Source organism: Lynx canadensis, chromosome B4 (assembly GCF_007474595.2).
Source record: "Lynx canadensis isolate LIC74 chromosome B4, mLynCan4.pri.v2, whole genome shotgun sequence".
In the NCBI taxonomy this organism is placed as follows: Eukaryota; Metazoa; Chordata; class Mammalia; order Carnivora; family Felidae; genus Lynx; species Lynx canadensis.
Genome location: NC_044309.1, coordinates 20,711,487 through 20,772,434, shown reverse-complemented (window position 1 = coordinate 20,772,434; position 60,948 = coordinate 20,711,487). Strand labels below are relative to the sequence as shown.

The 60,948-nt window shown below is 40.8% G+C and overlaps 1 protein-coding gene across 1 annotated transcript; it reads right to left on the bottom strand.

The window, feature by feature from the left end:
* Window positions 1-10,923: 10,923 nt before the first annotated feature.
* Window positions 10,924-26,226, bottom strand: LOC115518114 (polycomb complex protein BMI-1-like). Its single transcript, XM_030321409.1, is given in 19 exon segments — window positions 10,924-13,187; window positions 13,278-13,358; window positions 13,665-13,763; window positions 14,192-14,223; window positions 14,226-14,236; window positions 14,314-14,422; window positions 14,587-14,637; window positions 14,731-14,786; window positions 15,392-15,488; window positions 15,838-15,968; window positions 23,601-23,622; window positions 23,625-23,659; window positions 24,326-24,360; window positions 24,449-24,512; window positions 24,607-24,635; window positions 24,637-24,719; window positions 26,049-26,118; window positions 26,120-26,140; window positions 26,142-26,226. Coding segments are annotated over 19 exon segments (1,404 nt in total). The 5' UTR covers window positions 26,190-26,226; the 3' UTR covers window positions 10,924-12,857.
* Between the last annotated feature and the right edge of the window lie 34,722 nt (window positions 26,227-60,948).

Sequence of the window (60,948 nt, the reverse complement as noted above, 5' to 3'; positions counted from 1 at the left end):
ATAATGATGAAAGCAAACATATAACTCTGAAATGTTTCTCCGGCAGTCTTTTGGGGGGAAACATCAGGATTTTACACTTAGGTCTCAACAGACCTTCCATTGTGCCATTAGGTTTGTCGGCAGTGCAAAAGAGACTCGGTCACTCCTATCCAGGAGGAGAAGATTAACATTTCTATGCTTATGTAGTATTTGTCTTACCTATTCTTTGCTTTTCAAGCCTTTTCAAGTCAATTCTTTACATTTTAAACTTTAAAGTGTTTACGTTTCAGGGTTAAGGTCAGTAAAATATTAAGATGACAGTGGTTGAACTGGCCCAAAGGATACACCTGCACATGTCTTTCTTTTCCAGTAATTCAATGGATGCTGAGACTGGACTCATCTTTTCCACTCCCAAAGTAAACCGTGGTTAGGGGGATTCCACACACGAATAATTTCGCTTCCAAAGGCAGCATATAGCACAGTGATTGATACTAAAAATGGATGTAGCCTTCTGACATAGGCACTGGGACATGCATAAAAGTGTGTGTGTGTGTGTGTGTGTGTCTTTAAAGAACTGAGTTTTCTTTAAAAATTGTACCCAAACCCCGCATCACCAGATAGAGATCTCTGGGCTCCTAGACACAGATGTTAACCACTCTCTCAACACTTCCCATGCCCCCCACCTCTTTAAAACCTTGGCGTTGTTGGACTTGTCTCAGGGAAGGTAGGTACTGTTCCTTTCCCATCTTTTTATTAGTACAGGATACAAGAGACAAAAATGGAAGGGAAGGTGTCACATAGGAAACGACCCCTGGAGCCCACCACGCCTGCATCCGGTCCAAGACCTGGGAGGACTCAGTCCCCGCACGCCTCAGGTGCGGGTCCAGCGCCACAGCTGCGCGGGGCTCCGCCAACTCCGAGCCCAAAGTTCTCGGCCGGCTCCGCAAAGCTGGACGCAGGCGGGTCTCGGCGCCGGGTGGACACGGGGTCCCCGGCTCGACGGCGCTGGCCCCGGCCGGCAACTGTGTTCAGTGCGGAGGGGGGTGTTGGGGCCCGAGGGGAAGGGAAGAACGTAGGACTCCCAGACGTCCTCAGCTTTTCCTTTAGTCCACAAGTTCTCAAACTCCAACGAGCACCTCCGCGCAGTTTCTAACGAGGGAGGGGGCGCCGGGAGTCGGTTGGGGCCGGGGTCAGGCGGTAGTTTGGAAACCCTCGAGGGCCCCGCCGCCAGGCCACGGGCTAGGCCGAAAAGGGGGAGTCAGGGTCGGGGGCGCAGGCAGGAAGAAGAGGCGGGGGCGCGCGGCCCGAAGGCGCGAGTGCGGAAGCGCGGCGCAGGCTCGGCCCGGCGGCCTCCCTCCCGCGGGGCCTCCCCGAGCTGGCTGTGCGCTCTGCCGCTGCGAAGCCGAAGGGTGCGAGCGAGGTGGGGTGCGGGGGTGGGGGGAAGTCCCACTCTCCGTGCATCCTCACAGCCCCGAGGCCCGCCGGCCTGGGGATGGTGAGGGAAGGGGCCGCGGGTCCCGCACAGCCGGCGTCTGCTGGGGGGCGGGTTGCAGGAAAAAGAAGGCCTCTATTCTTTCGTTTTGCTTTCCCGGGCCAGGCCTCCAGCAAGAACCGCACCGCCACGCGGGCTCTCGCGGAGAGGTCCCGGCCCGAGCCTCCCCGCGCCACAGCTGACCCGTGGGCCCGGCAAAGGTGCGGCCAAGTCTCAGGGGCCAGCCCGGAGCGGGCGGAGACCAGGACCCCGGGAGCCGAGGTCCCGCAGCGCTGGCGCAGCCAGAAATACTCGCCGCGGCCGCTCCGGTCGGCCCTGCTTCCCCCTGACTTTGTCCAGCCAGGAGTTATAAAGAGAGCCCCGTTAGCGGGGGGAAAGCCAGGAGGTTCAGACTCTCTTTGCCGGGGTGGGGAGGGAACCCCGCACCACCTTACACCAGCCAGCTCCCTAGACCCCGCGGCACAGGCCAGATCCCAGAGGCGGGGTGAAAAGCCAAAAGCTCACTTAAAAAAAAAAAAAAAAAAGCCATACCTCACTGCGCATGTGCGAACCTCAATTTTTTTTTTTTTTAAATTTTTGACGTCATTTTGTTACATCAACTCCCAACCCAAAACTTCTTGCTCAATGACTACTCTGAATAACAACTGACTTTATGCTCTGACCCCTAGGAAACAGTGCAAAAATAATGAGAGAAGAGTTTCAAGGTTTCTTTTACAAAAACGGCATAGGCTGTTTATCCACTCTGCATGTGGGTTTCCCCCACCGAGATTATCAGAGCCGAAAGTGAGCTCCGCTAAAACGTAGACTAGGATGCAAGGCGCGGCGGCACAGCATATCTAAAACCGGTATTTTAGAGGAAACATCTGAATATTGCTAAAGCTGGATTACTTTAATTTGCCTCCTACTCCAACGTTACCCCATATTTATTTTTTTTGGGGGGGTGAAGAATAAAGGTTCTCATATGGATAAAACATTAATGACTACCTATATGAAGAAAATACTAATACCATTCCCATTAGCAAGAATGGAAATGATTATAAAGTAATGCTTTTTCTTCTAGGAGTGTTTCCTCCCCCCACCCCCACCCCCACCCCACCCCCCCTCTCTGGTGAAAGACTACGTAGTTGCTTTTCATTTTAATTGTAAGTCAAGAGTAAAGTTCTTAGAAGTTCGAATAAACTTAGAAATATATAAATAATGCCAGTATCTTTATGGCCAAATCCCAAATGGAAACAAACTTACTAACAAACTCTTGGCTTGAAGAATGCCTTACAATACTATGGACACCAAATGGGGACAGTGAAGATAGAGGCTTCTGTTGCACAATTGGATAGAAAAACATTGATTCTCTTTAAAAACAATGTGGTGCTTGTGTGTGATTTAAATGTGTGGCAAGAATTTAAGAGTGATATCAAGTAACTAGTATCAGTTATCTTTGTGGGAAAGGATATTCCCAGAGCCCATTGCAGACCATGGTAATATAACAGACTTGTATTGCACTAGAGTCTCTCTTCAAGTTTGGAGAGCCTATATGAATTGTGTATATTAAAGTTCATGAAATGCATTCTCTTACATCTATTTTAAAGGATGCTTATATTACTTATATTATTCTGTTGTAAACTTACTTTGTTGTAATGAATTTCCTTAGAGGTATTCTCCAAAGTGATAAGAATTTTAATAGGTGCATAATTTGAGTAGAATGAACATTTAGGAAAAGTGATTGGGGTCCAGTGCATCTCATAACCTCTTTCTCCATAGAACATGATGGGATGGTTTGAAGAGAACCCAAGTGAAAATATTTTAAGAAAATTGTCACGAGGCATATTTAGAAAGAAACAGCTGGTAAACACATTTTCCCAAGCTTACTCTGACCGAGTTCTTCAGTTACATTAGAAAACAAACTGTAATGAATCATGTTCAAAGCAAAAACACTGTCCTGAGTTAATTACTGATAACATTAATTTTCTGATTCATGAACAACTAGATGCTTTCTAAACATCACTTTATCTTCCCAGTACGAGTCACACTTAAGTATTTTGGAAGTGTGTTTATTAAACTTGGGGTTTTCTTTTTCTTTTTCAGAAGGTTGGAAAGGAGTCAAAATTGCGTGGTAAGATTCTATAGAAATGTAACCGATTCCAATAAATAGTCCTCTGTACGGAAGTACATTATGGAAATGACGTGGTTGTCAGACCTAATTGCTTGGCTTTTGAGTCCTCATAGAAGAAATTCTACAGCCTTAGGGGTGTAGACTCAAAAGCAGCAGCATTTCTGGTTTCAGTTTAAATAAAACAATGAAATCCATCATTATTCAAGTCAATAGCGATAATTCACATGAATATGAATGCACTTTGATCTTATCCTTCAATTCATTGAAAGACACAGTCGTAATGAAAAAGGGAGATAATCTCTTTAACTTGGTCCAAAGCAAGTTGTTGGAGCTTTTCTTTCTTGAAAGACCGTAGAAGGGAACTTTTCACTAAAGCCTTGCTTTCCTATTTTTAAGGTGGTGGTGGGGTGTTTGGGCAAGCTACAGGTCATTATGTTGCCTCCAGGAACCAAGTAGTGCTAACTTTCTTCTTTGAAGTAAACTGCCTTATTTAATGAACTTGACATTTTGTGAAGCTTGAAAGTGAACCCCTTTTAAAATATCATACCTAAGAGTCATTTTAGGATGCGTGTTGATTTGAGTTTACCATCAGATATGATTAATTAAGACATATTAGCTGCTTTCACTGTGTTTTAAAGCTGACTTAAATGAAAAAGGATATTTCAAGATGCATTGCCTTGGTAGATTTGCAACATCCAATACTAGCCCCTTTAATGTTCCTGTTGAACTGTGCAGGAAGCTAATGTCTTGCCTGTGCTGTATGAAAGTATGAAAGGCACTTTAAAATTTCATCTTGCATATGGCTATTTAAACCAATTTTCAGACACCTTTAGTGGGAAAATAGCAAAGTTACAAGTTCGTATATACAATTTATCATTGTTCTTAGAATTCTGGAAACGTCTGTCAGATAATTTTAGCACAATCGACCAGACTTGAAATAAAATTAGGTAAAAACATGCATGAATGAGAATATCTGGTTTCCACTAACTTGGAAAATGTTTAGCTTTTCACTGATTTCATTAAAGGTACCCAAGCTGTACAGTAGGTATCAATATATATATATTTTAAAGCAAGGGTTGTTGAACTTCTGGGATCCTCTAGAAACTTAAATATTTGTTGAGCTATGTTAAAAGGACTCTGGAGCACACAAAGATTTACAAGACAGGTGTTGTCCTCTAGGTGCTTTAAACTTAGAAATTTCAGCATATCTGTGATTTACGTGACATTTGCATCCTTGAAGAACTAATTTAATGGCTATTTAAAGCAGGGACAGTTTTCCAGAGTGAAGAAATTTGGCAATGCACGTATTTCCCAAGTTACCCTATTAGCTAAGTGAAAGATTATGCTGGATACTTTGCCGATTTTTCTTCAGTAAAAACCTGTATAAAACACTAACAAGGTTCTGTTGAATTTAAATCAGTGTCCTAGAACCACAGTTGTTAGAAAAGGCAGAAAGATTCCTGAGGGTTAAGGTCAATCATTTTCTTTCTGCATCAGACCACTCAGTCTACACTGCCAAGGGCTGATGTGGTTCATCAAATGAAATGAAATGAAATGAAGGGGGGGGGGCGGGGAAGTGTTCCATCCACTTATGCGTGACAAGAACGAGTATTTGGCTGTAATGTTGGCGCAAACGCAAAATATTCGTGGTAGTCCAAGAAGACGGAAGGTTGTAACGTTTTCCTGTGGCTCTCACCCAGAGGAAAGCCACCGTTACCGAGAGCAGATGCAACCAGAAGCTCTTCTTTGTGTCCACGTTGCCAGACAGGGAGTGGGCGTCTTGCCTTGACTTCTTTCTTCACCACCGTCCTTATTTCTGATGTCAAGAAAAGCTTTCTGTTGGACCGGCCCACTGGCAAAGCGTGTCGGCTCAAGTTGGAGACCAGGGCACCTGGGGCTGGGACTCAGCAGAGCGCCCCTATCTCGGGGGCTCAGGTGCCTGTTCAGCGAGGCGCGCGCCGCAGCGTGCTCTCCAAGCCGCCCCTATTGTCTGTGGTGGGGGCAGGGCCAAGCCGGGGAGCAGGCTTCCGAGAGGAGCTGAGGGTCCCGGAGGCTGAGGACCCGGGGCGGGGGCGAGGGATGTCGACGAGGGCAGCCCCCGGAGTTGCAAACGCTCGACCCCGAAGTGGGAGAGGAGGCAGCCGAACCAGCGGCGGCTGCGGCGGCCCTGGCTGCAAATCGCCGTCGTGTGGTTGCTACTGGCAACCGAGCCTCTGCCTCGCGCGCAGCCCCGCAGCCCCTGGAAGGAAGGTGGCGAGGGGAAGCGGCTGCGGCGCAGCGGCCACGCCGGCTCGGCGGCCCACCGGGCTCTCTCGCTCCCGCCCGCGCCCCCGCGCTCCCTTCGGGCTTTGACCGCAGCTGTGCGGCACGAAGGGCCGAAGGACTCTTCCGTTGGGGGTGTCGCCGCCTCGCAAGCGTCAAATTACTGGCGCCCTCTGTGAACGCAACATGGCAGCTCCGGCTCGAAGACTGGGTTCATTCAGTCCGCCGGGGAGGCGGGGGCCGCGGACTCGGCGGAGCGCCCGCCGGCCCGGGTCCAGGCCGGGAGCCAGTCCTGCTCGCGCCCCCGACTCCGAGCCGGGCCGAGCAAAGGGCTGCGGCGCGCGCGGACTCGCCGCGCGGTCAGCCCCCGGCCCTTTGTTCTCCTCTCGGTCGGCACCTCACGCTTCGGGGGCTTTTGAATGGAAACCCTCGAAGACCCGGCGACCCTGGGCGGGACACCAGGGCCGCCTGGCGCCCTACAGATTTGTCCAGCTTTCCCTGTCCCCGAAGGTGCTCCGGGCAGGGCTGGAAGCGCCAGTGCGGGGTCCCAGAGGAGCCGCCTCTCGTCGGGCGGGTTCCTTCCCGCTAGGCCGAGGCTCCTCCCGCCCGAGAGGTGTGAGGCGGGAGGCCGGGGCAGGGGTACGGGCCGGCGACCTAGACCATGCCCGTCACGCCCGCAAGGCCGCGGGATTCTCCGCGCTGGGGAGAGAGGAGAGCTGCGGGCGCCCGCAGTCGCCCCAGTCTCTGAAAAACGGGGAGAACCCCTCCCCCCCTTTCGGTGCGCGCCGGGCTCCGTCACGCTCCACCCCGGCCTTTGGGCGCGGGTGGAGGCCGCCGTCGCCCGGAGGAGACGTCCGCCGCCCCGGGGGTCGAGGGGGCGAGCCGAGCGGTCCGCCGGGAGTGGGGGAGGGGGTTCAACGCCCCCCAGGGGGGAAGGCTAGGGGGGAATTTTGAACGTTTGAAAACCGCGCTGTAAAAATGACCCTGCCACGTAGACAAGCCAGTTGTGACGTTCGGCACAACGTGCTACTGAAATACCAAAATCCGCCACCAAATGGCGGCTCCTGCAGTCTGCTGCGCTGATAAAGAGGCCTCGCCCGGCGTCGCCCATTTTAGGCCGCTTTCACTTCGCCGCCGTCCCCCCCGACTCCCCTTCCCCAGCCGTTCCTTTCTCTCCCGGATTTTGGGTGCCAGTGGGAGTGCCAGGCCAGATGAGCGTCGCCACCCTGGGGACCCGGCAGGCGCAGGCTCTGTCGGAAACCGGCGGCGTCCCCGCGTCTTTCGGAGGCGACCTCCCCTGCCTCGGACCGCCAGCCGCCCCGCCCGGGGGCGTGAGGCTGCCAAACCTCTCGGGTGCGCCTGGCCCCGAGACCTATTTGGGCGTCGCCTGTGGGTCTCCAGGTGTGGGCCTTTGCCCGGATCTTGAGATTCCTGTCGCGAAGCCACCCCCTCATTGACACTGCCACCCGGCTAAATGTCCTTCCCAGGGGATTGGAGCCGTTCTTCCCAATAAACGAGCTCAGCTGGCGGACCCTCTCCCATCGGCCTTTCCGGTCAACCGCCCTCGAAGCGCGGCCTGGGGGAACCTTCGAGAGGGCAACGCTGTACTTTCTTAATAATTCAGTTTGCAGTCTATCCGATAAAATCTCAAACTGCAAGGATCCCTCGTTTTTGAAGGAGAAAGGGCACAGGATTTGAAGCCGGAGCAGGAGTCGGGGGCAAAGCGAGGCGGCTATCTGGAACGGCACCGCAAGAATGCGCGTCGGTGGGCTTTGCAGCCTCCCCGGACGTGGGTCCGTTTCCTACCCGCGCTGAGCTCGAGGCCCGGGGGCCGGTCGCCGTGCCTCCGCGGACGGGCAGACCTGCTGATGTCTCGCCCGGTGGGCAAGCCTGCGGCAGGAAGGTGGCCGCCCTGGGAGGCCACGCGCACCCCGCCGTCGCCTCCCCTTGCCGCGGGTTCCGACTTTGGAGGGACGACTTCCTTTCGTCACCTCCCGAGCCCGCAGGGCCTGAGAATCTTGCTTTCAAATTTGGCGGGATCCGAGTCTGCCGAACCCAGGGCGGCGCGAGGCGAGCGGCGCACGCGCAAAATGGCCTCCCGGCGCCCCGCGGCCCTGGCTCACGCGCAGGGCCTGGCGGAGCCCCCGCGGCGCCGTGGTAACCGCGGTCTGCACGGTAGCTCTTAACGCTCCTCCGAGAGCGGCCGGTTAAAAAATAAGGACGGGAAGCATGGCGGTTTCCTCCTTAACGTGTCCTGTTGGTAAAGGCTCCCTGACCGGGAAGACAGCGCGGCCGGGAAGGGGAGGTCGTTTTTCTCCAGGCGGTCGCCCTGTGCCTTTTCCACCGGGCACCAGAATATAAGAAGCCATTTCTTTCTTGTCTTTCTTTTTCTTTCTTTCTTTCTTTTTTTTTTTTTTTTTAAGCCGTTGCTCTTTCCAGCCTAATCACCCTCGCCCCCGCATTTTCTTCCGAGCGGCGCACTGCGCTCCTGTCTTCGGCTTTGTTTGAGTGTCTTCCACTGTTGGGGGGCATTGAGACCAGACACTGTAGTTCCTGGACAGATTTCTCTATCTCCAGTAACATCTTTATCCATCTCGGTAACGTCCTCATTCCTTCCATCCCAATTTTCGACGCGTTTCCCGAGGACCCTGGTCCGAGTCTTCCAAGTCTCTGCTCTCGATCTGAGTTCTGGCTAAGTTAGAGGGACAGAACTGAGAGCACCAAATAGGCACCGACCTTGAAATCATGTATTCTGTGAAGTTTGGATTTTATGATGACCCAACAATCAGAGCAAGAAGTCATCGTTTTCCTGAAATGTAGGTGACTCCAAGGGAACGACACCTGCTATTTTTGAAAGTTCCTTCTCACAGTGTCTGGAAGGTATATTTTAAGTGAATAATGGGAATAATTTAACTCATTGGGAGTTCTGTTGAATGCTTACTATTTATTTAGAGGGTTAAATGAGATTTCGGGATGAGTCTTCCACATGCACTTGAACTTATTCAGAAAATTCAAAAGGATCCTAGAATAGCCTTTGCAGTGATAAATGACTTTTGATGTCGTCGACTTGATGAAGACGAGGTTGAGAGTGAAGTCTTCATGTGAGACCTCTAGAAATTGCACACTAAGAAAAAGAAACTGGTGCAAATAAAGGAAATCCGTTTCAAGAACCAAAAGAAGAAAAAAACGTTAAAAAAATTAACTGCGGAAACAGGAAACACTCGACTGTGTAAACATTTTCGGAGACTTTCATAATCAAAACTGGGCGATCTTGAGATTTGCAAGGAGACCCACAGGCTCAAGGTATTCGCGGGGGTATTTCCCAAATCTGACTTACTAGGAGGTTCTAATATGTGATACTTTCTCTTCCTTGTAAAGGACTCGTCTATCTGAATCGTGGTCCCAGTTTAATACAAGGTTTTATTTGGGAGGAGTCAGAATGTTTTTAGAGCGATCTTAGAAACAATCACCTGTTGTGCTATTTATCTTATAGTTGAAGAAACATCCTCAAGTGAAATGACGCTCTCTAACCCAAAAGCTTTATGTTGAAGCTGCCTTCTGCATTCTGCACATCAGATGTCTTGGAAGTACATACTGTTGTTAAATAGGATCATCTTAAATGTAATTTCATCAAGACCTTAGCTGTGGATAAAGTGTGAGGAGGACTGTATGAGGGAAACAATCCTAGTATTTCAGAATATGATGTATCCCCCATTTCTTAGAAGCACTAGACTAAATCAGAATTCCCAACAATCATTCCAGGGGCAATGAGAAAAACATATATATTTACCAAACCTTTAAACTAGAAAAGAAATGAAAAAAAGAAAAAAGACCCATCATCCCAAGATTCTAAGAGACTGGGTCCCATGTGCAGATTTTTTCTAAAATTAAACTTCCATCCCCTCAAAAGATTGCCTTAGGTATTAAAAAAAAATTTTTTTTTCATTTCTTGTTGGCCATTGGAAAGTAGTATTTCACATGGGTTCTATGTTGATTTCACGAAACTTTATCTTGATAGGCCTATACCATGTGTCTTCTGAAACTCCAATGCCAAACTATTAGGAAAAGAGTAAGAGGAGAAGGACGTAGGGAAGCCCCTGCGAGCTTACTCTGTATGTCGCATTGTACCTCCAGAAATCCTAACATTTGCCCGTATGCATATTGAAACGAAGCAATATGGTTGGTAGGTTAAGTCAACTGAAGGGCAGCTTTCCACCCCCCCTGCCCCCCCACTCAGTGCAATTAACGGCCGGCAATTTTAAAAGCAAAAAGTACTTGCAAAGTGGTATGCATGTGTAAAGCAAGATAGATCGCTATTTACACAACAGTAGTAAGCCAGCCTCATTCTCTTTTTGCATTTAAGCTAAAATCTGTGAAATCAATTTAGGCATTTTCTGTGGAATATTTTGTTAGCACTAACTTTGTGGTATAGAATCCTAGAATACTTTTACAGAAACAAAAGCCAAACTTAAATCCGACTTTTCACGTACCCTGCTTTTACTGCTTAGAGTCACAAAGTTAGCAGTTTTGATATGGGTTGTAAGATTGAAATGTTTTAAAGTGGTAGCTTAGCAAAAGTTTTCAATCTTAATTGTCAGAACTGTGAAAGCTGGTTATGGGGGGATGCAAAACGTAATCTTCTGTTTTATTAAAAGACAGAGACATTTTAGTTGAAATACCCTTTAACGCTTAAGCAATTTTCAAAGGGAATGGGGGGAAAATCCTTTCAAGCAAAATAAATGCATGTTTTCAAGAATGGTAAAACAGTGTTAAGGAAGCCATAAATGCAATATCTGATATTTTAATAAGGAATTCCAAAAATAAGTCCATCATAAAAAGGTTGAGATGTAAAGTCTTTGGGTTCTGTGTTGAGTTCACAACTTGATTTTGTGTAAGTCAAGCGACAGGTCCACTAGCATTTGAAGTTTTTTTAGTCTTTGAAAAATATTTTTTCATTCTTTATATACATGATCATCCAAAGTAAAAATATCATTTGAAATTTCCATTAACTAACTTTGCTTTCTTAGATAACATCATGAAAAACTTGAGAAGCCTAGAAAAATGAGTTAAATTCACCAAAATTGGCAAACATGGGTAACTTTTACTTCAAAGATTGTAGAGTAAATAAACAGATACATCTTTCAACTGGGCTTTCAAGCTATTATACAACAAAGCATGTACTTCTTAGCAACATCACTATTTAAGACAGCAATTGATTCTCTTTAGTTTTTTTACCTGTTGTAATCCACAATAGGGTTTCCAAAACTTCTGCACATTGTGCTTTTCATATCAAATTTTATTAAAGTCTTAGCTATTTTCTAAATGAATATCCTTTTTATTGGAATTTCCCCATTACAAATGAAATTTAATTTTACATCTATAATTAGAAACAACACTTACAATGGGACTGTACAAATTTAGGTCAAAATAAAAATATATGTATTTCGTGGTTTCATAAAACTTCATTTACTGTATCTTTAAAGAAAGCAGAAATAACAGCAATATATGTAAAAGTAATGATTTAATGACTATAAGCAAGACAAAGCAATAGAATTGTGCTTCTTTTGCAGACTGGGGACAATGAAATGTTTAGCTACAATTTTCCCATACAAACATGAAACGATATTCATATAGAATAAACACCCTCACAAATAACTGATGGGTGATGAACACACACCAAGTTCGACCAAAGCAAAACACAAACTGAAAACTGTTGGGATTATTCATATTTTAAATTCAACATGTTCACTCTGTTTAAAAATTAATACCTGGAGAAGCTAAAAATAAATTGCTTCTATTTCAAGACAATAGAGAGAGGACATACGTCATTGTTCATAGCTGTAAATGCAACTCTTAACTTTGAAATTCCTGCTATCCAACATATTAAAATAATTTCAGATAAAATGCCTTCTTCCAGCAATTTCCTGGTTTACTTAAAAATTTGTTTTAGAATTATAGTGATGGATACGCATTTTAAAAACACATTCATTCCATCAAAAGCAATAGGAAATGAAGACACTATTTCCAAATTCCTTAGTTAAAAGTTTTTCTTTACTGCAACAATTTAAAAAGTAAGTATGTATTACTAGAGAAAATCAGTATTATAATTTGCCAATTGCTTCCAATGAAATAGAATTTAGAATGAGAAATCCACATTAAAAATATTCTATGCTGATAAGGCTCAAACAGAGGGTATCTGCAAAGGTCGAACCAGTTGGGAGAATTTTAACAACCATTTCTGAATGCATGAAACACAATATTTTCTTTATAGTATTTATAAATATATCATACAATACTGTTTCCTGTTATGTCATATACCAATATGGCATTGTACAACAAGCATAATGCCATCTGATTCTTACAAAAGCGAATCATTTAAACAAGTCAGTAAAATAAACGGTAGTACCCGCTTTTAGGCATACAGATTGTAAAACTGAAGTTTACTTTCCTTTGATCGGTTTTGTGTAGCAACAGAGAAGTAAAAATCAAACAGGAATCAAAATGGCTAAATATGCAAGAAGTCGTTATTCACAGTGACATGGCTACATAGAATGCATTATTCTATGCATATTCTTTCCATTTGTTGAACTTCAAGATAAAAAGCACTTGTTTTCTACAGGTTCACAAAACAGCATAATAACAAGAACAATCAAGGAGAATGTAATGTAGGCGTTAGTTGAGATTAACAAACTATGGCCCAATGTTTATATCCACTGCAGAGTATTTTCAAATCCGAACCATGGTTACAGAAACCATTTCCCATCTTTCCTAACACACAGGAAAACATCTTGCCTGCCTTCTCAGAAACCAATTTGTAGGAACAATCTTTCTTTTCGATTAACGTCCATATGAATACCACATCTAGTCCATCTTTTATAGCCAAATTGAATGTCACTACAAAAGAAAGCAATTGGACGATAGTCACATGTATTAGCATCTCTAAAGCTGTAATGGCATGAGATATCTATATAAATCAGGGACTTAAAATTTTTTTTTCCTTAACAGTCTCAGGTATCAACCAGAAGAAGTTGCTGACGACCCATTTACTGACGATTTTCGAGGTCTATTGGCAAAGGAAGATTGGTGGTTACCGCTGGGGCTGCTGCTGGTTCCGTTCATAGTACTGGAAATGTGAGGAAACTGAGGGTGAGGAGACTGAACTGGAGTGCTGGGGCTAGGCAAACAAGAAGAGGTGGAGGGGATACCTCCTGCTGGGCTGTTGGCCTTGTCACTCCCAGAGTCACTTTCCAGTTCTCCAGCATTTGTCAGTCCATCTCTCTGGTGACTGATCTTCATTCTTTTACAAGTAGGTCGAACTCTGTATTTCAAAGGAAGCGGACCATTCTACAAAGTTAAAAGGAAAAAAAAAAAAAATCAGTCCTCTTTAAATACGGTTTACCACAATAACCTTCAAGTATTAGATATGCTACTTACCCTTCTCCAGGTGTAAATGTAGGCAATATCCATTAGTGTATAGTAATCCTTTAAAGGTTCCTCTTCATACATGACATCGATCTATTGAAAAATGATACTTCAATTATTAAGTACCATAAAGAACAAAGGTAAATCCAGATTTTGTCATCTAAATACAATCCAAAAATGCTTCAAAAGACATTCTCTCCAAACACCTGGACAAAGAAAGACTCCCCCTTGAAACTTTAAAAGGAAAAGAGAAGAAATATTTCCTGAAATTATGAAGGAATTTACATTCATAGCATAAAACAAAATTCAGACTAAACACTTTAAGAGATAGTTCCAATTAAGTCCTGTATTTAAAAAAATCCACATTAAATGCACCAAGACTATAAGGCAGATAGATACCTGGAAAGTATTAGGTATGTCCATTTTACTTCTGAGAAACTTTCTTAGGTGCATCACAGTCATTGCTGCTGGGCAACGTAAATATCTCTTATCATTCACCTAAGAATACAGTTAGAAAAGTTATTTCTTAAAATTCTTTTCAGCTAAGAAAAAAGTTTTAATTAGATTGCCTCAATATGGTAAAGGTATGAATACTAAAGCTGAGACTGACTATATTTTTAACTACACTTTGAGTTTACTATTATTGATACTAAATAGATTCCTGACATAGTAAGAACACTTTAAATAAAACAAAGCATTAAGCATTAATTCTTTAAAGCATTTTGTAAGAATAGTAACTACATACAAAATAAATTCTATCTAGTTACTATCAGATATAAATCACTCTTAAACATCAAATATGATCATTTTCTCCCATTTGACAGCATCATCTGGCCCTAGCATATTCTAAAGCACAGCATACACCCTCATAAAATCTAGAAGCCAAATGCTGTTTCTTCTATAGGTTTTTGTGACATGAAACATACCTCCTCCTTAGGTTTCTCCTTGTCTTTGTTACTTTCCGATCCAATCTAAGAAACATAACTTATTAGTGGAACAATGTACCCATGAAAGGATTAGCATAAAACCCATTTCCTACGAAATTTACCTGTTCTGGTCGAAGAATTCAATGGATAAGCTTATTATCTCATCATCAGTTATAATTCTTTTATCTTCATCTGCAACTTCTCCTCTATCTTCGTTAGAGCCATTGGCAGCTATGAAGACATTTTGAAACTCAATTTTAGAAAATTAAATATGTAATTAAAATATTACGTAGGAAGATGGAAGTGGTACTTTAAATTAAACTCAATTTTAATAAATTACTGAATAATAAGTTCTCCCTCCAAGTAAAATGTCTTTTCCCTTCTAAAGATTTTACCATCAGCTGAAGGATGAGCTGCATAAAAATCCCTTCTTCTTTTCATTTCATCTAGAGGAGGAAAAAGAAAGTCTTAAACATTTGTTATAGTAGATAAAACAGATAAATACCTTGTAAAAACTCATTTGTAACCAAGTTACTCACTTTTGAAAAGCCCTGGAACTAATTTGTATACAATATCTTGGAGAGTTTTATCTGACCTGAAAAAGAATTAGAAAAGTAAATTCTTAATTATAATGGCAAAAACCTTAGATGCTCATATCAGTTACTATACATTCTTCGTTTTCTTTCTCCTATAGTATTTTACTTGATTGTGAGAGTCTCCATCAGTAAGATAACAATTATGAGAATAAAATTTCTTTATGTAGTAGTACTCTTCAATCAATAGAAAAATACTTTTATTTTATATTCATTAATTCTTCACATCTCATGGAGTCAAGAGACGTGTGCCTTTCAAGTTATTAAATTAGCTAATAGGAAAGAGAATAAAGAGAAAAGAATGGAAGTATTTTAAACACACTCATTCCTGCTTGTCATAAAGTCAATAAAGCAATGCAGAAATGGAGAACGAATTCAGATTTTTAAAGATGTGTAAATAAAAACCTTAAAATCCACTTGAACAGTTCTCAACTTTGTCTAAAGTTAGTCATCATTAAAATGGCAAGAAATGAGCAACCTCCACAAAGCATACACATCAGGTGAAGATTCAAGGGTAAATTTTGTGTGAAGAAATAAAACAGGATAGCCTTCACTAAATTATGCAATTCCAGTAACAATTACAGACTAATTTTAAACATTTTCTTACCTTATATTCAGTAGTGGTCTGGTTTTGTGAACTTGGACATCACAGATAGGACAATACTTGCTGGTCTCCAAGTAACGTACAATACATGTTTTACAGACTAGACGTAGAAAAATGAAGTTTTGTAAGTTTAGAGATTAGATGCTAAGCATTAAAATCAGGGTCAAAAATGGAAAACTAGTAGTAAGAAAATGCTAAACGCCAAAAGGTATTTCCAATTAAATAAACTTCATCAATATCCTGAGAACACTTGTCCACTGCATACTTGTACTTATAAAATGTTTAAAATACGCATTAACAAAAATTCACCAAATCCAAGAGTAGAAAACAACTCCATCACTTTGTACCAACATTCTCAAGGACTGAGGGAATTGTTATAGTTTTCAAACATCAGAAAGAAACGTGAAAGTACACATGACACTAAAAAAGGTCTAAAACTTTGTACTTACAGGAATGTAGACATTCTATTATGGTTGTGGCATCAATGAAGTACCCTCCACAAAGCACACACATTAGGTGGGGATTTAGCTCAGTGATCTTGATTCTGGTTGTTCGATGCATTTCTGCTTGATAAAAGATCCTGCAAGACACAGAAATATTGGCTATAATCCACAGAAAGAGAAACGAGATTATCTCCCAACTTCTAGTAACCGTACACTCTGAAGTGCTGTGGAGTTCATAAAGCTCGTTTAAAACTGTACAGCTGGGCTGTCCCAACGTTTTCTACAGAAGGAATTTACTAATCAGACCTAAATCAATTACAGTGAAATGATGAAAGAGGATTCAACTAAAATAACTTCTGGTCCCTCAGGTCATTCCAGGAGGGAGAAGAAAAGGTCCGGGGTGGGGGCTGGGAGCTGAGAGTATTCGGGTCTCTTTCTTCCATTTGTCCTCTAGCCTAGCAGCCCCAAGGCTGCTGCAGACGCCACACAGTCCCCGCAGATATTTACCAACCGCCAGGGCTTGTTCCAGGTCTCCAAATTTATTGTAAAACTTCCTTATGGATCTTCAGCTGAAAATCCGTGAGCATGCCCTGGCTTCCCAGGGGTTCTTGTTGTTTTAGGCGGTTCCAGCAACCAGAACCTGGCACGTTTTCACGCGATACAAAGGGAAAACAAATTCTGCCCTATCTGCATCCCTGGCATTTCCGGAGCTGGGTGCTGGGGCCGCAGAAGCACCTCCAGTCGGCCTCGGGCTGGGGCCTGAGCGCGCGGACGCCCGGGGGCCGGGATGCGAGGGGCGGATCCGGCGGCGCCCGCGGCTCCGTCTCGCTCCGGATTCGGAACTCGCCTCTGTCGGGGTTTCCATAGCAACTTACACTTACACTTGGCATCCGGCCACCGCTGCAACTCCGCGCGGAGCCGGGCCGAGCCCGGAGCTTCGGCAGGCGTGCGGGGCGGCTGGGCGGCGGGGCGGAGGGCGGCGGCGGGGCGCGGGGGAGGGGCCGGCGCGGGGGCGGGGCTGGCGCGGGGGCGGGGTGGGGTGCGGGCGGCGCGGCTCGGGGGTGGGGCAGCCCCACGAGGCCCGCGGCGCTGGGGAGCAGGATCCCAGCCCGCGGCAACCCGGCGGGCAGCCTGGGGGGCCCCGGAGCGCGCGAGTGGTGGAGGAAAAATGCAAACCGAACTCCCGGCCATTTCGGACACTCTTGGGGGCCTCTTTCCAAGTCGACTCGGTGCGAAGAACTTCTTTCAGATCTTGACTCGGTCTCTCCTGTTAGCAATCACTAGGTCAAAAATTTCACGAAGGGATCATTTGAGAATTGCCAACTGTGCACTTAGCCCAAAATCGTCAGGGCTCAAATTGCAGAGATGTTTATTGAACTGAACCTCTTTAAAGCTTTCTTCTCTAATATGAAGTTCTCCTGCAGATTAGATTAGCGATACAAAGTTTGGCTAAGGCTAAAAAGTGAAATCTGTGCTACAAGAAGACAAGGAGGGGGCAAAGCCGTGTGTTTTATTTGAACTATGCTGGAGGCAAGAAAAACTACTTAATCGGTACGGTAGTGACAATATGTAAAGAATCATGTGACCAGCCCATTCCCAACGCTAAATCAACACCTTGTCAACCCAGAGCAACGATAGGAGAGAAAAACAAATGTCATTTTCTCAGCCTAACCTCCATACAAATCCCCACACGATGAAATAATATTCCCAAAAGATACCATATATTACAGAAAAGTCACGGTGGGGAATTGTCAGCAACAATATACCAGCGGACAATCAGGAAAGTCAATTATTTCGTGTAGTGCTCTTGAAAAATATATTTCTTACCCCCACTTCATTCATTTCAGAACCTAAAATAGGACCACGTTTCTAGACCTGTGTGGAGTACATTCTCAAAACTGCTCTGAATAGAAATCTAGGAACTTGTGAAACTTGAAGATGCATCTGAGGTTTTAATTCCTAGGGAATTTTAATGCAGAAGAAGGAAATACCAATCAACATACCTCAATGGCTGAAACTAACAGCTTTAGAGTACTAAAAAAAAAAAAAAAAAAGGCAAAAACAAAACAAAGCCTCTTTTATGAAAGTGATCACAGTAGCAACCAGTGACTTCAACCAGAAAACTTCATGTGTGATTCCTCAGTTATCTTTGGATTACTTGTTTACAAGAATATTGTCAACATGTTGTTAAAATAAATCTAATTGGGGTTGCAGAGGAGTTGTGGGCGGAGCACTGTCCCAAAAGAGTAGCAATATTTAAATCCATTGTACTTGATTAAAGACAAACCTTAATTCTTAAAGCAAACTCTCCTTGTGAAACCACAGGACCTTTCCTAGAAAGATAACAAGGTGATACTTAGGTCTCCTTGTGATAGCATATCACACTAATGTCACCGAACATGAAGTTTGAGAAGGGACTTCAATAAAAACAGATGCCTTATTTCTCTGCTGTACAGAAAGCACCAAACACAAATACTAACATACAGAACAGTTAAGCCTCAGTGGAGGGAAATCTGCCGGTTGGCTTTTAACAGGTAAGTCACAATCACCTGGTTTGGCCACAGTCCTATCGCCATTTATAATGCCAGTAAATATCACTTCATTACTTAACATAAAAATCAGTTCTTTATCTTTGTATACCACTTGAGAGTACTGGCAATGTAATGATGATTTCCAAAATGTTTGACATGCTTGATAGGTTTAGGAAACAAACAATCCCTTGCACCTTAGAAATGAAACCCTCCTAGGTTCCAATACAGAAACTGCCAGGCAGGCAAGCAAAAAATGCACCACACAGTAGTAAAAATACTCAATAGTTAAAACTTGCCTTTGTACCATACTCAGTGGGGGCTGTCAGTTTAGTTGGGAGGCCTAACACCATGTCAAAATGAAGCAAAACAGAAGCAAGCTCTTATGTTAACAATCAGCTTGACTATTGCAATCTAAGAAATGCAAATGAACTCCAAAACCCCAGTTGGGGTTCACAGCCCAGAAGTATGGGTAAAGTTTGGGTTAACTTGACTCTGAGGGAGAGCTTTGCCGAGTTGGGTACTTAACACCCATCCATCCCGGAACTTGGTGGTAGAGTATTAATGGATTTATCAAGTACAATTAAATACTCAATTTTCTTACAAAAGCACGTGTGTGTATCCACATGCACACGCAATGACTTTTATATGGCTTCAAAGACACTGTTACCATGCATGTAATTTGCACAGGTAAGTAATTTCAAACACCTTTGCACTCTGGGGCAAATGTATGGGAATGAACTCAGATACTTAAAAGTTTATAAATCTGCTCATGAACCCAATCTCTAAGGGATTCTGACCAGTCTACTTAAAATAAAATTCAAATACTAACAGTCACATGAAGTATATACTGTCAAAGATTTGCATCCTTAACTTTCAAGTCTTTATTGTAGCTCATAATGGGTTTCCAGAACTTGGGGGTTAAGGTTCCTATGAAATATATGCAGAACCACTCACAACATTCTAGGTACCACCCACCTACAGTAGGATTTGGAGAAATATGCCCAGAATTTTGCCTACTTTAAGAGAAGGGGTTAAATACATGCTTCTCTTTTAAATATTGGACCGTGACCACTAAGCCCACTAAATCCTTTTATTGCAATTGGAAATGATCAAAGTCTCTCTACTTGTTTACTTCCAATTATTAACTGTAAATTTCTGGGGGAAAACACCATCCTCTATCGCTGTCAAACCCAAAAGGCTGTGTAAACACACGTAGTCAACTTTTTAGTGCTCCTTTTCCAAAGCATCTCTTCACCACATGACCTATGCTGACATTCAGCAAAACCTATAAAACGTAGTGGACTTAAGTCACGGTTCTAAGTGCATCCCATAGGAGAGGCTGAGAGAAAAATTGCAGTGACCGAGGTGGGGGGCGGCGGGGGGGGGAGAGAAAAAGAAGGAGGGGGCGAAAGAAGAAAGGAAACCTCTTGCAAGACTAACGTCCAGTCACCATCATCACCCCAAAAAAAGCTCCAAATTTGAAATGCCCACTTCCCAGTGCGCGCGTCCCAAGTAATGTTTCGAGAACTCATCTAAGACTCGCAACAAATAACACCTTGAAAACTTTACCATTTTAAACACAAATGCAGGAGACCTTGGAAACAACTGGGAACCGCCATCTTACAAGCCATCCAATTTCACACAAGTGTCCCTCCAACTTAAGTTAATAACATTTTTGTTCGGGCTCTCTCCAGTTTAACATCCACCTCGGCGGGGTCGCTGCCCCCCACGCAACCCGTCCCTATAAAATGAGGGCATTCTCTGGACGTTCAAACCCCTCAAAGCCCTTCTTCGGGAGAAGAGGGAAGCCACTTGACCCGAGCAGCTCCCGATTTCAGGAACCCGTCCCCGTTTCATCCAAACTCTACCCTCTCAACAAAGGGCGCCTGGCGGGGAGAGCCGCGGAGGCTGGAAATAGAAGGTTCTTCTCGGGGGCCATGTGCGTCGCGAGGGTGTAGAGGGGCGCTCGGGGGAGAAAGGAACTAAAACGTGGGGCCGCGCGCGGCGCGTCACGGGGCTGGAGCGGGCGGACGGCTGGAGACGGCGCCGAGACGGCTGGCGGAGGCGGCCGGCGGAGGCGGGAGCGGCGCGGGCTGCGGGTACGGTCCCGGCGCCGCGGGAGTCGGCGGGCGGAGGAGGGCGCGCGCTCGCGGGGAGCGGGCGGCGCGCGGGGCCGGGCGGCGCGCGGGGCCGGCGGGGCGGCGGCGGCAGGCGGGAGGCGGCGCGGGGTCGGCGCCAACGCTGTCAGCGGCCCTCCGGCCGGCACGGAGAGGAGCGGGGGGGGGGGACGCTCCCCATCCACCCGCGGCCGGCCCGAGCCCCGCGCGGCCCCCGCAGCCCCCCGGCCCGTCCCGGAGGCGCCTCGCCTCCTACGTACCCGGAAAAAAGCCAGCCGGCGAGAGGCGATCGAAGCGGGCGGAAAGACAATGAAAGTTAAAAGTCGTTCAGCAGAAAATGAATGTGAGCCAAGCGGCCATCTTGAAGCGAGTGCAGACGCCGCTGTCAATGGGCCAACGAGCGCAGCCGAGAGGAGCCGCGGCCGCCGCGCTCGGCTCATGCTGCTCTCCGAGCCCGGCCTCCCTCCATCCTCCTCCTCCGCCTCGGCCTCACTCCTCCTCCGCGGCATCCTCTCCTCTCCCCTCCTCCCTCCTCCTCCTCGGCCTCCAACGCCTCCTCCTCCTGGGCCTCCTCCATCCTCTCTCATCCTCTCCTCGGCCGCCGCCGCCTCCTCCCGCTCGCACTCGGGGAGGGAAGCGCGCGGAGGGGGCGCGATCAGTATTATTCTGCGGGGCTGGGAGGTGTTTCTAATCCGGATCGGGGCTCCCTCGCCAACATCCCCATTGTCTCGCCCCGATCTCTGCCTTTAATACTACGATTATTATTTCATAGTTGCTGTGGGGGGAGGAGGGCGAGTGGGGGGCGCCGTGTGTGTGCGTGCGGAGAGGCGGGGGGAGGGGAGGAAGGATGAGGAGGGGGGGAGGGGAGGGTGGAAAAAAAAAAATGCACCGCTGAAGGCAGAGTGGAAACTGACACCGGCTCCAAAATGGCTCAGAGTCCGCCCGCCCCCTCCCCCCCGCCCGCCCCCCCACCGGGTCACGTGCTCCCCTCATTCCTTAAGGGCGGCCTGGGAATTAGTGTCGGTGTAGTCGGGCCCGCGGGCCGCCCCTCCACCTCCGAGCGGCGCGACCCGGCCCCCTCCCCCTCGCCTCAGCGCGGCGGCGGCGGCGGCGGCGGCGGCGGCGGCGCTGGCGCGGCTGCGGAGACATTTCTCCACAGCGCCACACGCGCCACCCTGCTCCCGGCGCGGGCATCGCTTCGGCCCCGCACGCAGCTCAGCTCACCCCACCCCCCCCACCCCCCGTTATTCTTTCTTTCTGCCGCCCGCCTCCACCCGCGGCGCACACGTCCACTGGCTCCCGCCAAGGAAAGCGCCGGGCCACCTCCCCCGGCCCGGCCCCGCCAGCCCAACGGGCTGCGGCCCAGACTCCGGCGCCGCGGCGCGGAACCTGCGCCCGAGTTGGGCTCGCGGAAACAACAGCGCCCGCCCCTGTCTTCCCGCGGCCGCGCCGGCCCCCTTCCCCGCCCGCCGGCGGCCGAGGCGGGGCGCGCGCGCGGGCAGCGGCTCGCTCCGGCCAGGGGCTCCGCGCGGGGGCTGGCCGGGCCGGGCCTCGGGAGCCCCGCGGGCGAGGGTCCGACTGCGGGCCAGCCCCCCCCCCCCCCCCCCGCCCCCGCCCCGGCTCAGGTAACGGGACCGGCCCGCTCCCGCCGCGGGGCGACCACGTCCGCTCCCCAAGTCCCGAAACGGGGTCTTCCACAAACCCCGGAGATCGCATGCTTTCCCACTGTGTTTAACTTTAATCCGGAGAAAAGGCGATCGTTAAAAGTTAACGCTAATCGTATGTATGTCTTCAAAGTAATAATTAACACAAACTCAAATCCAAACAAACTCTCACCACTCTTTTTGTGGGAACAACTTATTTATTCAGAGTGTCATACTGTCTACTTCCTTTTGTGAGACTTGAAAAAGACCAAATGGGATCAATGCACAGTTTATGCTGAAGATGTCTGAAATAGGCAGAATTTCCCTCAACTCTTTTACACGTGTAAAAAAGTGTCAAAATTGACGAGCGGCATAAATCCAAAAGGCAACGGTTTTTTTTTTCTACTTAAGAGAAGGACATCCAGCTCGCACAAACGGTGGTTCGGTCGACGACAAGGCGTTCCTGGTCTTCCTCGACACCCGGGCGCATCGTTAACTTTCCCAAGTTACAACTGAGTTGCTCTTTCCAGACTTTTCGAAGCATCTTTAAGTTTCCCCACCAAGTCCTAAAAGACGTTTATAATGCCACGTTTTTAGGATAAAACACAAGACACAAGTATCCAAGTTTGAGAAAGATGCAAGAAAAAAAAGTCGGGGCACTTTCTAAACGAGTTTAAATTCACGAGGGTTTTAACCTTTTGGCAAGCCACTATCGATCAAAAGAAGGTTCCCCTCTGAAATGCTCATCTTCAAATGGGCCACTCTCCCCTCGCATTTGAAATACAATTTCTAACCGAATCCTCTTAACAGGCAAGATAGGTCAGAACTAAATTTCTCCAGTTACCTAACAAAAATTACGCTGTATTCACACTTTCTGAGAGAGTTTAAAGTTTGATTAATGGTTGCATTAAAACAATTCCACAGGAGATGCCTTTTGAAAAATTCAAAATTCATCAAAATTTCAAGTAATGCTTTTCATTGTTTTAAGTGGTAAGAAATAAATCGTTCCTGTCCAGTAATCAACGTAGTTTTGAATGTTTCCGTCTACATTGGCAATATGAAAGGTTTTAGAACTTTATGTACACTTCCTCTTTATAAAAAGTCATTTAAAACCATTTAAAGATTGTTTGAAAGTTTTAATCCTGAAAGTAAAAGAAGACATTTTCAAAGACATGCCCTTATTTTGCTGTGTCTTATTGGATCAAACTAATCACAATAGAAGGAATTCACACTCAACACTACCAATTCAGAAATGTTCTAACCAGAGGGAACAGCAAATATAACCCAATTCTGTTAGGAATGTCTTAATTTCAAAAGTGAAGCCTACTTTAAAATACTGCTTTGAAGCCCTTTCCCATTAAATCCTTAACAACCTTCACTGTCTCCTGACAGATGGTTAGTTGTTCTTTGAACTTTCCATAAGCATAATTCTCAAACATCTATAAACCAACAGGCATATTCACAGATCTATACTGTACCTGTAATTGTTCCATGTTGCACTAAAATAATCTCTGGGTTGGGCTCGGGAATCAGTGTTCTATGGAAGAAAAAAAAAAAACGCTGTTTATGCAAATCAAGGGCATTTTAAATTTCATTACACATTTACATTTTAGACACGGCATATGTGTAAATACCTCTACATTTAAGGTCACCAAATATGCAGGTCTGTACATCTAGAAGTTGATTGGTCTAAAGAGCACAAACATACACTTCAGTCTTTTTTTTTTTTTTTTTTTCCGTTCCTTAAATCCCCCCAGAAACAGTTTGTCCAACTTTACCTTTATCTGATATTCCAAACGCCAAGAAAACATCAGTATATGAGGAAGAGATCTGCCTATACTAAACCATACAATGATAATTTTTGTACATAATATCTACAGAAGACTCAGACTTGAGTATTTCTCTCTACCAAGAATGGTGGCTACCTCCCCACCTCACACACACACAATTCAATCTCCTCTGAATTCAAAATGTTAAACCGTATTTTCAAGTTCTGAGAGTCAAAGAGCATTGAAAAATTATCTCAATAAACTTTACCTTTAAAAAAACATTAGCTTAACTCAATTGTTGCACTTTGCCCCTTGGCCCCCTTTTCTTTTGGTCAAGATCCCTGTCTTTTTGCCCTGTTTTGTTTCACACCAGACTCTCCATTCATACCTGCAAGTGAAAAGTGGCTCAGCTTGACACCTTATACAGTACCTACCTTCCCAGTAGGATTTCTAGGGAATTCTTATTATTCTGGAGGGGGAAAGAAAGAAAGAAAACACATCTTTGCAAAGAGAAGAAAAATAGTAACTATTAATTTAAAAAACTTTAAATAAGTAACCTGATATTCCGTGCAAAACAGTTCTATTCGCTCTCTATCAAATTTACAGTCTTCTAGATAAGTGCTAGAGGGGGGGAGAAAAGCCAAAGTTTAAAAAGTGAAATTGGAGTCTTAAAGATACTATTGAAAACAAATGAATATTTAAATAAATCCTGTACCTTAGAGTTGACTTGTCAGCTCTTTGCTTTTCCTGCCCTCCAGTATGTAAGTTGCAGTGCTGTGTGACAATGTTTTAAAACCACAGGGTCGATATGTTTCAAGTCTGGGTGATCTAAATAAATTAATTGCTAGTGATGGCTGTGATAATAAATTCTTTATCGTCATGTTTCTAAAATGGGTATTTTAATTTGGGTAAAAATCCCCTTTAACAAGATAACAAAAAGAATTAACTCTAAAGACTGCAATTATAAGTAAATGAGATGAACAACAAGGTCAATGGAAAACAAATGAGCATACATCAATAATTCTGTTACCGGTTCCAATTGCCTTCTTTTATTTTGCCTTACTTTTTCATGTGTGTGTGTTTTTTTTTTTTTACAAACTGTACAACCCCAAAGGAAAAAAAAAATAAACTAAAAGTGGTCAATACACGCTGGATGCAGCATATTCAGAGGAAAATAAGAAGACAAATATTTTACATGGTGTAAACTTAAGAATGAATAAACTGTCCCTCTAAAATGGATTAACTTTAGGATAACTGGCTCCAAGGACATTAATACATCAAAAGCGGGACACGGGTTCAGAATATAAAATACAATTTTCAAAATATTTTTCCGATTTTGACAGCTCTCCTTTTTTTTTTTTGAGATTAACCCAGGTGGTGGTTACTATTTTCGTTTAAAGAACTTCCACTTTCATACTTTTTGTACAAGGGTTTAGATCATGAAACTACAGAAAAAACAAAATTTGAATTGTTGGGATATTTATACTTAAGAAAATTATCTAAAAGCGATGTCTTAAAATACGCTTTCAATCCATACAGACACGGCACTCGCAATCACTGACCGGACCACTTGAAAGAGACTCGTCTCCTGGTAACTGGTGCGGAACAAAACATTATGCACCATATTTTAAAGTTCTAGGCGTGGGACCTGTGCAAAACATACTTAACTGGGGTGTTGCAGTGATCACAGGGGCTTGAGGTATTCTCTAGATTGGAAAATGTCAACACTATGTGACCTAGTAATTCTTTGGAAACAGAGCCTTTAAAACCTTTGCCAGCCTAGCACTGAACGCTTGAATTGCAGGGAGCTACCCTGATGAAGTCCAAGTGTCAACTAGCCTTTGCCTCAGACCAGGCTGCAAACCTTAGATGTTTAGGCCACAAACAAGACTCGAACACGGGCTTTACAAAGGAACAAAGAGACTGGGAGGAGAAATCAGACCAGAAACGTGTAGCCGGCTGTGTGCAGGTGCCAACTGGGGACAGAACAATGGTCAGGGTCCGCTCCGGGTTCACATCCCCACACTCCGTCCGGAGCGAAGGGCAAAGCCCGGAGACTTCCTCTTCCCGGGGTTTTCCCCCTCTCGCTCGGTCTCGCTCCTCTTCTCCGAGCGCCCCTCCACCCAGGCCGATCTAGCTCAGAGCCGAGCGGCTTACCTAACACGGCCTCGTCCGCCTGGGCGTCCAGCAGGCTCTGGAAAGCCGCCCGGAGGAGAAGCGTGAAGGCGGTTGGAGTCGAAGGAGCCAGGAATCGGCCAGCATCTGGAAGCCTTTCTGCACATACTCCGAGAGCTCCATTGTGAGCGCGCCGTGACCTTCGACACGCGCACCACGTGACACGCGCCGCGCGCTCAGCTGATGCGGCCGCGCGCGGCACGCGGCTCCGGGCGGCGGCGCGGGCTGCGGCCTCCCGGCCCGGGGCCTCCCCGGCCGCCTCCCCGGCTCGCGCTTCGGCCAGCGCGCCTAGCCGCCCACCCTCCGTCGCCCGCCGCCCCTGCCGTTCCCGGCGCCGTGGCTTCCGTCCAGCCCTTCCTTCTGTGGCAGCCGCGCGAGCTGCACGCGCCTCAGGGAGAGGGGCGGCCCCCCGGGCGCTTTGTGGACGCGCTCTGTGCTTTCTCTTCCCCTCGGTGCTCACCTAGGTCTGTCACCAGCTCCTGCGGGGCTCCGCCGGAGCGTTCCTGGAAAGACCCCCTGGCGGGGGGAGTGGAGGGAGAGGTGGGGATTCCGGCCCCCCGCTCCCCCCCCCCCCACCACCCCCCCAAAACTACGCCTCCCTTGCTCCTCGCTCAGCGCGAAAGCCTGCGGGAAGCTCCCATTTAGAGCAACTGGTTGTGTTTTTTTCTGGTTTGGGGGGGGTTTTGTACTCAAACAGCTTAACCTCCCAGCGTTGCCCTTTTGTGAGTGAGGCTGTAGACCTCAAGTTACATAATTCTTGTTTATTTTTCCTTTTTCATTGTCAGTCCTGGAATATGGCAGTGGATTCCTTCCTGCGTGTGTGTATGTGTCTGTGTGTACACACATGTTCATGCGTACAGTGCGCGTGTGGTCCTACTGTACTTCCATAATTGAGGGATTCATAAATTATCCGCAAACATTTGACAGAATTATTGGAATTGTATATGCCGCTGCAAATGACGACCCTCCCCCCCCCCCAAAGCAAACGGACACAAGTTTTGTGCTGCTGTGCTTATGACATCTCTGTGGTTTTAATGAAAGAGTCTTCACATATCAGGCAGTTATCTTAATAAAATACAGGTAGGACTGGCAAGGGTTTTATTAGAAGTGATTCCTGGCTCAGCTATCCATAACTTAAAAAACTCAAATATTGTCCAAAGTTTTTAACTTTGCCTTTGTATTTCGACGGAGTTGGAGAACAAAAATGATTCTTTGGGGGGAAAAATAAGAAGCAAAGTAGATTACGCATTTTTGATCACAAGAATTTAAAAAGAAAAGTTAAAAAGCAAGTTCTTTATGGTGGAGGGAGGGGGGCGGGGATAAGGAGCAAGAAAGGTGTTTTAGCCTCCAGGAGCGATTATTTGAAACAGACTCCAGGTGAGACACTTCTGTGGGAATAATTTAGTGCTTATTTTGGGGGGAGAAAAGTTTCTAATAAATATAATCAACATTTAAACTTGCAGCAATACGTAGAAAGCACCTGGTTTCACAACAGGACACAAATGGAATAATTTAGCATCAGTTGAAAAATTTCCAGGTATCTGATTTACATAGGGGATACTTTACAGGGCAGAGTTGTGTAAGTGTTAATATTAACAACACCCGAGATCATTACATTTATTACATGTGTATTTTATGACCTTGTGTAACATTGATTGTTAATATTCTAATAGAATTTGAGTTGATTATTGTAATCATACTCAATGTAGTGTCAAAAAGAAAGCGTTAATGCCTGACTGTAGATTTTTAAATGTTGTTTTAAAAGAGGAAAATACATACAATAAATGGTTGTGAATTTGAGAGTATAAAAGTTAGGAAATTCACAGGGATTGTTTCCAAAATAGCTGTCATGTTACTCTTATACTATGTAATTACTTTCTCTTACAAGGCATTTGTCCTCTTTTGCCTAGATATACTTGTGTTAGGCCCGAGTGATGAGTACATTTGCAGCTCACACAAAAATTTTAATTATATGTTTTTTGATACTAGAAAAGCTGAATTTTTCTACCATAGGTATATTTATTTCAACTTCCTTTGAAGGAAGCACAGGATTAAGAATTTGTTTAAATGTACATAGAATATGTATGTTCTTGGCAAGTAAGCCATTGAAATACACCAAAGTGTGAACATTAGAAAGCATGATTGTACAGATACAGACTCTATTGTTTGCAGCAATAAAATCAATGCATTTTATAGGGTTAGAAAAACTATGATGAACACATTCTGAAAGTGTAAAAAAAAAAACCAAAAATTTTTGCTTTGATTACTGCAAAGAGCATTGGAGCTTTCACTGGACTTGAAAAAATTCTGCAGGCTCAAAGCCAACAGACTGAACTGTGCCTCAAAGTGCTTTTTAAATAACAATTATGTGCAGCTGAGAATAACAAAATAAATACTCAAAAATCTTAATTTAATAATGGATTTTTCCTTCTAAATCACAAATATTAAGAAAGACACTGCTGATAAATTTCTTTTGAGAATTTAGAGATTATTCAAAGAATTAGAAAGTATCATTTAAAACAGTGTTTTAGAGTATTTTAAAATACATTGTATCCTTTGGGCTGTTAATTTTTTTTGTTTGTTTGTTTAAGAAACCAATTTAATATTGGCCTCTGCATTCTGACTACAATTAAAATGTGCTGGGGTGTTTACAAGATCTGTGTGGTCAGCTTTTCTCAAAGGCCTCATTGGTACATTTGTTAATTTTATGAAACAAAATATTTTCTAGCATTCTTTTTTTTTTTTTCTAGATTGTATAAGGACTGTTGCTTTTATGCAAAGAAAGTTGAAAGGAAGTATTCCTTTAGAATGAAAAGTTTAGCGATGGTCCAGGGGGAGTGAAAACAGCCAATATGCCAAAGTACTCAAGAGAAACCAGAAGTGTTAACTATGTGTTCCAGTGAGATTCTATTTTATCTTTGCCCATGGCATACCTGCTTATTTTCTAGAGAGAAGGAAGTTAAAAACCCTTAAAAATTACCTACAGACAAGAGACCATCTCTCTGTCCCCAACACTCATTCTTTGATGGTTAGTGATTGTAAACCCTTGAGATACTTATTAATGAAAATAGGATTTGTTATTTTAAAGTTATTTTAACCAAAAATGGAGAGTAGACAGAAATATCTAACTGAGTTATACATGGCATTTGAGAGGATAGGTCAAAATTATTTCAATGAAGTTTATAAAATCTATATGCATTCTCTTATTAAATATCTTAACTCGGTAAGACACAGATTGGGACTTGGGATTTGAATGGTCAAGTTTTTGTACATTCATGATCACAGAGTTCAGTGATTTCAAACTGAGTCTTATGGGACATATGTTGTCAAAAGACCACACTGAAAATTCACAGGGGGCGACAAAACTTTTATTTTCAAATTAAACATCTAATCCAATCCCTAACAAATTTATAAATAATTGTTGCTACAACAATTAATGTAGACAAATATAACTTTTTCCCTCCCTCACATCATACAGTCTATCATATATATATATATGGACTTTTAGATAAAACTCAAATTCATTTCAATAGAATTAGTGCCTTAATATGTGAAGGAAAGTGAAATGCCACTCACATTAAAGACACTGGGACCAGTCGTACAGTGCCCATGCTTACTTATGGTTTTGCATGAATGTGTTGGATTTTTTTCCTCCAAAACTTCTATTCAAAATATTTAAGTAGTACAATTCCTATTTACGCAATATTTCCATCATTTAGTATCATTTTGAAATATTTATTTTTCAGATAGTTGTATCAGGAAAATATCAAATATAAATCCTCAAAATGTGATATAATAATAGGCAAACTTAAATATTTTAAGCCTAAGTTTTAACAGGTTAAATTATTACACTAGTAAGAAATTAAGTTTCTTGAAAAGATAAAGCATTTCTTGAAGTTAAGAAACTTATGATTTTGTTAAATTTCGCAAACAGGGAATTCTATAGTCAAGATACTGTGAAAACGGAAGAATATTCTTGAATTTCTGAAGTGAAATTTGGAAACTATCATCAAGATTTCCACGCCACGATTTTGTTAGCTACTTGAGTCAGAACAAGATAACTCTGTAACATTAAAGGAATGTACACAAGAATCAAATGATAATTTTTAATATCAAATCTTTGTATCTAACCAGTCTATAATTTTGAAAAAAATGTTATGCTCACTAGAAAAACCATGTCTTTCTAGGGCTCCTTTAAGAAGTTTGAGCCTTTATTCTGAAGCAAAGCACTAATGTGTCATGGAAATATCTGAGTCGTACTGACTAAAATTGTGGTCTTCAGCTAGGAAGGACTGAGGAATTGATTTTTTTTTTTTTAAGGAAAATAAATACAGTTGGCCAAGAGATGAAGGCAACTTTTAATTTAAAGGTAAGACAATTAGAAAGAAACAAAGCAATCATACTCAATATTACATTTAAAGAACAGATTGAATTGTGTGTCTTAGAATTCTCTAATAGACAAATAAAAACTAACAACGTACCGTTAAATTCAGTAAGTGATTTAAATGATTACAATTTACTTATCTTTTGTATGGATTAAGACAGGCAAGTTTACTCCTTACATCACATAATTTATATCTACTTCACCACTGAAGTGATACGAAAATTGGGAGCTGGTGAATGATCCAAAAAATTCTGTCAAACAGACGATTTAGATAATAAGCACAGTTTGCCAATCAACAGCAGGTTGGGCTTTTTTCCCTCTACTTTGATTATAAAGATCACCACTTTAATTTCCTAGTTCATTGATCTGGTTTCAGCCAGAATGACCCATGGCTTAGCTATAAGAGAATGAAAATGAAGGAGGGACATGTTGAAAGAAGTTCACTTTGATGAATATATCTAATTAATTATTTCCTATGTATATAGTCTGTTCTTTAAATTGTCAGTACATTTTAAAAGAGAGATTGAATGTTTTCAGAAGGAAAGAAGGGGGAAAAAAGGAAGGTAAGAGAAAAAAGAGGAAGGAAGGAAAATTTTTCCCTTCATGAAAAGAAATATCATGGAAAGCTTATTTACTGTTTATTTTCTCTGCCATAGTCCATTACAGCAAGATTGTCTTAGCTACACTGAATTCAACTGAGCCTCACAGTAATGCTCAGAATTACTGTGCCCAGAACTTAATCAGTTTCAAGATATCCTATATTTAGACTACAACAACAGAGAATATCTAATAGATTCCCTTTCTTTTTGGTTCTGGTTTTGGGATCTATTCTAATAGTATTTTCTCATACTTAAGAAATTGATGTTTGGACCAGTTCCATGAATTCTGAGCACACACACACACACACACACACACACAAAGGAACAAGAGGTACTACTTTATGGAATAGTACTGTTTAAAGCCAATAGTTTTTATTTTTTTTTTAATGTTTACTTTTGAGAAGGGGGGAGGAGCAGAGAGAAAGGAGGACAGAGGATCCCAAGCGGGCTCTGTGCAAACAGCAAAGAACCTGATGTGAGGCTGGAACCCACAAACAGTGAGATCAGGACCTGAGCCGAAATGAGTCCGATGTTTAACCAACTGAGCCACCCAGGTGCCCTTAAAGCCAGTAATTTTTTTTAAAGTTTGTGTTTTAAGGGGCGCCTGGGTGGCTCAGTTGGTTAACCATCTGACTCCCGAATTTTGCTCAGGGCATGATCTTGTGGTTCATGAGTTTGAGCCCCACATCAGGCTCTGAGCTGGCAACTTGAAGCCTGCTTGGTATTCTGTCTTCCTTTCTTTCTGCCCCTGCCGGCTTGTGTATGCTCTCTTGCGCTCTCTCTCTCTCTCTCTCTCTCTCTCTCTCTTGAAAATAAATAAATAAACATTTAAAAAAAGTTTGTATTTTAAGAGCATGTTTTTTACATATCTAATTTTGAAATTTAAGTAATGTACAAATATCCATATTTATTTGTGTAAAGGAGCATAATTTTAAAAACAAAAATTATCATCACTTACCAAACAAATCACTTCAGAACCAGTTATGTATATAAGAATGCACGATCTGAATTAAATGCACTAAAAACGCTAAAAAAATATACAAAATGTGGTTTTTAATTCACTTAAATTAAGCATTTAAACCAGAACTAATATTTTAAAAGAGCTCACCTGGGCGAAGAAAGGCCTAGTAAAAGTGTTTTAATATTTTTGAAATACATACGATATTTTAAACAATACTGGTGAAGAATTTAACATTTTAATTATGGTTGTTATGAATATGTTATTTTCAAGAGAGTACATATTTTCTCTCCCTTGCCAGAATAAAACATAGACTTGAAAACATTTTACACAAAATTCAGTCTAGAAATCCTTTAAAGAAAATCTTAGTAGTATCATTGTCTTCAACACTCTCACGTATTTTTTGCATAGGTAGAAGTATTCAGAAAATACTTTAAATGGTTTATGCATTACTGATTTTAACACCATGGTAAATGCTCAGAAAGTAATTTTATAGACGACTATGAAAACAAGTACCTACAAACTAGATGAAACCTTTCCATTCCTCAGTTTTTTCCTCCTTAAGCATTTAATTGTTTTATGAAGTTTAAAACATAAATATAGTTGTTCTTACTCTTTCAAGTGTTATTTTCACAATCACTTTTCTTTTATGTAAGCATTTTATCTGTATTTTACGAGAAGGGACTAGGGGCAAGATTTAAAAAAAATCACTTTAATGTCATAAAATACTAAGAAAATAACAACTAACAGCAGAGTGAAAGGGAGACTTGTATTAATATAGTCAATTCAGTCCATGTAATTAGAAACTTGGACTTGGGTTACTATTATCTGGGTGATTACTCAATTATTTTATTTTATTTTTTTTTTATTTTGTGCAAAGGAAACAGGCCTGGATCATTTGGAGCAACAGCATTCTAAGTCAAAATTAATCAGATAATCAGCAATGTTTATTTGACTTGTAGTGCTCTGTAAATTCCAGACCAAGAAATGAGGAGAAACTCGTAAGGAATAATAATGTAGATGGAAATACACCGGCAAATGAGGCCTATGGAGACTTGACATTTTCATATGCTTTCCTTAAAATTTGAAGGTGACAGAAAATTTTAAATGAGATCCAACTACAATATGCAGGTGAGTAGTTGACAGAGGTTTAAGATACCTTTTGTTTTTGTTAAAACAGTTATTGAATTAAAATATTTGTGAATTGAAATCAATCATTTTAGAAGACCAACGGTATCAATAAAGAGATACATATTTTGTTTTAGAAATTTTTATAGGCAATATGTATTCTTTACATAAAACTCCTGTCAACAGTGTATACTGGAAAAACTGATTTTATACTTGCCAATTATAATAGAAAGAAAACAATACTCTACATGTTGTAGTTTTGAACTTTGCCTTAAATTTTTTGTAACAAAATGGACATAAGTGAAAATCTAAATTTCAGATGTTTGTGAGATACTTAACTGATGATTAATACGTTCTTAGAAACCTAAAAGCACTTTTAAACTAATAACTTCTAAGTTAATTTTAATTTGATTTTGCTTGCATTCTGTTTCCAAAACTTGCTATGATCAATATTTGTCTATTTGTAGAGACTATGACATTCCATGATGACTAATGTTCAGGTTGAGTCATAATGATAGTCTGTTATATTAAAATCAAGAGCGACTATAGGAAAGTAGTCATTTTGCAAGCAAACATCCTGTCAAGTAATGGCGGGTGGTGAGGGAGTTTAGGTCCTAAAGTAACAGACTTAAATCTTTAGCTAAACCTTAACTATCCTTCCAATGACACAAAAGGCATAAAGACAATCTAATTGTGTTTGTCTTCAGGTTGTTCTTTTAGCTCTCCTTTACTAAAGTTTCAGAAAATAGTACAAAAACATGGTTAGATTTGAACATGATTCCTGAGATGTTTTTCAAAAACTCTTTACATTGACGGGCGCCCAGGTGGCTCAGTCAGTTAAGCATCTGACTCTTGGTTTCAGCTCAGGTCATGATCTCACAGCTCGTGGGTTCGAGCCCCGCATCAGGCTCTGCGCTGACAGCCCCAAGCCTGCTTGGGATTCTCTCTCCCCCTCCCTCTCTCTGCACCTCCCCCACTCATGCTGACTCTGTCTCTCTCAAAATAAATAAGTAAACTTAAAAAAAAAAAGCATTAAAAAAACACCTTTACATTGAAAAGTCATCAGAATCTCAAGCATAGTTTTATATTATGCAAAATTTTAAGTAATCCTCCCAGCTAAATATAATAATAGAAGAGTAGATAATGCTACATTGTGTATTGCAATAATATTGCACCATTCTCTGAGTGAAAATAGTTTTCGCTCTCTCTTTTTCCTTAATATATCTGAATAATTATATGAATAGTTATTTAGGAACCACAAGAGTTTAAATGGCAAATTTAAGGATTAGAGTTTATCTCTAGTTTCAAGTGGAATATAAATTTTTAAATGACATACTTGACTAGAATAACAAGATTTTGTGGAAAGGAATATAAAAAAAATCTTTTGTGGGTATTTATCCAAGAGATGTATTCTATTTTTTAATAGGTAGATTTTCATAACTTTGCTTACGAAGTTTTTTTTCATCTTAAGATAGGATCACTATTAAAGTTGTATAAGCACGTTACAATGTCTTAACGTACGAAGAACATGATATTTGAACCTTTATGGTTGTTACTTCTTTACTTATACTTTACATGATAGGTAGTCAAGAATATTTGTTGAATGAATGAAGGTGGTATGGGGCATGACATCATAGAAAATTTAGCTCAAATCCTTATCCCACCTGCTTCTAGTTCCATGACCTTGGACTTATTTTCTCTAAGTCTCATTTTCCTCAGATGTACAATGGAAGTAATAATGGCATCTCTTTCATATGGCTCTTGAAAAGCATTCAGAGCCTGGCCTTAGCATGTGCTTAATCCTGCAATTATAACCAAATAATGTAATTCTGTAATTGTTTTGTTTTTACTGGCACAGGTTTTTTTTTTTTTTCATTCAGATTTACAGCTGTTGTGCACATGATAGAACCATTTGAGGACCCCAAGTACATAAACCCCTGCTTAGAAAATTAAATAAAAACCTTCTGGGCTGCCTAGCACTTCTTTGCCTTCATGGATTCTGAAGTGAATCTGACAAAGCTCTTTTAATAGCAACAGTCATAAGATACCCTTAAAGACCTTGATGACAATAATCATCTTACCCCTCATCTTTTGACCCCCGCCCTCCCCCTCCTCCCCCACTCCGACCCCAGGAAATTTCAGAATCCAGACCAGTGTTCATTATGGTCAGGTGATCTGTGAACACCTCCCTCTTAAGAAGGCCTAGGGGGCATTCCCTCTCTTCCCACTGGTTCTTACTCTAGTTTTTGTTGAATCATAGCCATTGGTTAGTAGTTCTGTGGAAAGTCTGGGAGAAAAATCAAGATGGCTTCACATTTTCCTCTGGAACACTTCTTATCTAATTTCAAGGAGTGGCTGTCTCATACTCTAGTTAGAGGGAGCCATAACTTGTGATCCTTTGGCTCTGCTTGGAACACCTTCTATAAATGCCACAGGCTTCATGAGGCATTGAGAAGATAAGCACATTTAGAACAATAAGAAAAAAAGAATGCTTAGCTACCGTGGAATGGAGAACACACAATTTGGAATGTGGAGGTTTAACTTCTACAACACCAAAGTACTCAACAATTCAATGAGTTTTGGCAAATTTAGGCAGTCATGCAACCACACCACACTGAAGATATAGAGATTGCCACAACCCTAAGAATTTCCCCTTTGTGGTCATTATCCTGCCCTACCCCCGATCCCAGGCGACCATTGATTTACTTCCTCACACTATAGTTTTGTCTTTTCTGGAATATCACAAATAGAATAATTCAGTTTGAGTTTATGTGTTTGGCTTCACTTACCAAGTAAAATATTTTTGAGATTCACCTATGTTGATGCATGTATCGGCAGTTCATTCCTTCTTATTGCTGGATAATGTTTCATTGTATGAATATATCACAGTTTATTTACCCACTCACCACTTGATGGACATTTACATTGTTTCTAGTTTGGGGAGATTATGAATAATCTAGAGATTATGAATAATATAGAGAATAAAGCCTCTGTAAAGATTAAGATGCTGATTTTGTATAGACATATGCTTTTATTTCTCTTGAATAGCTATCAAAGTGCAGAACTGCTGGGTTATATGATACGTGGATGTTTAACTTTATAAGAAGCTGTCAAACTGTTTCCCATCAGAGTGATGTCCCATTGCGTCATTCCCACTGGCATTGTATGGGAGACTCAGTTGCTTTACGTCCTCTTTCAGTGTGGTGTTGTGAGTTATTTTATTTTATTTCTAATTTTTTTTCAAGATTTTATTTTTTATTCGGTAATCTCTATACCCAGTGTGGACTTGAACTTGCAACCCCGAGATCAAGCGTTACATGCTCTACTGACTGAGCCAGCCAGGCGCCCCAGTGTTATGAGTTATTTTAGACATCTTAACAGGTGTGCAGTGGTATGTGATTGTGGTTTTAATTTGCATTTACTTAATGACTAATGATGTTAAGCGTCTTTTCATGTGCCTATTTGCCATCTGTATATCTTTATTAGTGACGTGTGAATTCAAATCTTTTGCCCATTTTCATAGGGTTGTTTGTTTTCTTTTCATTGGGTTTGAGAGTTCTTTATATATTCTGGATACACATCCTATATTAGATATGTTTTTGCAAATATTTCCATGTGCATTTTGTGTGTAGTCTTTTCATTTTCCTAAGAGTGTCTTTCAGGCAGCAGAAGTTTAAAGTTTTTTTAAATGTTCATTGATTTTTGAGAGAGACAGAGAGACAGAGAGCGAGCGGGGAAGGGGCAGAGAGAGACAGAGACACAGAATCCAAAGCAAGCTCCAGGCTCTGAGCTGTCAGCATCGAACCTGATGAGGGGCTCAAACCCATGATCTGTGAGATCATGACCTGAGCCAAAGTTAAGACGCTTAACTGACTGAGCCACCCAGGCACCTCCAGAGAACAGAAGTTTTAAGTTTTAAGTCCAATTTTTCTTTTACTGACTGTGCTTTTGGTGTCACAAAGGTTTTCACCAATGTTTTCTTCGGTAGTTTTACAGTTTTAGATGTTACATTTAGGTTTGTGATCCATGTTGAGTCAATTTTTATATATTGTGTGAGATATGAATTAAATTGGGTCTTCTTGCATATGGCCATTCAATTATTTTGTCCTATTTGTTGACAGACTGTCTCCGTTGAATTGCCTTTCCACTCTTGTCAAAATTCAATTGATATATATGTGGGCCTATCTGGATCTTTCATGACACATTGACCTATGTGTCTAACCTTTCCCCAATACCAACACAGTCTTGGTTATGGTAGCTTTATAAAAATAAGTCTTAAAATCAGATAGTGTGAGTCTTCCAACTTTGTTCTTATTTTTCAAAATTGTTTTAGCCATTCTGTTTGCTTTTTCCACGTACATTTTAGAATCTGCTTACTTATCTCTACAAGAAAGACTGCTGCATTTTGATTGAGATCATATTGAACCTATAGATGAATTTAGAGGAGAAATGACAATATTAAGTTTTCCAATCCATGAGTATGGCGTGTCTCTACTTTTATTTACGTCTCCTTTGATTTCTCTCATCACTGTTTTACAGTTAAGCATGAAGATTTGGTACATATTTGATTAGATTTATATCTAAATAATTTATATTTTTTGGTGCTATTTTATTTTATTTTATTTTTTTTATTTTTTTATTTTTTTTAATTTTTTTTTTCTACGTTTATTTATTTTTGGGACAGAGAGAGACAGAGCATGAACGGGGGAGGGGCAGAGAGAGAGGGAGACACAGAATCGGAAACAGGCTCCAGGCTCTGAGCCATTAGCCCAGAGCCTGACGCGGGGCTCGAACTCCCGGACCGCGAGATCGTGACCTGGCTGAAGTCGGACGCTTAACCGACTGCGCCACCCAGGTGCCCCATGGTGCTATTTTAAATGATACTCTTAAAAAGTCCACTTTCTAATTGCTCATTGTGAATATGTAAAAATACAACTGATTTTGCATATTAGCCTTATATCCCATTACCTTGCTACACTCCGTAATTAGTTTTGGTAGATCTTTTATAGATTATATTTGTAATTTTTCATGTAGACAATCATATCTTCTGTAAATAGAGGTAATTTTTATTTCTTCATTCCAAATCTGTATGTCTAATTCATTTTCATGCCTTATTGCCCTGGCTGGGACCTCCAGTATGATATCGGATAGGAGTGGTGAACATGGTCTTCATTACCTTGTTCCTCATCTTCAGGGAAAGCATTTCGTCTTTCACCATTAACTATGATGTTAATTGTGAATTTTCCACAGATATCTTTTCTTAGGTCGAGGAACATAGGAACATCCCTTATTTTCCTAGCCTGCTGAGAGTTTGGGTTTTTTTTAATCATGAAGAGTTGTTGAATGTTTTCAAAGCCTTTTTTCTGTATCTATTGAGATGACCATATAGTCTTTCTTCTCTATTCTGTTGATATGTTGAATTACATTATATTACAAAATTACATTACATTACAAAAATCAACCGATTTTTAAATTCTGAGACAAAATTGCATTTGTGAGGTAAAGCCCACTTGGTCTTGACATATTATCTGTTTTATACATTGCTGGGTATGAATTTCCTAATATTTTATTGAGGGTTGTGTGTATGTTCATGAGGCATATGGATCTACAGTTTTCTTTTCCTCTAATGTCTGTCTCTTTTTGGTATCAGGATAATGCTGCCCTCTCTCCTTTCATTTTCTGGAAGAGTTTGTAAAGAGTTCGCATTTTTGTCTGTAAATATTTAGTGGAATTCACTGGGGAAGCTATTTGGGACTGCAGTTTTCTTCGCTTTAAGGGCTTGAGCCATGAATTTATTTTTAAAATGGGTGTAATAGTATTCAGATTGTTTACTTTTTCTCGAAAAAACCATCACTTGTCTTTTCATTTTCTTAACATTGTCCTTCAAAGAACAAAGGATTTTATATTAGTTATATTACTTAATACAATAGACAATAGCAAGTAGTTATAAGTTCTTGAGCAGCGTGGAACAGTGAAACAACAGTGTTTTAGGAAGATGAGTAGGAGTCACACAGGATCAAAGGAGACGGGAGTTAAGGAAACTATTTAGCAGCTGGAGGTGAGGGCAGAGGTAGCGGCAATGAAAATGAAGGGGAATGTGAAAATTTGGATGTCACTTTCAAGAAGGAATTGACAGAACTTAGCATATGTTTGGAAATAGGTAAAGATGGAAGGGCAGTCAAAAACGAACCCAAGATTCTATCTCAAGAGATGAGAAGAATGTCAATAATGCTGACTGAGTCGACATGATGGAAAGGGTAGTCATTTTAGAGGTCAAGGTCATGTTTCATGTTGGGAAATACTAAGTGTGAAATGAGCCGCTATGGAAATTGTCAGCAAAAATAGTATGAGAAGGTGTGACTATAGAAGAGATTCCTTAATTAGTGAGGCTAACAGGTGCCTTAGAACGATGAAGAGTCAGAGTAAGTTGCCATATAAGATACAGGATGCTCAGTTAAATTAAAATTTCCAATGAATAATGAATGCTTTTTCTTGGTATCAGTTTGTCCCGAATATTGCATTGGACATACTTATATTAAAAAACTTATCCGTTGTTTATCTTAAATTCAAATTTTACTGAGCGTCCTTTATTTTTCTTGCCAAGTCTGACAATCCTGGGGTTTGAGAACTTTGATTTCATTGTGGACATGGGCTCCAAGGACCTCAAAGAAGAAAGATTATAAAAATAGGGGATTACAGGGTGCCTGGCTGGCTCGGTTGGTAGAGAATCTGACTTTTGATCTTGGGGCCATGAGTTTGAGCCCCATGTTAGGTGTAGAGATTACTTAAAAAAATAATAAAAAGTAAAAAAATAAATAAAAATAGAGGACCACAGAACCTTTGGAGGAATCTAAAGATTCTAATCAGTATAGGTTGAGGACCAGGCTGTCGGTTATTACAAAGAATTCATATTCTCCGAGTCATATGCCAATTTTCAAATTTTAGACTTAAATATAAATGTTAACCGCATGTAAGTTTTGCTTTCAGTAATATTAAAAATCACTTATAGCCAAGGGAATGGACACACTAAACAATATTAAAACGCATTTCAAAACAACTAAGTGCCATTTCTTTTAAAAATTGTAACTCATACGGATAAGCTTATCATAAAAAGATACTTTGAAAAACAGAAATACCATAAAATTGGCAGTAACGGCTTTAAAGGAATTTGTCTCATGGGGTAAATAATATTATAGACTACAACTCCAGCCACAGCAACTCTCCCAGGTAAATGCTAGGACTCCCTTTCCCAAGTGAGGAAACTGAGGCGAAGGGGGTTGTAGTCTCCTACTTGAGGTAACACAGTACGGTGGCTTTATACTGTGTCAGTTTAGCCAAGCTGGAATCCCCCAAACTTCCTGACTGGTATGGTTCCCATTTAAAGTTGGCCACGAGCAATCTGTGCAAGATTTGGGATGTAGAAGTGAAGCGGCAGCATTCACCCTCAAAGCATGCTGTTGTTCATCTCCTGGCTCATCTCGCTGGCTTGAGGCCGCAGCTCCCTCAGCTCCTGCCAATCTCCTCCTTCAGTGGCTCTCAGACCCGGGCCAGATTAGATGCAGTGAGAGACACCATAAAGCCAACATGCTGTGTTGCCATAAGCAGGTGTGCTTGCTTTCCGTCCCTTCGTGTCCAGCTGTCCTTACTAACAGTCTGCCCTGCTGCTCTGTGGGGACTCCGGACCCACCACGGAACCTGTTATAGGCTCCTATTCATGTTCCCAGGACAGCGACTTCCTCCGATCCTCCAACTATCCCTTCCTTTACAGGTTGTTACTGTGACATCTTCTCCCACAATAGTGTAAGTTCTAAAAAAAAATATTTTTTAGTGTTTATTTATTTTTGAGGCGGGAGGGGAGAGAGAGAGAGAAGGGGAGAGGAAGAGAGAGGGGACCGAGGATTCCAAGTGGGCTCTGTGCTGACAGCAGAGAGCCCGATGCAGGGCTGCAACTCGTGAAACGTGGGGCTGGAACTCACGGACCATGAGATCACGACCTGGGCTGAAGTCAGACTCTTAGCCAACTGAGCCACCCGCGCACCCCACAATTGTGTAAGTTCTAATCTCAGTGATGAATTCCTTATTCCACGTCCCATCTAGTGGTTCTGCTTCCCTGACTGAACTATCAACTGTTACAGATAGTAAGCAAATTGCTGAGTATCTTCTCAAGTCCATCTCTCTGGCTCCCGGATGCCTGTCAGTCTCCTTCTCATATTGGAAAATAGCAACTAAGATTTTATTTGGATGACACTCATTATCAAGCATGGCTTATTGTTATAGATGACATGATTATCTTGCTGAAATTGGTAGGTTTCATAGCAATTCGAACCTCTTTCCTGTTTCCTAACACATTCTATTTTGGATTACAGTCATTGTGTAAATATCCTCTCTGGTACTGAATGCTAAATTTCTTTAAGGTCCCCAACCCCTATTTATCCCCTAATAGCTTCTGCCAGAGTAGTTTGCAGACAGTATGTACTTAAATCTGACTTTTAATATGCAAAGCTTAGTTTCTCAACAATATGCAAAATAGTCCCGCGTCGGAATATAAATATACACTTGGGGACACTAGGTGCATGTTATAATATGTAGAAGAAATGTTTCAGTTAAATTGGAATGTATAGAAAGATGAACAATCTTCAGTAGAAATTGGATCGTTGTCCAAAGGGTTAGAATATTCGTATAACGAGCTAAGGCTCAGCTTCAGAATGAAAGGCAGAATCTTACCTTCCCTTGAACATTGTAGGCTCAGGGTAGAGATTTTTGTTACATGCTACTGAAAAGGTATTATCTCATGGCAGACAGAATGGTGTATCCACCAGTTTTCTTAGTCGTTGGAAACATATGCTGATTGCCTTATGCAGTAAAAGACTTCTTAAAGTATAATAGGTTGCTCTCAGACTCTCTGGGAAGATCAGAAAATGAGGCTTTTTAGCAGTGAAACCAGTCCTCTGGGGACAAAAATGTGTTTTCTTAATTTCTGTGCTATTTACAAGTAATGCTTATGGACATAACACATTTTTACACTTTATATTATTAACATTTTTTTCATAACTTAAACTCTAGGCAGTCAACAAAATGATAAATCAAACCCGGACTTGTGGCGTTTGACAATTTCCGTGGTGTGAATAGTCCCTCCATGTCTGATTTCAAGCCCCTCATGTGATGTCGCTTTACAAGGAATTGGGAAGAAATGTATCACACAGATATAATATAAATAACCTTCAGTCCATAGAAAACAGTAACATATAGAAGGATTATTAGGAAGTAACGAGTTTTGAATACTTATCTTTGTTTTGTATATAATTTCTTTATTTATAAGTTTACGTAATTTGGGGTGCCTGAGCGGCTTAGTCCCTTAGGCATCTGACTCTTGACTTCAGCTCAAGGGGTGATCTCATAGTCCGTGGGATCAAGCCCCATGTTGGGGCTCTGCGCTGATAGAGCTGGCTCTCTCTCTCAAAATCAATAAATAAACGTTAACAAAATAAGGTGACTGGCTCACAAAATTCCAGTAACCTAGCAATCGCGTTTTACAAGCTGATACAGCTGGCACTGGCACACCATTGCTTTGGGGCCACCCAGCCAGGAAAGAGCACCCCGAATCACCCACAGCATTGCTCCATGAAAGATGGCACTGCACACGGCAGGATAGCTGGGCACGGGCCTGTCAGTAGCTGGGCACAGGACAGTTCTGCAAGAACTCCTCCCAGGACTTTGTATTGGTAGAAGCAGCTGATTGATAGCTCTCGCCGTGGTGCAAGGAATCCAGAAAAAAAGAACTACGATATTTCACATTTTTCAGCTTAGTTGGTGGTAGGCTCTGCCTCATATAATGAAGGGTTCTACAAATATAGAAAAAGAGTTCAGATATTGGGTACAAAAGGAAGAGCAAGCCTCTGCTCAATTCTATAGTTCACCCCGTTGACTGCCTAATAACAGCATGTAATTTTCTTCCCACACTTAAAACTTCCAAAAACGGAAGGAAGCAAGGGAAAAAAGGAAGGAGGGAGAGGCCGAAGAAGAATCTTAGAAGAAAAGAAATGACTCTCATTAACATGACAAGTAAGCCCCAGGACAATGGGAAATGCCTTCACCTCCTTCCCCAAAGTGGTCAACCCAGTCCCTTTAGTAATGGCATCCAGTTCCAAGTCAGGATCCCAGGATGATGTACGTTCCTTCTCTGGTTTCATCACCATCCCATCTCCATATTCTGCAACCCATGGACCAAGTTGTAAAATTAATCACCAGATTAATTTAAAGCCTATATAAAATAGTGGGAGAAAAAGACCTGGGGAGATCTAAGAAAACATAGTCAAAATCTACAGATCTATACCTGACTTAGGAAAGAAGAAACTAATCCTTTGCATATCATGAATCACCAGGCAAGGGAAGATGTTATCATTTTCCACCTCTACTACATGTTCCATATTCCCTTTGCCTTCGGTTGGTTAAGATTCTTTTTTTTTTTTTTTTAGTTTATTTATTTATTTTGAGAGAGAGAGAGAGAGAGAGAGAGAATCCCAAGCAGGCTCTGCACTGACAGTGCAGAGCCCGATACAGGGCTCGAACTCACAAACTGTGAAATCATGACCTGAGTTGAAATCAAAAGTCAGACACTTAACGGACTAAGCCACCTAGGTGCCCCAGCTGGTTAAGATTCTTAACCCAAAGGAACTCCAACCAACAGTCTTGAAAGATCTGAGCCCTTAATTGTTCCGCATATTTGGGGTTTTATTTTCACCACTGCTAAGGTCATATTAGAAGGTGATGTGATGTATCCTTAAGAGTCAGTGCATATTCTTCCTTTTATCTCATGGCAACCTTATTTTGCCTTAGTAGTCAGGAGTATTCACCCCATAACACAGTGTAATGCTTTTCCTTTTGAACCGTTATCCAGTGGCATAAAGAAGCCCAAGTTGGCCATGTGGCACTCTCAGCTTATAAATCAAGGGCAACTATGGTTTATCTCTAATGGAAACATTCTTTCCTTGGGTACTACGACCGCTATGCCAGAGTCCAGTGTCACTGTGATAGTAAGCAAACATTTTTCAGGTGGATCATTAGGGGTCATATTGAAAGATTCTACTCTAACTTCCTCTTCTTGGTTCCCAAATCCATCTATTCTAGCTGTGGGAGAATTAGTTGCTGGTTAAAAAACATTTGTTATATCCCGTAAGAGAGGACAACAATCTGTCAAGTGTATGTTTTATTATTCTCCTATTCAATTGGGCCAGCTACTTTTGAGTGAGGTCTACAAGATAAGTGAATCCCATGGATATCAATTCACGGTCTTACTTCTTTTCCTGTGAAGGAGATTAAATTTTTGATGATATGCTTCCTTTTTCAAAACATCTATCAGCTTCACTGACAATACATGTTAGTCAAACAGTGATTAAAAAAAATCATCATCCCTACAACTGTTAGGGTTGTCATGATGTTCCTTATCTCTGTTATTCCCTCAGGGGTGGGTACTGCTTTTTGGCAACCTGTTGGTATAGAGAAGTACACAGGGCATGCTACAACAGCTCTCCATGTGGCCCTCCCTGCCATCATAGCTCCTGTGACAGGAGTGACAAGGAGTCAGCACGGAGCTTCTTTCAGATTTTAAGTTCATCTATTCCCAAGCAGCTGGAATCATGCTTAATAAGTATTCGTTGAATAGGGGCACCTAGGTGGCTCAGTTGGTTAAGCATCTGAGTTTTGGTTTCAGCTCAGGTCATGATCTCATGGTTCGTGAGTTCGAACCCCATGTCGGGTTCTGTGCTGACAGCTCCCCTCCCCTGCTCTCTCTCTCTCTCTCAAAAATAAATAAACACTTAAAAAATAAGTATTTATTCAATAAATAAAAATGAGAAATAGTATTTCGATCTGAGTTTGTATCGCAGAACCCAAGTGGTACTTTGAACTCATATTGTATTTAGTTCCTCTGTGGCTAAGAGCACCTCCATTCTGCTTCCACATACACCTTGCCCAGGTGGTACTACACTGGGACCTTGGTCCTCCCTTTATGAGTTCACTGGGGAATGAAATCAAGAGCACGCTTTAACCAATCCACCCCCAGGCTACACAGAACAGCCAGTACAATGTTTCTTCATTTGTTTTTTAATGTTGACACTACTCTCACCAAGGACCATGTTCTGGACCCTCTAAGGGGACACAGTTAGGAGGTGGGAGAACAGCCTCTGCATGACCCATTCACTCCAACATTTTTATTTCCCTACTATATAGATGTCTTCTTTGACATTATATCAAGGAATTTCAGGTATATGAACTTTATTTATCCAGGTTTCAGGCAACCAGTTGGGCAATCCATTCGAACCATTTCCAGCTGTTTGAGTCCATGTGCCCAATAAATTCAGCCTGACCCAAACTTCCATCCCATTGTCTTCGGTTAGACATCCTCAGAATCCATTTCCAAAGTTTAGCACTATCAGCATAATCTTACAATTCTTTTGATGTACAGTTGGTATCTCTTTTATTGGATTTTGTTATTATAGCCTATCTCCTCCAGGGAATACTAGGATATATAATATAATATAATATAACATAACATAATATAATTTAATATAACTTAATATAATATAACTTAATATAATATAACTTAATATAATATAATATAATATAATATAATATAATATATGTGATTATATGCTATATGTATTCTGTATATATTATATATAATTATAATATATAAGTATATTAACCTATCACTAATATGTATATAACTATATATAGTTACACATGTATGTGTGTGTATATGGTTATATGTGTACATATAACTGTAGTTATATATATACGTATATATCTATGTATACACACACACACACACACACACATATACAAACGTATATATAATTGTATAGATAGACACAATGAAGTGTGGAGGAGACAAACTGTGAAGAAAATATTTCTCATCAGCCCGGGTCTTTATAGACACTTCAGACAAAGCATGAATTATCTTATCAGCTTTAGTTGTCAAGGGATACTCAATGGGGGTTGGAGGTGCAGTATAGTCTGAGTTATTCTAATCCTCCTCTACATCCATATTCCAATCCTCGGGGTCCTATGCTTTTCCATTCAGTGCCTTAAGTTGAATATGAGAAATCTGTAAGGCTGGTACTTCAATTGACACTGAGATAACTCACAAGATCTAAGTGATGTTTGGTTGTCAATAATCTCACCTTTTATTTTGGGGTCTATCAGCTCTGGTGTATGGTAGATAAGAGATTCTCTAAGAACAATCATAGGAAGTTCCTAGTTTAATTCTTGATATATATGCTGACTGCTTAGAACTTTGAGTTTGGTCTTTTTTTTTTTTTTTTTCTTTAGGCTCTTCAACACCAGTAGATGCACCTACTCTACCTTGCCTTTGAATTCTTCAGACCTTTCTTGCTGTTTCTTGGGAATAGGTCTTGGGTCTCCCAACACTTTGTATGAAATAGCACTTCATGCCAGGTGACTATAGTTAATGGTGCCATGTAATACCAAAGTCCCATCCTTCAGTAATGCTTGAATTTTTACTCCATTCAGCCCCAACCTGGCCAGACAACTAATTCCAGCTTCCCTATTAGTCTAGGTATTTTGTTCCCACCTTCCCAACCCAATAAGTTCCCATGAGATACTGAAGAAACACCAACAAATTCATGTATGTCTATCTCTGTGTTTAAGATGACATTCACATCATGGCCCTTCTGTTATTACATTGCACATGCAGATGATGCAAGAAATTAAATCATAGGGATAACTCATGTTGTATAATTTCTATCCTTGATATTTCTATTTTAATACTTTGGAATTAGGAAGACTTGGCTTTTCCAACCCTAGGTCCATAATATACTTGTGGTATAATCTTGGGTAAATTACTCAACCTCTTCACGCCTCAGTTTCCTCATCTGTAAAACTGGGAATAATAGTATTTACCTAAATTTTGGGTGATGTCGTCAGGAGAATTAAATAAAATAATCTGTGAAGAACTCAGTAAACTCTGAGCTCCTATTTCTAAAGTGAAACCTCACGAGGCTTTGAAAAGCACCCAGTTTCATTAGGAAGACATTTACAAATGATCATAAAATGCCTCAGCAGGTGCCTGATATCACCCATTATGAAATTGTCATGATTAAAAAGCAACACACAGACGGCATCAATTCTATGGAGATTCTCAGTGTGGAATTCAGACACTGGTGAGGTTGCCTCTTGAGTTCATTTACTGCTGTATCCCTACACACTGTGACACCTGCTGGACATCATAGCCAAAATCGGGCAGTGAGCAAATTTATTTATTTATTGAACAATTACAATGTTTCTTCTGATCTTGTCCCCAAATTCTAGATATGTCCTTTGGTTTTTTTTGAAGCTTCCAAAGCCCTATGCAACAACATACTCCCAGTCAAAATCTCGGTAGGCTTTTTCTTTTCCTTTGAAGAAACTGAGAAAGTGGTTTTAAAATTAACATGGACGTGCAAAGTGTGAAGAATCCTTAAGGCAATCTTGAAAAACAAGGTTGGAAGACTTTCACTGTCAGATACTAGGATGTGATACAATTACAAAGCTATAATAATTAGGACAGTGTGGCATTCACGCATAGAAGATAAACCATTTTAAAGAACATAATAAAGAGTTCAGAAGAAAATTCATACATGTCACCTGATTTATGACAAAAGTGATATTGTAGGCCACTAAGGAAAGGGTTGATGTGGGTCAATTGGATGTCTATATGGAAAAAAAGGATGTTAACCTTTACCTCATTGTCCATAAAAATAAGTTTCAGGTAGACTCCACGTGAAAGATAAAATTACAGAGCTTTTAGAAGAAAGCACAGGAGAAATATTTATGACATTGGAGTTGGTAAAGATGATGTAAGCACAACACAAAAAGGGCTTACCACTAGAGAAAAAAATGATAAACAGAACTATATTAAGAACTCTGTTCTTTCGTGAAAGAAGACAAAAAGTTCACCCTTAAGAGAATGAAAAGGCAAACTATAGAATGGGAAAAGATATAACACTACCTATATGGACCAAAGACTCACTCCGAATATGTAAAAAGCTTCTACAAATTTTAGAAAGATGAGCTAAAAATGGTAGGGGCCCCTGGGTGGCTCAGCTGGTTAGGCAACCGACTGTTGGTTTTGGCTCAGGTCATGATCTTGTGGTTCGTGGGTTCGAGCCTTGCATCACATCTGTTTGGGATTCTCTCTCTCCCTCTTTCTTTCCCCCGCCACCGCTCAAAATAAATAAATAACCATTTTTAAAAAATGGCCAATAAGCCTATGAAAAGAGGTTCACCTTCTGAGGACAACAGGGAAACGCAAATTAAAACCATATTCATTATACCAAACATTTAAAGAAGAATGAAGAGCAATTATTTCAAACTGTTTTGAAAAATGGAAGAAGAGGAAACCCTTACCCACTCATACTATAAGACCAGTATTCCTCTGATACTAAAGCCAGACAAAGATACCACAAAAAAGAGAAAACTACAGGCCAGTATTCCTTATAAATAAAAGTTCAAAACCCCTCAACAAAAAATACTAGCAAATCAAATCCAACAACATATTAAAAGAATTATATGCTCTGACAATGTGGGAAGTATCCCAGAAATGCAAGGGTGATTCAACCTAAGAAAATCAATGTGACATACCACATTAATAGAATGAAAGTAAAAACCACACAATCATCTCAATTGATACAGAAAAGGCATTTGACAGAATCTAAAACACTTTCATGATTAAAAAAAAAACACTCAGAAAACTAGGAATAAAAAGGAAGGTCTTCACCATGATAAAGGGCATCTGTGAAGAACCACTGTTAACATACTCAACAGTGAAAGACTGAAAACTCTCCCCCTGAGAGCTAACACACAAGAAGGCCTGTTTTAGCCACTACGATTCAACAATGTGCTGAAAATTCTATCCAGAGCAAGTGGGCAAAGAAAAGAAATTATAGGCATTCAAATTGGGAAGGAAATAGTAAGACTATCTCTATTCACAATGACATGATCCTACATATGGAAAATCTCCAAGTCTCTACCAAAAAAGGGGGAAAAAAACTGCTAGAGCTAATAAATGAATTTCAGCAGTTTCAAAGTGCAAGATCAGAACATACACACACATATTCTCTCTCCTCCATCTCTCTCTCTCTCTCTCTCTCTCTCTCTCTCACACACACACAGTTGTGTTTCTATACACCAGCAGTGAACAACCCAACAAGGAAATTAAGAGAACAATTCCATTTGCAAGAGCATCCAAAAGAATACAGTGCTTGGAATAAATTTAACAACATTGGTAAAAGAATTGTACACTGAAAACTACAGAACATTGCTTTAAAAAATTAAAGAAGATCAGGGATGTCTGGGTGGCTCAGTCGGTTAAGTGCCCAACTTCAGCTCAGGTCATGATCTCCCGGTCTGTGAGTCTGAGCCCCGCGTCAGGCTCTGGGCTCTGTGCTGACAGCTCAGAGCTGGGAGCCTGCTTCAGATTCTGTGCGTCCCTCTCTTTCTGCCCCTCCTTCACTCACACTCTGTCTCTCAAAAATGAATAAATGTTAAAAAAAATACAAATACAAAATTAAAGAAGATCTAAATAAATGGAAAGACACCCTGTGCTCATTGAATGGAAGTCTTAATACTTTTAAGATGGCAATACTTCTCAAAGCAATGTGCAAATTCAGTGCAATCTCCAACATCCTAATGACTTCAATTCTCAAATTCATATGCAATTGCAAGGGGTCCTTAACAGGCAAAAAATATTGGAAAAGAACAAAGTTGAAAGACACACTTCCCAGTGTCAAAACTTAACTACAAACCTACAGTAACTAACAGTGTGGTACTGGTGGAAGGACAGATACATAGACCAATATAATAGACTTGAGATTCCAGAAATAAGTCCATACATCTATGGTCAGCTGATTTTCAACAAGGGTGCTAAGATCATTCAATGGGGGAAAGGACACACTCTTCAGAATGGTGATGGCAATCTACTGAAAATCAGCCCTTGATAGAGGGTTTGCAAAAAGAAAAAAAGGGAAGAAAGTTAAAAAAAGAGAGAGAGAGAGAAAAGCTAAAAAGTACAAATGGTGCTGGCATAGCCAGATGCAAAAGAATGAAGTTGACGCCTACTTCACATTGTATATAAAAATTACTTCAAAATGCAGCAATAATCTAAATATAAGAGGTAAAACACCTCTTAGAAGAAAACATAGAAGTAAATCTTCATGGCCTTAGATTTAACAATCGATTCTTAGCTATGACATGAGAAGCGTAAGCAACAACAGCAACCAAAACAGATAAATCAGGCTTCATTAGAATCAAAAACTTTTGTGCTAAATATTCAAGGACACTATCAAGGAAGTGGAAAGAGAACCTATAACTTGGGAGAGACTTCACAAAAAATATATCTGCTAAGGGTCTAGTGTCCAGAATATATAAAGAACACTTACAGCTCAACAACAGAAAGACAAACAGTCCAGTTAAAATATGGGCAAATTACTTGAACACACATGTCGCCAAAGAAGATATGTAAATGGCCAAGGAGCACATGAAAAGACACCCAACATCATTTTAGGGAAATGTGAATCAAAACCCCACTGAGGTACCACTTCACAGAATGGCTGTGGCCATAATAACAATCCTTTTATTTATTTATTTTTTCAACGTTTTTATTTTTTATTTTTTTGGGGGGACAGAGAGAGACAGAGCATGAACGGGGGAGGGGCAGAGAGAGAGGGAGACACAGAATCGGAAACAGGCTCCAGGCTCCGAGCCATCGGCCCGGAGCCTGACGCGGGGCTCGAACTCACGGACCGCGAGATCGTGACCTGGCTGAAGTCGGACGCTTAACCGACTGCGCCACCCAGGCGCCCCATAACAATCCTTTTAAAACTCTGGAAAATAGTAAGCGTCATATTTTGCTGAGGATGTGGTGACATTGGAGCCCTGATACACTGCGGGTAGGAATCTAAAAGGGTTAGGCTGCTGTGGAGACCCTCTGGCAGTTCCCCGATGAATTCAACAGAATTACCGTGTGACCCAGGAATTCGACTCCTAGGATTTATGTACAATTATCCAAAAGAATTGAAAAGAGGGATTCAACCAAATACATGCACACACATATTCATAGCAGTACTATTCACACCAAAAGGTAGAAATAAGCCACATGCCCATCAATGTATGTACAGATAAACAAATTGTAATATATATAGTATATATATTACATAGTATATATATAGTATATATATTACTATATATACTATATATACATATATATGTATATATATACATACATATATATACATATATACATACATATATACATATATATACATATATATACATACTATATATACATAGTATTATATACATATATATCACATATATATAATATATATGTACATATTACACACATATATATTACATATATATACTATATATACATATATATATACATACATATATATACATACTATATATATACACATATATACATACTATATATACATATATACATATATATGTAATATATATACTATATATACTATATATATACATATACTATACTATATATACATATACTATATGTATATATATACATATATACTATATATATACATATACTATACTATACTATATATATACTATACTATACTATAGTATATATACTATACTATATATACATATACTATACTATATATACATATATATACTATAATATGTATACAAATACTGTATATATTATAGTATATAATATATATACTATATATTATAGTATAATAGTATAGTATACTATAGTATTCTATATATAGTATAGAATAGTATATATATTCTATTCAGTATATACAATTGAATATTATTCAGCTGTAAAAAGAAAGAAGTACTGCACAGTGTGAATGAACCTTGAAAACATTATGCTAAGTGAAAGACGCCGGAAGAAAAAGGTCACGTGCTCTGTGATTCCATTTGTATGAAATATCCAGAGAAAGTAAATCCATAGAGACAGAATGCAGTTTGGTGTTTGCCATGGACAGACAGGGAGCAGTCAGGGTTTAGGGAGTGAATGCTTAAACGGGCACAGAGTTTCATTTTGGGATGATAAGCTGTTGTTGTTGTTGTTGTTGTTGTTGTTTTGAGAGAGAGAGAGAAAGAGTGAGCACAGGAGGGGGGCGTAGGAAGAGAGAGAGAGAGAGTGAGAGAGAATCTGAAGCAGGCTCTGCATTCAGCACAGAGCCAGAAGCAGGGTTCGATCCCACAGTGTTGATAGACTGTTTTAGAGCTAGACAGAGATGATGGTTGCACAACATTGTGAATGTACTAAATGCTACTGAATTGTTCACTTTTTAAAGGTTAATTTTATGTGAATTTTGCCTCAATAAAAAAAAAGTGTTCAAAAAAAGTATACTTTGGGATATCTACCAGAAAAGCAAAACTGGGGGAAAAAGACAAATATATATATATATATATATTTATGTATTTATGTATTTATTTATTTATAAATATATTTAATATATTTATAATATATATATACTATATATTATATATATAGTATATATTATATTATAGTATATATTATAGTATATATACTATATATACTATATATATTATATATAGTATATATATTATATATTATAATTATACAATAATATAATATATATTATTATATATAATAATATATAATATATTTATAAATATATTTATTATACATATAAATATATAAATATATATTTATATATATTTATTTATTTATATTTATTTATTTATTTATATATGTTTATTTATTTTTGAGAGAGAGAGAGAGAGAGAGATGGAGTGTGAGCGGGGTAGGGACAGAGAGAGAGGGAGACCCAGAATCAGAACAGGCTCCAGGCTCTGAGCTGTCAGCACAGAGCCCGATGCGGGGCTCGAACCCACGAACTGCGAGACCATGACCTGAGCTGAAGTCAGATGTTTAACCGACAGAGCCCCCCAGGCACCCCAAATACATAAATCCTGAGCTTTGGCAGGGATGTGAAACAACAGGAACTCTCATAAACGGATGGGTGGGTGTGTAAATTGGTTACAATGACTTGAGAAAACTGGCAGTGTCTCCTAGAGCTGAGCCATACACATGCCCTATGACTTAGCACACCTTCTCTTCAGTATATGCCCTAACGAAATGCGGACATACATGTTTATTAAAAAGGGGTGTACTCAAATAGTCACAGGAAAACTGTTTGTAATAGCCCAAATCTAGTAAGCAGCTGAAAGACCGTCAACAGTACAGGTAAATGAATTACTCTACAGAGTTGAGAATGAACAGTCTAAAACTACACACAACAGTGTGGATGCATCTCATGAACATAATATCCACCGAAAGAAGCCAGACACAAAAGGGCACATGTCGTATGATTCCATTTATCTGAAGTTCAAAAGACAGTTATGGCTAATCTACCTTGGTAGAACTCCCAATAGTGGTTGCTATTGATGAGGTAGTGACCGGAAAAGAATTGTGCCTTCCGGGGTGCCGATGATGATCTCTTTCTTGATCTGTTGCTGTTTTCATGGGTGCATTCCGTTTATTGAAGTTCACGAACTATTCTTTCATCGTATGTGTCCTTTTCGGTTTCTATTATTCCTCAATAAAAAGTTTCACAATATTTCTTTGGAGAAGTGTTGCATGATAGGGGGAACCCGTCTCTCTGGGCCTTTGAAAGAGTAGAGATGAATCAAAACTTCTGTCCTCCCGAAAAGCTTAGGAAGCCAGGGCAACTTGGATTGTGTAACAGGAATCATTGCGACCTGCCTTCCTTTGGAGTTGTAATAGGGATGAGACTTCTACTTGGAATTTTGATTCCTATTTTGAAGAAAGAGCACCATTTCATTTGCTTGCATTAGACATGGAGAATTGTTGGGGCGCCTGGGTGGCTCAGTCGGTTAAGCGTCCGACTCCGGCTCAGGTCATGATCTCGCACTCTGTGAGTTCCAGCCCTACATCTGTGCTGAGAGCCTGGAGCCGGCTTGGGATTCTGTGTCTCCCTCGCTCGCTCAGCTCCTCCCCTGCTTGTATACTCTCTCTCAAAAATAAATAAACTTATATGTATATATAAAGAAAGAAATGGAGAATTGTATCTGGAAAGGACCTTAGAGATAGCGTAGTCCAATTCCGTAATTTTATTAGGTAGGAAAAAAGCACAGAGAAGTTATGTAATACAAGCCACATGTTTCCTTCTCTGTTCATATGAGTGATCTTAAGGGATTTCAAATCTCCCCTCCTCCCATTTATGATTCAAATCATATAATTTTTGGATTTGAGGCTTTCAAATTATTTTTGAAAAGAAAAACGTAAAACACCAATAAACTGTCCCTCCCCCGTCGAGTGATCTTTCTTAAATTAAAAACAAAGTACAATGAATCTCAGGCATTTTTTGAGATTTAACAGATGATTAAATTAGGAAATTCAATTTCATTGATTTGTTCTGATAAATTTCCTTAAGAATTATACACGACATTGAAATAATAAGTTGAATGCACTACAGGATTTTAATCACCAATGAGAAGCTAATGAGTTAATTCTATAAAATGCTCTATTTCCATATCTCTTTAAAAGAAGCTTGAATAATCATAAATCTTCTGGAGAAGTTGAAACATTTTCTTTTTTCTGCTCACAAAATGCCCCCAAGCCATTTACTGCAAATGTCCAAGTTATTTTTACATTTATATTAAAAAAATAAATCTAGGATTTTGTCAAAATCTGTCGATTCTCTTGAATTCCAGGCCATTTGTATTAAACAAGGCATGAATTGACAAGCTCTTAACCATAAGCTCGAGACAGACAGTCATTTTGATCTTCTCAGTTGGAATTCCTGTTCTCAACACCTATACTTGAGCACATACATCGTCCCTTGGCTGTCATCCCTGTGCCCATCTGTTGGCATGGCTTACTGCCCACCACAAGTTTGGACTCCCGCCCTAGCGTGTAGGTGCCAGGAAATAACAGTTTACACGAGCAGCCTGTACAACAATGTAAATGTATTCTCGGCCCAATGTCTAGACATCGTGTCCACTCAACTTGGGGGCTGAGTGCCTCTCCCTTTGTAGGATCCCATTTTTCATCAGACGTCTGCGACAGATGAAGTGTAGAGTGGAAGAGAAGGGGCTGAGGAAGTGAGCTTCCTGGTTTTTAAGGTTAGACTTTGCAGGTTAATTTTACTGTGGTCGCTACCTTGGCAAACCATGAAAATCATCTCAGAAGTGTCGCCAAGGTGATAGGCCACAGGAGGAAACATCTCAACTCCTTTGGTGAGATCAGCCGCAGCAGGCAACTGACCCACAACTGTATTTGTTTCTTTAAATTGCCCAAAGGGGTACAAAGCTAGATTTCTTTTGTTTTCTTTTTTTCGCTCAAAGTTTGTGTGTGTGTGATGCCTCTTCATGTCAGGCAAAGAAATAAAAGAGGTTTTTCCAAGTGTTTCTAGGCTTTAGAGAAACTACGACTTAGTGTGGTTGAAATAGAAAAGATAAAAGACTATTATATAGTATCTGATAAATTCTTGTTGTTCAAGAAGGCTATGGTTCATAGCTCAGTTGGAAACATGATTATTTTCAACAACAAGTCTTAAATATAAATAATCATACTCTTTCTTATATTTAATTATGCCTAGAAAATGTTAGGAGTATGCAATGAGATGTTGAAGCATAAGGTTTTAACCCCCGCTATAAGACAATTTAAAGCTAAATCCCAGGGCGCCTGGGTGGCTCAGTTGGTTAAGCATCCGACTTTGGCTCAGGTCATGATCTCACGCATGGTTCGTGAGTTTGAGCCCTGTGTGGGGCTCTGTGCTGACAGATCAGAGCCTGGAGCCTGCTTCAGATTCTGTTGTCTTTCTGGTCCTCCCCTGCTCGCACTCTCTCTGTCTCTCTGTCAAAAACAAATAAACACTAAAGAAAATTTTTTTTAATTTAAAGTTAAATTTCTCTGACTCTTCAAATACAAGAGAAAAGGGGCAGAAGGGAACACAAGATCTTGTAAGATCTGGTGATTTATTTTTTAGTTCAGAAGAAAATGACTCAAGTCATGACACCCAGGCATGAATCTTGCAGAATTCTTGGGAAATGAATCAGGTGTCTTTCTGTGAGAAAGACAAATAGTAAATATGAATATGAATAGAAAACATGGGCCCATTATGATACTTTTTGTACCTTAGGAAAGTACTTAATTTGTATGAAAGTTAGCAACATTTGGGCAGTTGTTTATTTTTCTGCTAAATGATATGAATTATCTTTTCTATGACAAGTCTGGCAAGTCAGAGCAAAAGAATGAATAAATATACAAATTATATACAAATTAAATAAGTGTATTTATTTGTATATAAATATATTTAGACATGGGGCGCCTGGGTGGCTCAGTCGGTTGAGCATCCGACTTCAGTTCAGGTCATGATCTTGTCGTCTGTGAGTTCGAGCCCCGCATCAGGCTCTGTGCTGACAGCTCAGAGCCTGGAGCCTGCTTCAGATTCTGTGTCCCCCTCTCTCTCTGCCCCTCCCCTGCTCATGCTCTGTCTCTCTCTGTCAAAAATAAAATAAACACTAAGAAAAAAATTAAAAAATATATATATTTAAACATATTTAAATATTTAATATATTTATTACATTATAATATAATAAATATAATATATATTATATATTTATATATAATATATAATATAAATATATTATATATTTAAATATATAATATATATTATAAATATATAATATATTTATATATTATATACTTAATATATATATAAATATATATTTTAATATATAAAATATAAATATATTTAAAAATATATATATTTTACCTTAAGTGATTAGTAAACATTATATATATTTTACCTTAAGTGATTATATACCTTGCACATGCTAAACATACAAAGGATACAAAATCCATTCATTTAATTCAGTGTTTATCAATAGAAGATTGTGGTAAATGAAACCCTGAATTTAGTATCAGAAGAACCAGTTTTCTAGTCCTGGATACACCAATTGCTAGCTATGAAACCTCAAACAAATCACTTCTTCTCTTTGAATTTCACTTTCCTTATCTGTAAAACGAAAATAATGATGCTTGCCCTGGATTCTTTCTAATGCGGTCACTATTATAAACAAGCAGGCTATGTAAAAGCTCTTTGAAAAGCATAACGCATTGTTAGGATGAGAAGCATTATTGATCCCTAGAAAAATCATCCTCAAACGTTTCTGGAAACTTCTCTACTTTGTTATTTGAAAAAAAAAAAAAAGTCTTGTTAACTTTTCAGTTCAACGTTGGCTTTAAAATTTAAACTTAAATTGTAGAAGGCCTTGAATGCTAGATTAGAAGTTTGGATTTTATCACGGAAGTTGTAGTTATCCATGGGTTTTCAGTTGGGGAGTCACATGCTATAATTTGCTTATTTGACCAAATTCATGTAACCTTTTCACATTTAAAAAGCTTAGGTGGTTTTGGCTTTTGCAGAATATTCTTATTTCATCACAAGTTTCAAAGGACTATCATCATCATCATCATCGTCATGTAACAATTTACTATCAACCCCATATATAATTACTGTTATAATCCTCATTCCTATTTTATGAAGATACTAAGCACAGAGAAGTTAAGTGCTTTTCCCAGGTTACACAGCTGATAAGTAGAGGTGCTGGGATTTGAACACAGGCAATCTAGCTTCAGTCTGTGTTCTCCAACAAATATTCGACAAGTATTTATTGAATGCCTGCAATATGACAGATACTGTTAGATGTCGGAGTCACAAAGAAGGAAATGGCATGGTGGCTATTATCCTTCACGAAACATAATTTTTAATTATGCTTTTGCCTTAGTCACAAATACTCTGTATTTACTTATTTATTTATTCAACTTATATGTATTGGGCACTTCCTGTGTGCCAGGAATTGCTCTGGATGAATAAACAAAAGTCCCTGCCTTCGTGGAGCTTGCGTTCCAATGAAGGGAGATAGAGATAAGAGATAGAGTGTTGGGGGGAAGGTGGATGTTGCACTTGTTAATGGGCTAGTCAGGTAAAGACTCACTGACAAGATGACCTTGAATCAAGACCTGAAAATATCTATGAGGCCATCCGGAAAAAGACCATTCTTGATAGACGACCAACAATTGCAACAATCTTGAGGGGAGAGCATGCCTGGAAGGGTTGAAGGGATAGCAAGGGAGCCAGGGTGGGCTGGAGCAGAGGTGGGGCATCTGAGGCGATTGTGAAGATCTTGACCTTGACTCTGTCTGAGATAGGAATACATCGGAGGGCTGTGAGCAGCGGAAGAGATTTTAAAAGGATCACCTCTGATGCTCTAGTCAAGTAGACCTTAGGTATGGGGGGTTGGAGAAGAAGGTTGAAGCAGGGAAACCAGTTAGGAGACTATTAAAAGAATTTAGGTGAAAGTTAATGGCAGCCTGCACTGTGACAGAGGTAATGAGTGACAGAGGTAATGAGGGTGGTCAAAGTGTAGAGAGATTATGGAGGTAGAACTGACAGGGTTTCCTCATGGCTTAGATGTGGGTGTTGCAAGAGAAAAAGAGATAAGTCAAGAATGACACCCAGGTTTCTGACCTTAGCAATTCGAAAGGAGGGGGTTGCTATTTATCGAGATGGGGAAGACTGTGGGACTGAGTTTGTTTTTAGGGGGAAAATCCGAAATTCTGTTTTGGGATTAAGTTTGACGTGTCTTTTGGACACTGGACATCCATATGATGCTCTATACACGGGGATACATGCGACTGGAGCTCAGGGGAGAAGTCTGAGCTGGAGACGGAAAATGGGGCGTTGCCAGCACAGAGGTGATTCTTAAAGCCAAGCGATTGCTACGTATCAGCCCAGGAAGGAGGCAGACGTGAAGACTGAGCCATGGGGTACAGCGACATTCAAGTTTAGAGGGGATCAGGAGGAAGCAAGACTGGGAAGAGCAATAGAGGAAGAATAGCGGACAATCACTGGCGTTGTGTGGAAGAGGCACAAGAAGGTCTTATTTTGTTTTGAATTAGATCCATCAGTTTCCCAAGAGCGTATTGTACTTGTTTATCAAAAACTTGACAGCGGTATCCCAAGTGCCACTGTTTCTTTTTACAAGCAAATAGCCTGTTTATGGCTGTGTTGGAGTGCTACTAAACATTTAGAAAATCAGTTGCAGAACGAATTGTCCTTTAGGGAAGTCTCTGTAGCCCACTCTAGAAGGTCAAGTGTTTTATTTTTTAACAATAAACAATCGTTGCTTGAGCTCATGCAAATTACATTCTTAACCCAATTAATTAAATTTGATGTAAAATAAATATGCCTAAGGTAAGATTGCTCTGTGGTCGGTTGAAGTTTTTGATTTTTATTTTCTTTAATCTTTATTTTTGAGAGGCGGGGTGGGGGGGGGGACACAGAGTGTGAGCAGGGGAGGAACAGAGAGAGAGGGAGACACAGAATCCGAAGCTGGCTCCAAACTCTGAGCTGACAGCACGGAGCCCCGAGACGGGGCTCGAACCACAAACCATGAGAGCGTGACCTCAGCTGAAGTCAGACGCTTAACTGACTGAGCTACCCAGGCACCCAACTCTATGGTCAGTTTTAGTGAGGAACTAACTGATATCTGGGGACATGGAAGGTCTCTAGTGCAGGGATATGAATCAAGAGAAATGTCTGAATTAGATCACAAGAGTTGCCTGTTCTCTTCAGGTTGAAGTTTCCCAGCTAATAGAGTCCATTGCTTGTCACACAAAGGAGGTTAAGTATGCCAACATTGTAGATGAATAATAGAAGGTTTGGAGCAAAAGTATGGTCAGCCCCAGAGTTTGAATTTTACTTTCTAGGGAACAGGGTTGAAAGACAGCCAAGGAATGAGGAAAGGAGGGTTTTAGCATTCAGGATAATCCTGAACTATGACAGGATTGGTGAACAAAAGGGCAGAGCCAAGAATGGAAAAGGTTGGTATTAGCTCACAAAATACATTCTTCACTTCTTCAGGTTGACTGCTCTGCTAGATAAATTGCTCTTCTCCCACCTCCCCATCTTGGTAACCTCATAACTCCATCATTCTACCCCACTTGAGCAACTCCTCTCTTTCATTATCCAGAACATTCCTCCTGCTAAGGAAGTATTCCAAAGCAGTTTGGGCAGCAGGACCCACATGTATTCTGCATACTAGCCAGATATAATAACTCATGATTTTTAGCAGACACAAGACCACTCGGAATACACATTACTTTTCCAAGGCTCCCTTCCCTTTCCTTCTGACAACGTACTCATTTTGAGATTTACAAAAAATGTGGCCTCTTTCATGAAGCCCACCCTGATGTGTGTAACCGAGAGATGATTTTGCTCTTCTGTGAACGCTCATGGGATTTTATCTGCACCTCTGTTAGGACATTTATAAAAATGTCAGATGTACATTCCTTGGCATAACATCCACTATCCTGCAAACTCTTTGGACACATGAATGGGGTTTTGTGTTTGCTTCACAGCAAGTATGTGGCGAGTAGGAGGCACTCCATCGATATATTTTTTGTATTAAATTGTGGCAGTCGCTCCTTTCTCAGTCTCTACCCATGTGTTTTGGACTTCACGCTCCTGATGTGTTTTTTCTAAATTTTATTCTTTCTGACGGAATAAAGACAATACAACTGAACTTGAGCAAACAGAACTTACGACGTTCTGCTTTCTTTGTCGTTTGTAACATCGTCTTTGCCAAGCAATGGCCCACAGTCTTCACTGGTGATCCAGATGAGTTTCCACCACTTCCAAAAATGGACTCCTTTTTGCCCATAAAACAAACTTTGTGAACTCCCACCTGTGCTATTTTGCTTATTCTCTTCCTCCA